Raw genomic sequence first — 72,089 nt, 5'->3', positions numbered from 1 at the left:
GGCTCCAAACAAATTTATTAAATCACTGTTCGATAGGGATTAAAATTATATTTTTAATAGATTTTTATAAAATTTAATGAAATGTGTTGTTAAAAAATTGTGAATTTCATAAAATATGTTACTAAAATTTAATTGTTGATTTTGACTAAGATAAAAATCTAAATTTTAATCCCTACCGAACACGAATTAAAAGTCGTGAAAACTCGATAGATTGCCACGATAGAGAGAAGGGGTAGGTAAGGCAAAGGCTCCACCGTTGGAGCTTTGAATAGTTGTTGAAAGTAGACAAAAATCCAAAACTATTGATAATGAAATGGTATCTTCAATTGGATAAAAGATAAAGCACTATGCAACACATATACTGCTGCAATAATGCTTGTTAGCTTGCAGCAATTATGTATGGAATATAATATGATGATATTTTCATGTCTACAATTTTCAATTATTTCTCTCTAAAATCAGACTCACTAGTCAATTCAGTTCATATATTATTTTTTGATAATTATTTCAAGCTTGGTTTTCAATGATTTTCATGATATTATTGAGCTTTTGTTTCTAATGACTTCGTATGGTAATTTGATTAGCCATATACGAAAACATTTTGAAGTGTAAGTTGGTACATGGACATGGATTTAAAATCGTTTGTTAGGCAAAAATTTTACACAACGTAAATCATTAATGTTTTTCGGTGAATCAATATTGTTATGTCATCAATATTTTTTACAGATACGAACATCAAATCGTTAATGTTTCTTAGTGAAATAATAGATTATGTTGTCAAGACTTTTACATAAACATGAACATAGATCGTTAAATTTTTTTCAGTAAAACAATATGTTATGATTTCAACATTTGATATAATTTAACTTCATATGAATCTAGGTCTAGTGTTAGAATGTGTTAGGCAAATTTTTACGCACACAAGAAGCAAGGAGCCATTCGAACAATCTCGGCTACCAGTGTAACAGGTGTGTCTAGTAAAGTAGATTGCTATGAGACAACATTGTCTATATCTATGTACGACAATTATTTTAATGATGTTATTGAGCTTTTCATGTTTTTCAATTAGTCAATTCGATTCATGTATGCAAACACATCAAGTCATTTTCCAATTTGGTACAACCCCAATTTGGTTCTAGTGTTAGAGTTCACTACGCAAAATTTTTACACCCACACTTGTACACACACAAGTATATTGAAATAAATTGGTTGAACGAACTTACTCATAATTCATATATACTCGTTTCAACAATTACTTCAAGGTTTGTTATCAATTATTCTCATAAATTATTAAGCTTTTAATGATTCTTAATTTGTCAATAGACATGTACACGTTCCAATTTAGTCCTTGTTCAGTATAGATTAAAATTCGATTTTTGGTAGATTTTGATAAAAGTTAAATGTGTGGTTAAAAAATTATGGATTGCATGGAATTTGTAGCTAGAATTAATTTTTGATTTTGACTTTAAATTTTTATTAAGTTTAAATCTATACCAAATATGGACTTAATTATGGTTACATAAAAATAAAACTCAATTATCAATCCACTATTACACGATTTAAATTATAAACATTAATCTAAAATATATTAGATCTTTGCTACATTTGTACGAATAGTGCTATATTACAAGTTCTTCAATAATTCACCACTTCGTTAAAAAGAAAAATTGCAACTATGTTCACCAACTAATACCATCTTTGTACTTGGGTCTCAAAACTTTTTTGGCTTTTGGTTCCTCAACCTCTAATATTTGTAGCAAAATGGTCCTTCAGAAGGATTCGTAAAAGTGATGCGCAAGTTTTCGGTGAAAAAAAAAATATGTTGTGCATAACCTGATATACTAATTAATAACAGTAAATTAAAAGAATAGTAGAGTCCCAATAAATAGCAGGGTTCTGCTTAGCTTAGTGTTGTACACTTTTACATCCCCTCACAATGAGGGGGCTTACAAATTTTTTATTCATGTGCGTGAAAGCCCAAGACTAGTTAATCAAGAGGGGAATGAATTGGTTATTGCAACTTTTTCAAAAAATAATTTTAAGTGTACAACTAATACTCACTTAAATGTAGCAATTGATCAAATATTCATAAATATGAAAAGAGCAAAGACTAAGATGGAACCACAAGTAATAAATAAAAGCAAAGATAAATAAAAAGGAAGAGAAGTCAAACGATATGATATAGAGGTTCGATCCAATGCAGTAATCTACGTCCCATGTCACCAAGCTCTCCATTACGAGCAAGACTTTTTTCACTATATTGATTAATTTATGGTGCAATCCAACCTTCTTATAACGCTTCCAATGACTTACAACCAATGAGTTACAACATTGAGATTTATGGAACTTCAACCCGACCCACAAGTTTGAAAATAAAGAGTTTACAAAAGGAAAAAAAAAAAAGACTTTTCTTGTAATGAATAATATATTCGGAGTTGAGTACAATAAGAGAAGTTGGCTAACACTTCAGTAAATAGCAATAATTGAAGCTCGAGTGTTAGATAAGAAAAACTTGATGAATGAAATGATTTTTAGAGGTTGAATCAATCAAAAGTTTTTCTAATGTAAATGAGTTGAAAAGATAGATATAGAAAAATGATTGAGTAGCTAAGATAATTAATGTCTCACTTTAATGCTCACAAAAGTCTGTGTTTGAATATAAAATGATCTGGTATTTATAGAAGCAAAATCGTCAAAAAATTTGTCTTACCAGACGAGGCTACCGGACGTCCTCTAACTTACCGGAAGGTCAATAAACCTTTTTGTTCAGAAGTGAGAACGTTCAATTTCTAAACCGTTGGACAAACCTGCTGTACCGGACGTCCGCTAGGACTACTAAATAGGTCTGCCAAGGTTACGAACCCATCCTCTAGGCCAATTTGCTTCTAGCAGTTAGAATTTTCCTTCTTTTAATGTTTTAAAAAGGGTGTAATCTCATGAAGGATGTTTCTAACTTGTTTTCCAAGATTTTTGACATTTCTTAGGTTCATGTCTTAGAAGAGATTATTTATGCAGAAAAAAAGTCTTATTTATTGTGCGAAGAAATTCTTTTGAGCTTCAAATGATGTATTTGTCAAATACTAAAGTGTTTTACCTTTACATTTGAGATCAAGGTATCTAAGTCTAATTTCTTCTAATCTCTTCATCGTTTGAATTGATGAAGTTACTTGTTGACTTGTAAGTTCGGCTTCTACTTTGTTCAATTTTTGCAAAAGCTCCAAAAGTATCATTTTGTCTACGTTTGTCATAACTTCTATAATTACTCAAATATAATTATTAGTAATAAACATTATTTATTTGTTATAATCAAAACGAGAAGTTAACCGTAGGTCAACAGTGCGTCCCCTTAATATATGAGGATACTGTACAGCATGGTGTATATCATGGTACACATGGTTTTACCCTAAATAGCAACAAAAAAAGAAGGTCCTTCCAAGTCCTGCCCCTCTGCGTACAATGCCACTCCCCATCTTGTCTAGCATTACATATAAAAAATTGAAACCTTTTTCTGAAGTAAAACATTCAAGAGGACCATTTCGCCAAAAACCCTACGGTGAAAACATTTCAAACGACTTGAGCTCAAAATAACTTCGATGCAATTTCCCTTGGAAGAGTTGGAGATTTGAATCAACGAGGAAATTTTCGTTGGAGCTTCCATGTCTTATAGTACATTCTGAAGGATGATATTTATTAATTAGAATATTTTGGAACTGTTAAGTAATAGTGCCTCAGAGTTGACAGGCCAAGTTTATTTTATTTTTTATTTCTTCACAAAATCGTGTTGTGACTAATGGCATGAGAGTTAATCTTGAATGTACACATTGTGCAAGCTCAGCCGTTGGATGAAGGGTTATTTTTGTGTGATATAGAAGGGTGTATACTTCACAACCTAAACACTTATGATACGTTTCATTGCAAGCATGAAATTTTCATAGAAAGAAAAAATTCTAGACAATGTGTTTAGGTTACGTTTGATTGCAAGCATGAAATTAGTATGGAAAGAAAAAATATTAGGCAATTTAATTGCCTATAATTTATTTGCATGGAAATTGTCAATTAAATGTGTTTGATTGATTTAATTTTTAAATAAAAAAATATTATACTTGTTCATTTTTTATTAATTGGTAAATGAGAGAGAGTGGATAGATGTGAGTGAGAGAGAGAAAGAGAGAGAGAGAGAGAGAGAGCGTGAATTCCCTGGAAAATAAATATTACTATTCCTTTAATATATATATTTTATTGATTTTGAGGAAAATATTGTCACGTGACCAAAAGTAGAAAGATATTTTCCACAAAGAAAATGTTAATCAAACAACATAAAAATAAAAATTTGGGTGACAAATCTACATTTTTCATGAAAAATATTGGCAATCAAATGCACCCTTAGTGTGTGCACAACTCCCTCATTTTTCTCTCTAAACTGTTATTTGTCTTCTTTTTCTTTTCTTCTGGTTACCAGAAATAGATGAAAAAGATTGACATGTAGCTGTTAACATTGTATTTGTAATGTTTCGGAGAGATGAAAGTTAGAAGATATCCGTGTGATTTCTTGAACTTGTATTGAACTATTTTATAAGACTGATTTTGATGCTAGTATTCAAGATATATACTTTGACAGATGCTAAATTGGTGAGTAGCATTTAGAGCATGTAAATGTCTAGATCCCGTTAGTGGGAGAAAAGTTTAATGTGTTCGATCTTTAATTTTTGTGATTATTTTTTTTTTTAAATTTTTAGGGTTTTATGTGTATGGGATTAACATTGCACATTAACTAACGAAATCTTTTTAGTCATAAACTTTCAAATTTTTCTATCCAATAAAAACTAGAATTTCTTCATAAGGTAAATCTTTTTGTACATTCAGAACTTGACAATTTATGACACGACTTTGGTCATGCACATACTTTCTTATCATAGACACATGAAAAATATCGTGCACTTCTAAAAGTTAAGGTGGATCCAATTCATGTATAATGTTCTCAATAATTACTTAACTTGGTTTTAAAAGATTTTCATGAAATTGAGCTTTTGTCTCTAATAAGTTCATATTTAAATTGATTCCAGATTTTGAAATAGTAATTGACTAAATTTTGTTTAGAAATGTTTAATAAATCCATTTAGGTCAACATTCCCACCTACCAACTTTAAATTAAGGCACTCTCCCAATATGGATCCTAATTTACCCATGGTTACCACACCATGGTTTGTTTAATTCTTAGCGGTTGTTGGTAAATATAAGATTTTGAGTTCAAATATCGTTAATATTATAGGCATTTGGTCTAATATTATATTAGATCTTGGTGTTATAATACAAATTTGATTTGGCCCCTGTTTGATAGAAATTTAAATTTAGATTTTCATTTAAGTCAAAGTCAACAATTAATTTTAACCACATATTTCATGGAATTCACAATTTTCCAACTACACATTTCATCAATTTTTATCAAAATATACTAAAAATCTATTTTTAATCCCCACTAAACAAGATTATTCTCAAGTCTTTTGGTAAATGATCATCTTGTTGAAATATAGTATATCGTGACAACATGCATATATAGTTTCACATAAAATCTTCTTCCTAATGTATAAATTGTTAGTTCTTAGTTATTCCCTTTGATTTAAATATAAATAAATACTATTAATTTGCTAAAAAAGAAATATCTACTCAAGTAAAAAATTAATAATAATAAAAAGTCTCTGCAAGTAAATGAACTTTAACAAGTATTTTCCATCTATAAGGATAAATTATACAGCCTTGCTACAATGACGGATTTAAAATAGCAGGACATGTGTAAACACATAGTTGAACAATTTGGAGGGGGGGCGGGGGAATACTCACACACACACACACACACACACACAGAGATATAGCCCCAACACCATATAGCCGGAATACCACCTCTTTCTAAAAATAAGTGGCTTATTTCATTTTCTCTCAAAATTGAAGTTTGAGAACTAGAAGACATAAAAAATTTATATAGTCTAATTACGAATGATGACATACATAAAGAACATAAGTGCAATATTTCCTAACAAAGTTGGAAATTCGAATCAACAAGTGCAACTTCATTGAAGCTTCCATGCATAATAGATACATTGTAAAGTATGAAAAACAACTAGCATTCATTAATTAGAATATTTTGGCAGAATAAAATAATAAGATTTCTCTTTAGGAGGGGACAAGGTCAATATATTACACTGTTAATTATATTAATTAAAAATGGACCTTTATTATGTATTATCTCAATCAAACCAAAGTTAGGAGAATTTCATAATTTTTTTATTAAAAAAATAAATAAATTGACTTTTATTATTCTTAATACTATTTTTTGATTGCATTTATGAGTCACAAGTTGACTTGATATCATATATGTATGTGTGCATGCATATACAATGTGAAAGACGAAGCATCTTTGGTTTTGGCATTCATTGAGGTCTTCGACCACATGCAGCATGCTCATGGTCGAGAATGAGAAACAGTGTTTAAATCTGAACGACGTTCATGCGTGAAACAATGTCTGTGATCATTATTTTTTTGGTTCCACCTTTTTCAGTCTATGCCTCTTCTTGCTAAGGATTAAAATCAATATTTTAGTAAAATTTGATAAAATTTGAGAAAATGTACAGTTAAAAAGTTATGAATCCCATGAAATATATAATTAAAATTAATTGTTAATTTTAAATTTGATAAAAATTTAGATTTTAATTTTTCCTAGACAAGGAGGGACTATGTTAACTAAACTTCGTTACAAGTGTGAGGTTCCAATCATCTTTGTACTTTTCAATGTTTCCAAAATTTGGATACTTTTATGAGTTATTTTCAAAAATGTATAATTTTATGGGTGTCAATTGAAAAATGTTCTCTTTTTAAATTTAGCACTAAATTGTCTATTATGCACCTTATGAAAAAGAAGCAATTTATTTATTTTTTCAATTTGTTGCGGATTTCGAGAAGTAGCTTCCATAATAAACTACATTAAAATGATGTTCTCGACATTTCAAATGTCCTTCTCGATATTTGAATCTCGTTTATATTTTAAAAGTACACATGTCAAACACAATATTAAATGTTCTCAATATTTTAAACGTTGTTCTCGATATTTTAAATCTCCAGAATGACATTTCATTCCAAACATGATAATTCTCTACACTTGAAATGTAATTCTCGACGTTTCTATGTTAATGAAAAAATAGTATTAATTGTGATTTGACATATGCACTTTTGAAATAAATATGGCAGGTTATGTGTCAAAAATTTATTGATCAATAAAATTTTTGCAAAAATGTCAATTTCTTGTCTTTGTGTGGAATCATAAATTGTTCACAGGGGTATTTTGGTCCAAAATATTTCAAAATGGACATTTTTTCAAGGATTTGTGAAAGTGGACATTTTTGCAAATGGACATGTGAAAGTTGATATTTCAAGCAATTTCCTATACTTTTATTTATTGATTTGTACCCAAAAAAATAAAAATAAAAATAATAAATAATTAAAAATATAAATAATTAAAAAAAAAGAAAAGAAAAGAGCACATTGAGTTTATTCCCTTGTCAATGGCACAGCCTTCACGTTAGGTTTCTTCCAGCTGAATTTCCTTGTCGTTGCTCTGTTTAGATTAGTGAAAGAATAATGTCAACTACTATCTTTAAATGGTAAATGCATTTAATTGAATTTATCAAATGTTGTCAACTAAATTTTTGCTTTAATACCACGGTGCTAGATAATATTATTTTCAATGAACAGTGACATTATCATATTTGAATAATTTATTCCATAAAGTTAATTAGATAGAAAAGATGATTTGTGTGGTGGATAATGCTTTTCACTTGATATTGTGGGCTATTGTTTAAATTTGGAGATGGCAAATAAAGTCGTTAACCCCAATACTCGCTGGGTCTTATCTCAAATGAAATATGTATTATTGGTCTAATCGTGTAACTAGGATGGGGACGGTGCTCAGAATCGGGTACGGGGCAAGTACCTAAAACTTGGTCCACACCTCATTTAAAATTTATCTCAGATTTAATTTTTTTTAAAAAAATAAATAATAAAAATAATAAAAATTATCATCATTTCTAAAGGAAACATGTCTTGTTAACAAATTGAAAAAAAAAATCACTTTGGGTGGACAAAATGACCAAACCATAGCAAATCGAACGATTCGATTTAGTTTTACCAAAAAAAAATAAATAAATTATAATAATAGTTCTAAGAACTGAAAACTATTTGATTCTGGTTCTAATTCTAGAATCAAAAACCAAATAAAAAATTTAACTTAATATTTAAATTATATACACACACACAAATTAGTGAATCACAATTCACCCAAAAAAATTCAAAATTCTATTGAAAATTAGTACAAAGAGATCACATCCTTCAATTTCCCATTTTTCAATGTGGACACTGGGACACTAATTCATTTTGAAGATTTAGATCTTAATTCATTTTTCACTCTCTCTTTATTAATCTAATATAAGATTTGAGTTGAAATATCGCTAATATTATAGGCATTTGGTCTAATATTATGAAATCGAATGCTCAATCTAGGTCACATGTATCTGTATCCGTCCTGGGGTACAAAAACGCCCTCATATCTTTGAGAGGACAGAACTTAAGATGAAATCGAAAACCTGTTTGGCCCCCATTAATTTCAATTCCATTACATTTCGTTTTTCTCTCTCCTATTTTTAACTACACAATCTTTCATAATTCTATTGAAAATAAGTATAAAAAGATCACATCCTTTGATTTTCCAATTTTCAATGTGGACACTGGAGACCCTAATTCATTTTGCAGACTTAGATCTTAATTCATTTATCATTTTCTCTCTTTATTGATCTAGTATAAGATTTTGAGTTGAAATATCGCTAATATTATAGGCATTTGGTCTAATATTATTAGATCTTGGTTTTATTTATACAAATTTGATTTGGTCCCTATTGGATGGAAATTAAAATTTAGATTTTCATTTAAGTTAAAGTCAACAATTAAACCACATATTTCATGGAACCCATAATTTTCCAACTACAATTTCATCAACTTTTATCAAAATATATTAAAATTCTAATTTTAATTCCACTAAACAAGATTATTCTCAAGTTTTTTGGTAAATGATCATCTTGTTGAAAAATAGTATATCGTAACAACTTGCATATATAGTTTCACATAAAATCGTCTTCCTAATGTATAAATTGTTAGTCCTTAGTTATTCTCTTTGATTTAAATATAAATAAATACTATCAATTTGCTAAAAAAAAAAAAAAAAAACTACTCAAGTCCAAAAATAAAAAATAAAAAATTGTCTCTGGGAGTAAATGAATTTTAACAAGTATTTTCCATCTAATAAATTATACAGCTTTGTTACAGTGACAGACTCAATGACAAATTTAAAATAACGAGACTCGTGTAAACACATGGTTGAACAATTTGGAGGGGGAAACACACACACACACACAGAGTTATGGCCCCAACACTATACAGCCGGAATAACACCTCTTTCTAAAAATAAGTGGCTTATTTCATTTTCTCTCAAAATTGAAGTTTGAGAACTAGAAGACATAAAAAATTTATTAAGTCTAAGTAAGAAAGATGACATACATAAAGAACATAAGTGCAATATTTCCTAACAAAGTTGGAAATTCGAATCAACAAGTGCAACTTCATTGAAGCTTCCATGCATAATAGGTACATTGTAAAGTATGAAAAACAACTAGCATTCATTAATTAGAATATTTTGGCAGAATAAAATAATAAGATTTCTCTTTAGGCGGGGACAAGGTCAATATATTACACTGTTAATCATATTAATTAAAAATGGACCTTTATTATGTATTATCTCAATCAAACCAACGTTAGGAGAATTTCATACTTTTTAAAAAAAAAAAATAATAATAAATTGACTTTTATACTTCTTAATACCATTTTTTGATTGCATTTATGACTCACAAGTTGACTTGATATCATATATGTATGTATGCATACATAAAAAATGTGAAAGACGAAACATCTTTGGTTTTGTAACAAAAATATGGAAAATGCCAAACAACCCACGAGGATGATCTCGTGGGTGACCGTGCCCTCACATATTCAGCGCGTGGGTCTCCAATAAATAAAATAATCCTGACCCATGTGTGTATGTTGTGTCAACCTCTCGAGCACGAGGACGACTCCAAAAATATATTGTGATGGGGAACGAGTTTCTGATCATCTTTGTACTTTTCAATGTTCCCAAATTTTGGATACTTTTATTTATTAATTTGTAACAAAAAAGTTTATTCACTTGTCAATGACACGCCCTTCATGTTAGGTTTCCTCCGGCTGGATTTCCTAGTCCTTGCTCTGTTTAGATTAGTGGAAAAGTAACTTCACTTATGTCAACTATTAGTTTAAATGGTAAATGCATGATGTTAAATGATAGATTCACTTAAATATAACATCACAATTCATTTAATTAAACATATTAATCGTAATCCTCTAAACTATTGCTTTAATACCACTGGTGTTAAATGACATTATTTTCATTGAAAAGTGACACTATCATATTTGAATAATTTATTTCATAAAGTTAATTAGTTATCAAAGATGATTTGTGTGGTGGCTAATGCTTTGACTTGATAGTGTGATCTATGGTTTGGATTTGGGGATGGCAAATAAAGTCGTTAACCCCAATACTCGCTAGATCTCATCTCGAACGAAATGGGTATTATCGGTCTAAATGTGTAAACTAGATGGCGACGGTCCTCAAAAGCGGGTATGGGGCAAGTACCTAAAATTTGGTCCCCGCCTTATCTCAAATTTAAGTTTTTGAGAGAGAGAGAGAGAGAGAGAATTATCATCATTTCTAAAGATAACATGTATTGTTTTTAACAAATTGAAAAATGAAAAAAAATTTCACTTTGGGAGGACAAAATGACCAAACCAAACCAAATCGAGCGATTCGATTCGATTTTACACAAAAAAAACACAATATATATATATCATGCCTTTTCTTTGCTTGGTAAATATGTACTTGCCACTATTCACGTAATAAAATAGGCATACGTACGGATTTGCTCGATTCTTTTCTTCTTTAATAAATTCCTTTGGAATTATGTTAATATTATGTTACTATCTAAAGGCAGATTTTAATGGAAAATTCATTTGTGTGTGTGTGTGTGTGTGTATATATATATATATATATATATATATATATATATATATATATAGTTCTAATTCTTAGAACTAAAAACTATTTGATTTTGGTTTTAGTTCGGTTCTAATTCTAGAATCAAGAGCGAAATGAAAAATAAAAAACTAATTAATATTTAAATTACTCACATACACACACAAATTAGTGAATCACAATTCATAAAATAAAAATAAAAAAATAAAAAAATTTAAAATTCTATTGAAAATCAATACAAAAAGATCACGTCCTTCGATTTTCCATTTCTCAATTTGGACACTGGAGACTCTAATTCATTTTGCAGACCTAGATTCTAATTCTTTTTTTTTTTTTTTTTTTTTTTTTCAATTTACACATCGACTTTTACATGGAAACCAACAACTATGGCTTTTTGTCTACCGTCATGCTTAGCCACCACAGCCATATGAATTTCTGAAAGTGAAGCCTCAACCTTCAGTCTTCATTTTCAAATGTCCTCTCTCTCTCTATTTTTTTTTTTTTTTTACTAGTAATGAAACTAGAATCAAACCAAGCCAAGCCAAATCAGAAGATTCTATATATTTTCAAAATAATCGTTTGGTTCGCTTATTAAAACAATCATTGGTTCCGTTCGATTCGATTCTCTTGAAATCAAAATCAAATCGAACAATGTTCACCCTTAATTTTAACCAACTAAAGACACAAAAAATAAAATAAAACAAATGACAAAATTAAACGGGACGATAAATGGGATAGAGGACCTGTCTCGTCTCTATAATCAGGTATGCGGACGGGATAAGATGACAAAATATATTGGATAGGTGGTCGGGAATAGCTGATCCGTCCCGTTGCCATCCCTATTTAAATTGAATAAAAGTTTTATACTCTTATTAAAATTAAATATTTAGTAATTTTTGATAAAAACTGATGAAATATATAATTGATATATATAATTGCATAAAATGTATAGTTATTAATGTTTACTTAAATTAAAATTTTAATTTTAATCGTACTAAAGAGGAGATCTCAACTAATACGAAATGTTACCAGCACGGCAGCTCCTTCTTTATATGTGCCTCAATTTCTTCATTGTCTCCTCCTTCCATCTCCTCTCTTATAGGATTCCATTGCTGATTCCTCCATTCTCTTCTCCCAATTTTGCTTAGACGCCTCTCAGATGGATCAAATTCTGTCCAAAAATTTTGTTTTGGAAGCCCAAGAGGCCGAATCGATCCGCCAATACCTCAATCTCCCGTCGGTGCTCCACCTCCTACCCCGCTTAGTTCAATCGGCGCAGTCGTTAGCCCGCCCGCCCATCTCAAAATTTCATGTTGGTGCAGTGGGCTTGGGCTCCGATGGCCGTGTGTTCATAGGAGTCAATCTGGAGTTCCCGGGACTCCCACTTCACCACACCGTCCACGCCGAGCAGTTTCTCCTTACCAATCTTGCTGTCCATGGGTGTCCTCAGCTACTTTCTTTTGCAGTTTCTGATGCTCCCTGCGGTCACTGCCGCCAGTTCTTACAGGAGCTCCGTAACTCCTCGTCTCTTGAAATCCTTGTCATGTCCCATGTTCAAGGAAATATGGAGAACGCTCTTTCCTTCAAGCGCTTGTCTGAAATTCTAACGGATCCATTTGGCCCTCATGATCTTTTAAGTGAAGAAACTCCGCTTCTTCTCGAGTCACACAATAATGGGTTATCTCTGTTACCGAAAAATGCTTTATCAGTGGACGGAAGTTCGACAAATCTTTGCAATGGTAACTGTGAATTGTCCGTGGGCAATGAGAATTCTGTTAAATTGAGCTGTGGGAATTGGGAAAAGGATCAGATCCTTTTGAGAAAAGCGGCATTGGAAGCTGCTAATAACTCACATGCACCATACAGTGGGTGCCCTTCTGGGGTGGCGTTGATGGATTCTGAAGGAAAGGTGTATAGAGGGTCGTATTTGGAGTCTGCGGCTTACAATCCTAGTTTAGGGCCGGTGCAGGCGGCGTTGGTGGCGTTTTTGGCTGGAGGCGGTGTTGGTTATACGAGTATTGTGGCCGCAGTTTTGGTGGAGAAGGAAGAGGCTAAGGTGAAGCAGGAAGATACTGCAAGGCTTATTTTGAAGGCGGTCTCTCCCAGATGTGAATTTACGGTGTTCTATTGTCGATCAGCAGAAAATGGATGTAAAAATAGTTGCTGATTATTGTGAGTTCAACTGTATTAATCAATTATTTATAATTGTTCGCAATTGCAGATCTCATCAAATAAATAAGTTATTAAAAGAGTTCATTTCTTTTATAATAGATTATCTTATATTATAGTAGAGATGATCGGAACCACTTTTACATCCAAGTTTCAGTGAGTACAAATCGGTGGATGAATTTTAAAAGAAGCTGTCTTTCTTTCCAAATAGATTCTGATTTCATTATTGTGATTTTGGATTTCTGATTCTGGAAGAATTAGGGGCAAAGGGATTGAACGTGAAAGATTCTTATTATAGGATCTTATCTTACTTTTTGGCCTAATTCTTCTTCTGATGATGGATTCAACCTTTGATAAAAAAGACATACCTTGGTTATATTTCATCTCTTCAACAGGTGTAGTGTTGACTACATTAATGTTCTTGTTTGTATGCAAAAGTCCTTATTCCATAGCGTTCTCAATTTCGTATTGTGAAATAGAGTTCATGAAATATGATTGAGATTATCCGTTGGCAGTTCTGGTAAATGGATAATCAAACTCCTGGGAAGCAATGTCAGTACCCCATTAATCCATCCAAGTACTGAAGTTTTGATGAAACTGTAGTTTATAAAAATCAAAGATACATAGAAATGTGAGAAGGGCGGCGGTGGAGTTTAGTGTGATCTTTGGTGACTAGTGAAAGCTTTTGATTCTAGGTTGGTCAATTCAACTTTTTGACTAAACAGTTCAATATTGATTTTGGTGTGAATTTTTGAGATGCAAAAGGTTCTTTTATAAAAAGAAAGTTGATTAATAGTATGTAATGTTTTTTCTCAATAAATGGACCGGGGGGGGAGGGGGGGGGGTACAGACTGTTACAACTTTATATTGATTTAAAGATAAAGTTGCAATTATTAGTGTAAACGTGATGGCCCGGCCTTGTCTGGACTCTGTACTATTCATTTCCATCCCTACAATATAACTATTTTTTGGTGTAAAATTTGCCTAGGTGAAGGAAGTTATTGAGGACTAAACTTCGATAACGCAAATTGAGAATAGAGATGAAGATTTGGAAGAAATTTAAATCCATTTTTGTGTTCAGGTATACTGAAACTTAGCTTGATTTGATGATGGAAGGAGAGTCAAAGACGTGCTACTACTGGCGCACATTTATCAGTTGGCAGGTCAAGAAAAACTCTCCTTATCAATGTAAACGACCAACTAATCAGTCAATAAAAAGAATGAATGAACAACTAGTTGAGGTTCATCTCTTATTGTGAATTGTATTTTCGTACATTCATTCTTCATTTGCACTGTGCACTTGTCTATTGATAGCACAGGAATATATAAGTCATGACAACCAGCTGTAGACCTGATGAACAGCTTTGGATTTCTTGTAAGACCCACGCTTGTTTGGTAAGATCTATCAGAAAGAGCTTTCAGATTTTTTCTCTTTGGCACTACATTCAAAGAAAATTGAATAGGAGATTTAAGAAGTTCTAACTTCCTAATTCTTATCCATTGCAACTAGCATATGGGCATTTTTTTTTCTTCAGTTGTATGAGATGAAGTTTCCCATTTGAATCTGATAGGGGGATTTGACCTATCTGAATAAAGTTCTGATTGGCTAGAAGCTCTCGAGATTTGAGTGATTGTGGATGACACGAATAAAAAATATGTTCTCCATGAATATATTTATCAATTAGAGCTAAACAAAAGTAAGAAAAAAAGAAATAAAATTTTGTCCATTGCCTGCTAGATGTGCTTGAGTCCATCTCTGTATGGACTCTACTACTATTCTTAGATCTTTTTTGATAGTCTGAAAGTCTACATCTTTCACCGGATGTTATTTTCAACGATTGCTGTGCTGTGATTATATAATTGATAAATATCTTGTACTCAATAAAATGCTGTTGGGAACAATTTGAAGCTTCTAAGCAATGATATCTGCACGTTTGGATGGGTTCAGAGCATTCTTTTGCGTTCTGAAAAACACGGTTTTTCTGATTATTTGAAGCTGCTAAGCCTAATTTCGGTTTGTGTTATTCCCTGATCTTCCTTAATTTTGAAGTTATTTTAGATGTCTCTATTTCAGCTATATCTAGCCCTTGTTTGATGGCCATTATTTAGGAAAAATAATGTTTTGAATAATGATTTTTAGGAAAATATGTGGTTAAAAAGTATGGAAAAATTTTAGGTTTACATGCAGATATTTTATTGTGTGATTTGAAAATGAATGTGTAGAATTTTCAAATAATGGTTGTCAATCATGGGCTTGAGTTATAGTTTCTGAGATTCTTTAGGAGAGTTAAAGAGAATGCTAAATTATATGCATATCAACAACTTTCGTGTGCCTCTTCTGTAGTGGATGTTGAATCACCTTTCGCTTTTATTCTACACCATTAGAAAGTAACATGTCAAAAAGGAGCATAATTATGTTCTAGACACACATGATTGATTGCTGATATAACATTATGAGTTGGAATTCCAATCCTGTACGTTTTTTCACGAATTTGCGAGTCATTTTATGTGCTTTAAGTCTTGTTATGCTGAATCATCTATTAGTCTGCTACTTTAACTGAGCATCATTTGAGATATGTGAAGGAAGTTATCATGATGGGATGAAAAGTATCTTTTTATGTGGACTTTTTTCTTTTGCATTTTTCAATGTTTCCATGTTTTTGGTGCTACTGATTGTTGATTTGTACCAGAGAACACTGAGTTTGATAACTTGTCAAGCACACAGGCTTCATGTGTATATCTTGTTAGGTTTCCTTGTCCTTTTGTGAAAGCAGACATCACAAAAAATGATGAAATAACGTGTGCAATGACATTCAAGACAACACTGGTATGTAGTGGCTGTTGCTTTCTCTTAATTGTGCTGTCTACAGTTTAAAGGTTATTTATGTGGACTTTTTTCTTTTGTATTTTTCTATGTTTCCATGTTTTTGGTGCTACTGATTGTTGATTTGTACCAGAGAACACTGAGTTTGATCACTTGTCAAGCACACAGGCTTCATGTGTATATCTTGTTAGGTTTCCTTGTCCTTTTGTGAAAGCAGACATCACAAAAAATGATGAAATGATGTGTGCAATGACATTCATGACAACACTGGTATGTAGTGGCTATTGCTTTCTCTTAATTGTGCTGTCTACAGTTTAAAGGTTCTTTGTCTATAGTTGATTGTAATTTATCTTCCAACATGTCCCTTTATGTGTTGGGGGTACACAGTTTTCATATATGTTATGTTTTTAAAAGATGTAAAAGAAGAAAGAAGAGAAAGTAAAAGTTATTTATTTATTCATTTGAATAATAGTTGGGAGACTGGCCCGCGGCCTACAACCCACAGTTGACCGCAGTCAAAGAATTTTATTTATTTATTTATTTATTTTGATCGAAAAAGTAAATTACGTTTAAAATACAATTCTAAATTCTATAAATAATGCATGACAAAAAAGTTAAGTTTAAAGTTAGAAAATTAGGGGACATCATTGGCTTCATCCATCCTACCCCAACAGTGGATTCCGTGCATTTAGAAGTTTGCTTAGCTACACTATTTCGACGATAACATCGCTGGGCCACCATCCGCGGTCCATGTTACTTTTGGTGATCTTTCTTTTTGGCTGACTCCTGGAGGTCCCATTCTTCACGTTTACCCTTGAATCTTGAATATGAGAACTTTCCCACCACTACACCACCAAGCCTAAGCCCCCCGACAGAGAGGGCTTCGGGACTATGAACCTTTAAAGATTAGGTCAAAAGGATAAGTGAAATAGCAAGTCGAAGGATTGGACTCCTTCTAAACATTACCTACCTACCTGAGCATGCAACAAAAGGAATTTCGGCATGGTTTACTTCCGCAAAAGGTCTGGGTGTCCCAGTTCATTCGATCTTTTTGGAAGGGAAGATAGTTTCGTCGCTTCTGGGACTAAGGAAAGTAACTCCCCCGTTGCGTACAGACAGTCATTTTTGGGAAAGTTCCCAAATGGGTCTGGCTTCCAATGAGTGTGCGAAGCGTGAATCTCGACAGCGCCATTGCGAAAAGAAGTCAATCACATCCGGCCATTTTGTCTTCAAAGTCGCAAGCAGCCTATGGGCAGAGTTGCCTCCCGTTAGTTCTTGATTTATAGTCTCAAGCTTGAATTTGGACAATGGTTTTTCATGATACTTTGAATAGGGCTTTGGAGGTCTTGTTTAACTTACTTATATTAATTTGCACGACACTTCACACATCTTTCAAAATATTACCTTTTCCTTTGGAGTATGGTATGACTTGTTTAAATTACTTGATTCAAACTTAACTAAAAATACTTTAATATCTTTATCGACTTTAATCACAAAATTAATGAAGTTGGAGATTTGCATGCTAATTCCATCTATTTTGAATACCAGCTATTAGTTTGGTTCCTTTTTGATTAATTCCTTGATTTCTACATGTTCTTTTTCTTTAGTTGTTGATTGACAAAGAGATCCTCCAAAATCATATTACTTGACTTATCCGGAATTGTTTCATCTTCAATCTCTTTTTATTATTGCATGGTGAAGACATCTCTCATATGTATGTCATTATCATCAACTTTTTCTTCATATGGATCAAAGATTGCTTTCCTTACTTCATCCGGAATTGTCAATAACAAACAATTTTTAGTATAGTGTAACGCCGCACAATATTCACAAGTCGTCTCCTCTCATAAAAATAATAGATTTGATATTTAATCTATTTGGCAAGCAATCATTATCAAGTACAATAGAAAGATTGTATCTCAATCTTTTACGTTGCGAGAAGAAGAAATCTCTTATAAACATATCATCTTCATCTAAGTTGGGAACAATCATTGTATATTTTTGCGGCTCTCTTGCTATTTCGCTTTTCCTATTTCTGAAATAAAGAAAAACAAATAAATCAACTGAAAACAAGAAGAAAAAAAACTTAACAAAAGAAAGAAATAATTTAAATCAATACTATGAAAAAATAGTCCGCAACAAAGGTACCAAAAACTTGCCGTCAATTTTATATTCCATAGGTGTACAGATCGAACAAGTAATAAAGTGGATCTAAGAGTTCAATTCAAATTATCGTTCTCACGACAATTACTATCAACTGTTAGTTAAATTATTTCTAACTCAAATTTGATTAAAAAAAAATAGAATTAGTTATTTTTTGTGGTTTTTCTTATTTTAAATATAATAAAATAATAAAAGACGATTTTTTAATGATAATTTAAGTGTTAACGTACTCAATTTATCTCTCTTTGAAGTTCAAATTGATTTTATCTAACTAAATCAATTCTATATTTCTATGTGAATCCCGATATACATTTAGTTAAATGCCTTATATATTTAAGAATCCATGTAACAACCACACTGATTAGAAAAGGTATCTCTACACTTTTATACTAATTGTTATTGACTTTTACTATGTGAACTAAACAAATAATCCGCATCTCAATGTAATTATCGCTCATAAATCAATGAATTAGTAGCCAATAAATTCAAGCATTAAAAGAATATAAATAAAAATAATTCACACAATTAATTGGAGATTTAAAACTTTTTAACTATACATAAGGTTCAGAACAAATTATTACAATAATTCATACTAACTAGTTATTTAATTACACGTCATTGGAGAAGAAATATACAAGAACGAAATAAAGTACACGGCTGAGTTTTAAGAAACAAGGGAAAAAGTGAAGATCTTGCATCAAGATTTTACATTCTTCTTATAAAATCTTGAAGTACTTGTTTCTTGATTGTTTACTTAATTCCTTCCTTTTTTTGAGCTTTCTTTTCTTGTGATTGATATAGATTGTGTCTCAAGATATCCCTTTGACTTGTGTGTGTGTGTGTGTGTGTGTGTGTGTGTGTAATGAAAATCCCAAGTCTTGATTTGAATATATATGTAGAATAAAGTTCTACAAGCATTCTTTCAATTGTTGAATTAAAACATGTATTTATAGAGAAAAATTTAGGCAAAATCCTTATTCAAATTGGTTTACTCAAAGAATTGGGGAAAAAAGGAAACAATTCCCTTGTTTAGTTGGACTCGTTTTCTCAGGTAATTTTGGTCATTTATTTTCTAATATTTACAATTAAATAATCTTCAATCGAAAATCATCAATAATTGAATCAAGGCAAGTTCCAAAAGCTCGCAATTTAATCCTCACACTTTCTAAATATCGAATTTAACTTCTGAAATTTATGAATTTTTACTAAATGCTATATCATTACTTCCAATTGATCACTTGGAATCTGGTAATCTTCAATTGCTTCAAATCAACTCCAATTAAGTCCAAATTTCACACTAATTGTATTCAAGTTGAGATTTTGCCTATAATTAACATAATTTACACAAATTAAGTAAATAACCGCTCAATTTACATATAAATAAATAAGAATAGAAGCTTGGATATTAAAAAAAAAATAAAAAAATTAGTAAATCTCTAAGTGACATTTATTAATTAGTTTGATCAAACTATATTAATGTAGAATTTGAGTAAATGGCAAATTCAGATGTTCTCTTAAAAATTGGACAAGGATCATTATGATTGTTTACAAAATACTAAAATTGGTTATCATTTTAAAAGTATCGTACGCGATATTTAATGACTTATTATTCCATCAGAATAAAACCTTGCATAAGTCACTTTTGAAGGGGGAAAACTGGTTATAAGTCACTTGCGAATTTATTTTTTTTATTTTTTATTTTTACCTGATTTTTGGCCTATAAATAGGCCTTCTTCGAGGATTAAACTTTCAAAGTATTCACTTTTATTTTTCTTTCACTTTCAGTATTCTCTTCTGTGTTATCTTTCAACTTGTATTTGTAATAATAGAATTTAATGTCGAGGTGCTTTTAGGGACTGCATCTCGATTTATGTAGCGTCTAGGGTAATATATTTTTTAGACTTGACTAAAAAATGTTCAAATATATGACTAGTACCATATTGTAAGATGTAATCATGAGCCATAACATTTATGTTCTTTCTATTCATAAATTTCGTACTTATTTGACAAATAATTATGACATTTAATTTAAGTCAATCCAACACTTAATATCTTATGGATCTCAAGTGTTTATAACAAACTCTCCTGTGATTTTGATGAAATACATATTGAGCGTTAAATTAACTTATATTAAAAGTCACGATTATTTGTCAAATAAATATGTCAAATTTATGAGTAGGAGGAATAATCTCGAACATTTTTAATGCAAGATGCAATCACGAGCAATGACATTAAAAGAGAATTGTAAAGAGGAGTGATTTCATAATTTTTCTTGATGCCATGGGTGCAACCATTTGTTCATGTAAATAATTAGGCTAGAAAGTTCGATCTAGACTCATGAAAATATATTCCATATAAAAAGTTGATGTATTTTAAAGATTATGAACCCCAAGATCTAGAGCTCTATGTCCAATATAAATGGAGACATTTATGTTGAAAATTTTCAAGATCGAGATGCCTCATGTGGCCTAGGAAATATTACAACCCGAATGAAGCCACATGTTTATAACAATCAATGGCTTCAAGAAAATGAAGGCCAGAAATGTCTTCAAATGTGCAATTGCAGGTGGCGAATGTAGAATTACAATTATGTTTCTATTTTTAATCCTAACATGTTTCAAGCTTGAAAAAAGGAGCAAGGTCTTTAAAAAATTATAATTTCCTTACTTTTGCCCTTTCTTACAAATTTACCTATCAATTACATTGCTATTAAAAAAATGTAATTATTGATGAGACGCGAGCCCAAGATGGGTTCTACTCACTACAATATCACCATAAGCAATCACATCATCTACAAAATGGTATCTCACGTCAATGAACTTAGTCCTCTTATGGAATATCTAATTCTTAATAAGAAAAATAGCACTTTGACTATCACAATACATTGTAAAAATTTGCAAATATTCACTAATTTCACCAATCAATCTTTTCAACCACGTACCCTCCTTACATGCTTTTATAATCGCCATGTACTCTGCCTCTACTGTAAACAAAGATACTATATTTTGTAAAGTAGCTTTCCAACTGATGGCACAATCTCCAACGATACCTTGTAAGTAATCTCCTCTTATCAATATCTCCTACCTAATTTGAATCCATGTACCCAATGACTCATTTATATTTCTACCAAAATGCAAGCAAGCATTAGTAGAGCCCCTCATGTATCTAAATATCTATCGCACTGCTTTCCAATGTTCCTTGTCAGGATTTGCCATGTACCTACTAACTGCATGTGTCAAATCTGGTCCTGTACAAACTATAGTATACATAAACGAACCAACTACGCTAGAATAAGGAATTGGAGACGTATAATCAATGTCTTCATCTGATTAAGAAGACAATCCAGATGATAATTTGATGTGGGCGGCTAAGGGAGTACTAACAGTCTTAACATTCAGCATATTGAACATTTATAGTACCTTCTCAATGTATCCCTTCTGACTCAAATATGATCTACTAGCCTTTCTATCCCTAAAAATTTTCACACCAAGAATTTTCTTTCTTACACCCAAATCTTTCATCTCAAACTCCTTAGTTGAGATTTCACATTTCTGATATTAGCTTTATCTTTAGCTGCTATGAGCATATCAAAAATATATAATAACAAATTTATGATTGATCAGCAATCTTCATTTCTGAAGTACACACAAATATCATAGTTACTTCTAATGAAATTATGAGTAGTTGTGAATGAATTGAACCTTTTATACCACTGCTTCAGCGGCTACTTTAGTTTATACAAGAACTTTTTCAACAAACAAGAACTTTTTCAACAAGCACATATAGTCTTCCTTTCTAGAAACTATGAAAACCCTCTGGTTGTTGCATTTAAATGTTTTCCTTAAGTTCTCTATGCAAGAATACTGTCTTGATATCCATTTGCTCAAATTTTGAATCATTCTTTGCAACTATCTGAATTAGAGCCCGGATTGAATTGTGCTTTACAACTGGTGAGAATATATCTGTGAAGTCAACATCTGGAATCTGATTGTAGCCCTTTGCTACCACTCTGGCCTTATACATAATATTTTCAATCCCTGATGTACATTACTTCCTTTTGAACATCCACTTGCAACAAACAACCCTTTTTATCATTAGGTTATTTTACCAAGTCCCAAGTACTGTTTTTATTTAATGACTCAATCTCATTCTGTATAGCAATCAATTTGCTAGAATTACTGCAACTGACTGTCTCTAAATATATAGCAAGCTCCTCAGAGAAATCAATATTTTCAGCCACACTCAATGCATAAGCTAACAAGTCTGCTTTTCCATAATTCTATGGAGGTTTAATTTGTGTGCAAGTTCTATCCTTAGCAGTTGAATACTGTGGTGTTGTTGGTCATGTAGGCAAAGTATTAATATCTATCAGCTCTGAACTAGACTGATCTGTAGTAGACTATTTTAAAACCTCTAATTGTCCCCATGGACCAATTTCAAACTACACCCGAGTTGAATGATTTTACTCCTCAGTTTTGCTAGATACCCCACGAGGTGAACCATGTACCAAACAAGTTTGTCAAATTCTACATCTTTACTAACCACCATCTTTCTTGTCTTGTGACACCACAATTTATAACCCTTCACACTTGATTTATACTAAAGAAAAATACATTATTTGGACCTAGGATCCAATTTTCCATTATCCACATGAACATAAGCGGACACCTAAATATTTTCAATCAAAATAACAAGAAGGTTTATCATATCATAGCCCTTCAGGTATTATTAAGTATCTCAAGATGCTTTCAGCTCTTTCAAAGCTATTGCATTCATCTGAATAAAACTCGAACTTATTATCTGTGCGTAGACACTTCACTGCTTTCCAATCTACTTTTCTATGAATGTTTTCAACTCCTTGAAGGTCCCAAACACATCATTCTTCTGTTTTAAGAATAATTCCTAAACTTTCCTGAAGAAGTTATCAATCACCGTTAACAAGTAATAAGCGCCTTCTTTTGAAGACACCCTAGATGCTCCCTAAAGATCCAAATGGATATATTCAAATGTTTTCCTTCATGGTGTTTTCTTTTAGTGAATCTGACTAGATTCTGTTTTTTAAAGATACATTGCTCACAAAACTTCATCTTACTTGTATTCCGTCCATCAAGAAGTCCCTTCTACTTAGCTCTACCATATCTATCTTTCTCATATGCCCAAGCCACATATGTCAAAGTTTTGTATCTTCTTCATCAGTCAAAGAAAAAGTAGAAACTATTGCATCCACTGAAACTGTGGAACCATGCAAAATGTACAACTGTGTAAAATTTTTCTATCCCTTCATGACTACAAGACTTCTCAATTAACCTTCAAAACTTCACTTTCACTAGTTTATTTATGATCCTTTGAATCAAGTGTAATTAAAGATATGAGATTTTTCACTTTAGTTTTGGAACCTACTTTACATTGTAAAGGGGGTGTATTCAATCAAGACTTTTAATGATGTTTTGAGATTTAAAAAGTTTAGGGATATGCAATTGAGTCTTTTTTAGTCTCTTTAAAAGTATTAATGTATTCAATTGAGACTTTTATAGACTTTTAAAAAATCTCTAAAAATCATGGTGTATTCAATTGAAACTTTTATGGATTTTTAAAAACTCTCTAAAAGTTACGGTGTATTTAATTAAATTTTTTTAGAAGTTTTTATAAGTTTTGGGTTATTCAAATTCTAACGACTTCTAGAGCATGACTTTTAAGCAGAAAGTACTCATATAAAATCTTAAAACTTGTCTTTCTTTAATCACGAGATTTTGGGTGACTTTCACAATTTTTTTTCAATCTTTCTTTCCTTTTTCCTTCCGCGGACATGTATGATTAAAATTTATGATTTTTTCTTTTGATTATATTTTTTCTATTTATCTTTCTCTCTCTCTTTCTCTATTGTTTATCTCTATTTTTTATGAAAAATTAAATTAGATTCTTGTAACTTTTTTTCATTCATTTTTTTTGTAAAAAATATCTATTTTTTATTAAATTATAAAATTTTATATGAAAAATTTATAATTAAATTTAAATAAACTGATTTTTATTTATTTTTAAAAGTATATTATATTAATAATATTAAAGATTAAATTTATTGTTTATCTTTTATATATATGCATAATTTTGATTATTACTTATTTAATTAAGGTCTTAATTTTTGTATTCTTTTAATTTTTTTTTATTATATGGTTAGAAGAAGGGGAAGGAAAAGGGGAATTGTGGGTACCAACACTTCGTATGTGAGAATTTCACACCACTATACTAAATTCATATGAATTTTATTTCAAATGAAATTCTTCAAAAGTCTTTTGAATTCTACAGAAGTCTCTAAAAATTTTAAAATGAAAGTTCATGAAAGTCTACTAAAGTCTTTCACTAATTTCACACAAATCTATAAGAGATCCACAAAGTCCATAGAAGTCATCACTTAAAAAAATTCTATCAAAATTTTTGAAAGTCCCAATTTAATACACCCCCTAAGTGTTCTAATAGCACAATCGAATATTCTAATTCTGACTGTATCAACTCTACTAATTTTGCGAGGCGCATTGTTTCCCAAAATCACTGCACCTTTCAAAGCTCCATCGTATGTTGTAAATAGTCCTTGTTGGGATATGGAATGTACATACCGAGTCAAGAACCCATTCCTCACAAAGTTTGAACCTATGTTAGAAATCATAAAAAGCCCTCATTCACTTTGCCCATTTTCCACAACATCAGCCTCCGTCGTGTTAGTAGGTTACTTTCCTTTATCAATACCACCAACAACTTTATTTTTGTTTTTCAATGAATATCAATCGACTCTAATATACCCTTTTTTTTTTTAAAGTAACAACATGCTTTCTTTGCATGTCTGGATATTGATCTGACCTCATATTCATACCAAAACTCCTATCTTGATTTCTCCCACGAACAACAAGACCTTCAACTCAACTTCCAAATCCATTTGCAAGATGCCTCATCTTTTCATTGGACAATAAAACATCATAGACCTCATCCATTGTGAGAGTATCTCGACCATGAAGAATATATCTCTAAAGTCACATATGATAGCGACAGCGAACACAATAATATCAATGCCAAGTCCTCCTCATCGTACGTATTCTCCAATGCCCAAATCAGCCATGATTTCTTTAAAAATAGTTAAGCGATCATCTAATAGTATACCTTCAGACATTTAGTAAGAATACAAGAATTGTTTCAAGTGTAACTTGCTGGTCAAGCTCTTTGTTATACAAAGTTTCTCCAACTTCAACAACAGCACGACACTTTCTCCTTTAGAACATCCTAAAATATTTTGTTGACCACCAAACTCTGGGCTCATAAGAGTCATTTACAGGCCCCACCTCAAGCAGATGTGAGTTTGGCAATACACTTCAGCTCGGTATACTACCGTCGTGGTCTCAAGAGACATAATGATTTCCTCTTGTCATACTACCCTCTCAATCACATACACTTGTAGATGGTGATGTCATCACCGTCCAAAGCCATCAATCTAAGGCCCTGAATCTCTAACCTCTTGCAGGCCATCATTATCTAAGAAGAACATCAGCACATGACAACCGACCTCGTCAACTAATTACAAGAAAATTTGGTAACTCGACTTTCAAGCTCGGTCCTGTAACTGATTTGATTGATTTGATGTAATTTTGGCTGGAGTCATATATAAATAGTAGGAAAATGGTTCTCTTAAGGACAAGTGAACTTTCTTGTAAACACATTACACAATTTAGTCTTCTAAACATACATTTTTGGTCTTTTTCATAATAAAGGAAGATTGCCTTTTTTTTAAAGTTGACTCGAGATTAATCTTTATAAATTTTGATGTCAACAGTTTGGCGCTAGAAGGAGGGCCCATGTATAGTGAAAAATAGCCCCATTCTCCCCACAAAAAAAACACGACAGTCATGAGTCGTAGTTCTAGTACCAGAAACCAATCGCATACCCGCCCCTATGAGACTGATACTCCGCCCAATTCCTAAGATGGCAAGATCAAAACCAGACAAACGACCAGCAAATGATCTCTATGAGGAGAGCCTTGGAGAAGCTAACAAATGTAGTTAGTTGATTGAAATGAAACCAAGCTCACTTGTCCCTAGTAGACACCGAGGTAGAATCCTCCGCGAGGAGAAGGGCCAAAAGTCTCCCCACCAGGAAGACCCTTCACTTCTTAAGAGGAGAATCCTCCAGAAGTCGTCCCTGTAATGGAGCCCGCTGCTAGAAGAACTGGAAGTGTGTTTGACACGTTGGGAACTCAGCACTCGCTAACCCCTACACGAAGGCACACTGACCCTGAGCTAAAACGTCATCTGGAGTAAGCAGAACTTGAAATGAGTGCCTTAGAAAGACACATTACTGACCTGGAGGCCAAAAACAATGGTGGTTCCGAAGATTACCTCACCAAGAGACATTTTCCTTTCATTGAAGATGTCCTTATCAAGCTATTGTCGGAAAAATTGAAGATTCCCTAGATGACATAATAGGAAGGAGAGGGAGACCCCTTTAGCCACCTTGACAAATACACTTCGTGGATTGAGCTGCAAGAGGAAAGTAATGCTATCATGTACTGCGCTTTGCCCTAACCCTAGGAGATAAAGCTCAGAGAAGGTTTATGAGGTTACATCAGAGGTCGGTTAAGAACTGGAACGATCTAGCCACGACATTTTTGGCCCAGTTCATGGGCTTCAAAGCTAGAACCATGCCCAAAGAATGGTTGGTGAGCATTAAACAGGGCAAAAGTAAATCCCTCAAAAGCTATCTAAGCAGATTTAATAAACAATCCATAAAAGTGGTAAAGATATCTGATGATGCCCCACTTATGGTCGTACTCGATGGGCAGAGGCCCAAAATGAGATTTTGGTGGTCAGTGCATGAGGACGGACCAAGAACTTACCGTGAGTTCTTGAATCGAGCTGAGAAATACATAAGCACCTAAGAGGCAACCTCTGATCAAGAGGAAGCCAGATGTTATCCCGACCTCAGCAATACGGTGAAAGAGAAAAAGCTGAATAGAAATCCTCAGTTCGAAAGAAGGAATGATGGGATAGAAAGAGATCACCCTAAAATTCAGTCGTACAGATTTTGAGAGTATCATCCACTTAAAGCCACCTTAGAAGACGTGTTCATGTAAACTGGCACTAAAGAAGCATTCCGTTCGTCGTAGCCCAGAAGAACGAGTAGGTGGGATACCACCAAGGGCAATACTGTCGATATCATAGGATAGTAGGACATGACATAGACAGTTGCTAGGAGTTGAAAGAGGAAGTTAAGTCCTTGATTCGTAGAAGACGACTGCAAGAATTCGTTGCCAAGCCAAAAGAGGTAGATTGACCTCTACAACAGCCGCCCCTGCAGCAAGCACCTACTACAAGAGCTCAGTGGATAATTCCTAATCGCAATCCACCTTGTGGGTTGAGATTAGAATGATGGTCGGAGGAAATCGATATATTGAAGGGTCCAGAATGGAGAGGCACAGACGAGCCCGGGATGCACGAATCATGCCAAACTACGAAGAACGATACGAAGAACGAACTCCAGAGATTAGTACAGATCTTGAATGGTTCTGGTTCACGGAGGAGGATTCCCAAGTGATTCTCCAGGACCAGAGTGATGCCCTGGTAATCACCATGCCAGTGGCCGGGGTAAAAGTGCATAGAACGCTGTTAGAAAATTGGAGCTCAGTCAGTATACTATACTAACGAGCCTTAAGGCAGTTGGAAATATCAGAGCGCTATCTTCAGCCATATCCAAGGAAATTACAAGAGTTCTCTGAAGATCCTATCAAGGCTGAGGTCAGATTGTCCTCATTGTAGAGCTGGGTAAAGCTCCTCATCAAAGAAGGATTCTGGCTGGTTTTGTGATTGTCAACCTGCCATCCAATTACAATGCCATATTGGGGCGGCCTATATTACTTGAGCTAAAGGCGGCCACTTCGATCTATCATTACTCTATGAATTTTCCCACTCTCTGTGGGATTGGAATTGTGCGAGGAGACCAAGCCAAAGTTAGGGCGTGCAATATCGACCTGCCCAAACCCCAAATCAACATGCTAAGGGGCAGGCCAAATGCGCGAACTGTGGAAGCTAGACTAAAGAGGCCCCTTGTTGTAGATCTCTTCGAAATCAGCATAAAAAAAAGCACCTCAAGAAACCCATAGACGATCGATTGTCTTTTGACGAAAAAGAAGCCAACCTATACCCCTACCCAGGTGTCCTGACAGTCTCAATCCCTGTGGTAGGCGTAACCATCCCAAAAGTTTTGGTGGACATAAGAAGTGTTATCAACATTCTCTTCAACAACACTCTCAAATGGATGGGCATACCTACCAATTTCCTATGACCGTACTTTAATATGGTCCTTAGATTAAGTAGAGCCCTGACCATGGCTAAAAGGTCAATCAAACTCACCGTTGAGCTTGGATCAGCACCTCGTCAAATCAAAATGAACTTCTAGTTCGTGGTATTCGATACTCCATCACCATATGATGCTGTCATGGGACTACCCTTGATATTAAGCTTCAAAGTCCTGTTATCCCTATACCATTATTCGATCAAATTCTCCACGCCTCATGGTGTAGGCGAAATCAAAGAAAACAGAGAACTTGCTGAAGGATATCAATTGAAAGCCTATACCAGCCATCAACGCACTCCTCAAGGAGTGTATATGGCCCACACATGGGAACCCGAACTCGATTCACTAGATCTGCACACCAAAATTGAAGAAGGAGAACCTTTGGAAGAATTGGAGGAGGTACAAGTCTGTGTTGGTGACCTATCGAAAGAACTCAAGATAGGGCAAGAGCTGCAGCCCTCAATCTGAAGTGAAATTGTGAATTTTCTCGGGCAAAACCTTGACGTCTTTGCTTGGAACCACAAAGACATGAAAGGGATCAATCCCACAATTGCTTACCACAGGCTGGACGTTGACCCTACAGTTCGGCCAAGGTAGCAAAAACTCCATCATTTGAACCCAGAGAGATACGAAACCTTAACAAGGAGGTGTAGAGCTACTATGCAATGGGTTCATATGAGAAGCAAAATATCCCAAGTGGATTGCTAGTTTGGTCCTCGTAAAGAAACACAATGGAGATTGAAGAGCGTGTATAGATTCATTGACCTCAAAAAAATAAGCCCTAAAGATAGTTTTCCTCTACCAAGAATAGACCAAATGGTGGATGCCACTGCTGGACACGAATTACTCAGCTTTATGGACGCGTACTCCAGATACAATCAGATATCGATGTACGGTACAGATCAGGAACATACCTCGTTTGTCACCGATTAAGGTCTTTACTGCTATAGGGTAATGCCATTTGGTCTAAAAAACGTTAGAGCCACTTACTAGTGGCTTGTGAATTCTATGTTTTCTTAGCAGATCGGAAAAACTATGGAAGTCTATGTTGACGATATTTTGGTCAAAAACACCCCGGCAGAGATCATTGCCAACATCTAGTAGAAATGTTTGATATCCTAAGAAAGTATAAAATAAAGCTGAACCAAGAAAATGTGCCTTCGGAGTCAGCTCGAGAAAATTCCTGGGCTACATGGTGAACAACCGGAAAATCGAGGTAAATTCGAAAAAGATACAAGCTATCATCGACATGAAAGCCCCCACTAGACCAAGAAAAGTGAAAAATCTAATAGGACGAATAGCTATCCTCAGCCAGTTCGTGTCAAAATCTACAGATCGGTGCAAGCCCTTTTTCGACACACTACGTGGAGGAAAAAAGTTCGAGTACTAAGATGTCTTTAGTAAAATAAAGAAGTTGCTAGGTCGACCCCCCGTGCTATCAAAGCCGAGGGCAGGCGACGTTTTGAAACTATACTTAGCCATTATAGAACGCGCCATTAGTGCCGTCCTAATTCAGGAAGAAGGCGGAACACAGTACCCTGTCTACTACATGAGTAGAGCACTTCAAGGGGCCGAGATCTGATATTCCCTGTTGGAAAAACTAGCCTATGCATTGGTAATCTTTGCTCAGAAATTAAGACCCTACTTCTTGAAGCAGTTTGTCGAGGTCCTCACCAATTTTCCATTAAGGCAGACCTTCTGAAAAAATGGTTAAATGGGTAGTAGAGCTCAGGCAATTAGACATAAGATATAAACCTCACACTTCCATCAAAGGCCAAGCTCTCGCGGACTCTGTTGCGAAATTCCACAACGAACCAAGAGAGGAACCACCACAAGAGGTCCCCTGGGAACCTTTTGTGGATGGTTCATCGACCGGGAATAGGTAGGGAGCAGGAGTTGTCTTATTGAGCCTGTATCGATGTCTGTTTTGTGAAGCCCTACCATTTGACTTTGGGGTGTCAAATAACAAGGCTGATACAAAGCTCTTATTGCCGGAATCAGGATGATAATAGAGTTAGAAATCCCCAGTTTGATCCTACATAGCTATTCCCAACTGGTAGTCAATCAGATCAATGGGTTATTCCAGGCCAAGGAAGAAAGGATGGATGGTTATCTCCAAGTTGTCATGAAAGAACTAAAAAATTTCAAAACTATTTAGATAAGATAGATTTCCTGATCCCAGAATAGTCATGCTGATGCTTTGGCTCGATTGTCCACTAGCAAAGGGATTGAAGAATTTGACGGCATCTCGGTGGGAAGAATATCACAACTCGCCACCAAACTAGCTGAGGTGACCCTCATGATGATAGACTACAAATCGACCTGGCTAGATGAAATCATTTCACACCTCAAGATCGGAGAATGCCCCGACGATATAACCAAAGCTAGAAGGCTTCAAATCAGGTCAGGTACACCTTGGTGGACAATGTCCTCTACGAAAGGGGATAGTCTACCCCTTTGCTAAGGTGCTTGAATGAAGAAGAAGCACAGTATGCCCTGTGAGATGTGCATGAGGGGATGTGTGGAAGCCACTCTGGTGGACAATCCTTAGCCCACAAAATCATACACCAAGGATATTTTTGGCCCACAATAAGGCGAGATGCCCTCAACGCTATCATCAAAGTGCCATCGTACGAGTTGAACTTAGTAGTCGTCCCCTGGCCCTTTGCAAAGTGGGGGATCGACCTGATTGAACGTATGCCCATGAGAAAGGTAGAGTTAAGTTCGCTATTGTAGCAGTGGATTATTTCACCAAATAGGCTAAGGTGGAACCTCTTGCTAAAATCATCAAACAAAAAATAACCAATTTCATATGAAAACATATCATATGCAGATTTGGTAGACCCCACTCGATCGTCACTGACAACAGAAAACAGTTTGATAACGCTCGTCTTTCAAATTTTTGCCAAGAGTTCAGTATAAAAAAAACACTTCTCCACACAAAACCATCCGCAAGCCAACGACCAAGTTGAGGCCACTAACAAAATCATCAAGCACACATTGAAGGCAAGACTTGATGCGCTTAAAGGAAAATGGGTTGAAGAACTCCCTGTGTGCTGTGGTCATACCGCACCACCACGAGAACCAGTACGGGTAAAACACTATTCTCGCTGGCCTTTGGTGTAGAAGCTATGATTCCAATAGAGGTCGGCACCCCATCATTTCGCACAGCTGCCTACAACAAAGAGAACAATCAGGCGGCTCTTCGCAGGAAACTCGACCTTGTGGAAGAAAAGAGGAATAGTACCGAACTCAGGAATGCTGTGTACAAGCAGCGAAATGCCAGATACTACAATCAAAAACTACGAAAATGAGAATTCGAAATAGGATCCCTAGTCTTATGAAAGGTATTTCTCAGCACGAAGGAGGCTGAAAATGGATACCTGGGCCCCAACTGAGAAGGTCCCTACCTTGTAACAAGGATCCTGCCAAAAAGAGCATATGAATTGGAAGACCTGAGGTAGGCCTCTACCCCACCCTTGGAATTCCGAACAGCTGAGGCAATAGTATCAGTGAGCATGGAAAGTCTTTCATGAAATGTAAACCCATCTGTAATGTTGGTTGCATCAATAAAATGAACCCCTTATTCTGAATGTCTTGTGCAAAATTGAGCTAAGGTTGCAAGTGCTGTGACGCTTAGTCGAAATTTCTCTTAAGAAATTCTTATAAGCCCTACTCCATACGCCGGCCGAGATAAAGTTCAAGTGCTGCGACATCTAGTCGAAATTTTTCCTAAGGAATTTTTAGAAGCCCTGCTCTATACGCAGACCAAGCTAAGGTCGCAAGTGCTGCCTAAGGAACTATCCCATACTTAAGTAGATTTAAATTCGCGTGTGCATTAAAAACCAACCTAACAAAAGGCGAACTAAAACATGCGTAAATAAATGAGACACTTGAAATAATTTACCACGAAGATACTGCTACTTCAATAAAATATAAACTGCCCATTACAAACCATTTCAGTTCAAAAACAAAACATTGTTTGCAAACATAACAAAAGTACCAAGAACCAAAGACAAAAAACGGGAGAATAGCCTAAGAAGCTGGTGGGTTTTGAGGAGCAGGGGCATCTTCTCTGATGTCCTCATCAGCAGGAGAGATCCAAACTCCCGTTGATGCAGACAGCCTTTTCAGCTCCCTCCTTTGCTCCTCGAGAAAACCCTCTAAGAAGGCCATGTCGAACCTGGGCCTTTCCTGGCAAATGTACTTAACAATCTCCTTTAGAGCCACCACGTAGGCATCCTGAGCTAAGGCATCAAACTCAGGGGACGATCTCCAGATCTCCACGGCCCTGATAGCCTTCGTCTCAGCCTCTTCCACTCATTTGATCGTCGCTTTTGCCCTCTCATTTGCCTTAGTCACCTTCTTAACGGCCTCCCAAGCTTGGGCTCGCTCTTCTTCAGTATTCTTCTACCGCTTCAGCCCAAATCTTCATTACCTTATTATTGTCTGCCAGTTGGAGTTCGGCAGCCAGACTCACATTCAGCTCTTCACCCATTTTGTTGAGCTTATCTTCATAATCCTTCTACTTTGCAGCAAACTTAGCTATCTCTGCCTCTATGCTATTATAAAGACAAAGAAATTGGTCCCTAGCCTCCAGCAATTTATCAAGCTCGGCCTTCACCTGTTTTAGCACCAAAATTCATGAGTCAAACTAATTGTATGTAAGAACATAAACCCCTAAGTACTGCAGATCGAAGGGAGTACCTTATCTCCACTGCCATCATGTACAAAACAGAGCCATAACCATGGAGTTGTGCAGTTACTAGGGCCTCACCGATGGGCATCTCACGTAGGTAGCCCTGTTCCCTTTCACCTCAACTTCTTGTAAGTAGATTAGCTGAGTCCTGTAAGGGTCGAGGAAGCGCAGAAGTTGTCTCTCTCGATGGTGGGGAGCTCAGAGATAGTCCAGAAAAATCTCAGGATGGTGACCCAGTATTGCGTCCAAATTCAACCTCTGCAAATCTAGAAATCTATCTTGCGATCTAGCCGAGTTGGTCGCAGCAACAATTGGAGCAGTAGGAGCTAGCAAAGGTAGAGTTGGGGATGATAGAGTAAAGGTAAACACCAGAGGCGAGCTTAGCAGAGGTGCAGCCTCAGGGATTGTGGTCGCAGCTGGCGTACCAAATCGATTCCTTTTCAAATGAGGGGCCTCTTCCTCAGTCTCTTCAGAATGGCTATCAGCCCGAACTGTAGTATCTCCTTTTTCCTTTGGCCGCAGCCGCTGCCTTGGGCACTTTGTATCCTAACTTTTCGGGCTGGTCAGCTGAAATATGACCAAAGTAAACATAACCCAGCTTCTTAAAATAGCCCAATCGCAGTATAGTAAAAATAACTTAATCCTTACCTCGGCTAGAAGGTATAGATGTGAACTTTTCAAACTCAAACGTGTCTTAGCCTCTGCCTGAATCAAACCTGCCTGGAAGAGGTTTGTCTCTGAGATCACGTATTTGCAGGACCTCTGTCTTTTTGGAAGGGCCCTGATCTCCTCAGCACGTCTCTAGGTCCTTAGTCAAGGTCGTCCTTTTATAGTCTGCAAAAGAAAATAGAGTGATTAGTCCCGCCACACCTATTACCTCAGGTAAACATCAGAGAATCGTTACTTACACAATGAATTGTAGAGGGATGAAACAGCGTCTTCCCTATTCAATTTGATAGGATGAAACTGCCATCCCTGCGACACATAAAAAACTCTTCTTTCCACTTCTTAATGCAGGATGGAGTATCCTACACAAGAGAACCTCCCGTCCTCAGTCTTACACTAGTGTACCACCACCTCAAATTTTTCCCATTTTCCTTAAAAGTAAACAGAGAGTTAAATTGATCTACTTCTAGTTCAGGATTTCCTAACTTGTCCCACAAAATCAAGATGGCTATCAGAGTTCATCAGCCAGTGAGAGCTATACCCTAGAAAGAAAGAAAATTTCGTATAACCCTAGGAATGGAAAGCCTAAGGTTGACGTGCAGAATGGCCGAGTTTAGAGCCACGCATCCCTCGAGGGGAGCGTTAGCCCGGTCAGAAAGCTTGGGGATTTTCATGATTACCGAGCTAGGGATGCCATACTTAGATCGCCAGCTCGCCAGCGAATCACTTGTTACAACTGATTTGTATGAACTAGTCCCCATTCCTCTTGGCCATCCCCTTCACTGACCTCATGAAACCCAACCACCCCTCCTTTCAAGCTCTTACGGCCTGAATCCATGGGACTACATTGATTGGGTTAGTAACAGAAATGGGGTAAGAGTTAGGACCTCTTGACAACTTGATGAATTACTTGAAGTGGACGAGATGGACTTTTCCTATTGGTTCCCCAGAAATGAACCCTAGACTCGTTTGAAGTCATGCAAAGGTCGTAAGAAAATTATGAATTTACAGGATGAAAAGAAGAAGCAGAGGAATATTGGAGGACTGAGAACTGAGGACCTCACTCAAAAAGTATAGGACAATACGCTCAGAAGTTTTGTTCATCACATTTGAAAGAAAAGTCGTGCAGAGTAAATGGTAAAAATGAAAGGCCAAAATGAATTTAAAAGGGGAAAACCAAGGGATTCTAAATCTGGACCGTTCATTTAAAAAATGGTGGGAGATATGAATGGCTCAAAATCGTTATGACCAAAACGATGTAGTTTCATGGCCAAGCTTCTCGAAGAAGCCACTATAAGTGCCATACAACTCATACCAACAAAAATACAACACTTGGCCCTACCATAAATGACATTTCTAGAGAAAAAGAAAGGTCGACACTAGAGATCAGTACTTTTCATAAACAGAACTGACTCGAGATAACTGTTGACCATCGAACTCCGGGCTCATATGAGTCATTCACAGGCCCCGCCTCAGGCATATGTGAGTTTGACCATAAACTTCAGCTCGATATACTGCCGTCGTGGTCTCAAGAGACACAATGATTTTCTCTTGTCACATCACCCTCTCAATCACATACACTTGTAGAGGGTGACATCATCATCGCCCAAAGCCATCAATCCAAGGCCCCGAATCTCCAACCTCTTGCAGGCCATCATTACCTAAGAAGAACATTGGTACATGGCAACTGGCCTCGTCAACCAATCACAGGAGAACTCGACGACCAGACTTTCGAGCTCGGTCCTGTAGCTGATTTGATATAATTTCGGCTGGAGTCATGTACAAATAGTAGGGAAATGGTTCTCTTTAAGGACAAGTGAACTTTCTTGCAAACACATTACACAATTTAGTTTTCTAGACATACATTTTGGTCTTTTTCATAATAAAGGAAGATTGCCCTTTTTTTAAAATTGACTCAAGATTAATCTTTACAAATTTTGACGTCAACATATTTGATTGATAGATGTAGATGAATTTGAGATTGAAATGCTACCTTCATTATGTTCAAATCAAAGGTGTCTTATCAAAGTGAAGCAAGGCTTCCTTCAAATCCATCTGCGTGAAAACTGCTTATATCTTAACTTGCCATAAAAATCTTGTGTCTCGATTCAATAAAGAAATATCATATTTCATCGTTGACATGCGGAATACTCAACCTTGATTTGATACTACTTGTTATGAATTGTAAGATAATAACAATAATGAAATAAACAAATACAAAATAAGAACACCAAAATTTATGTGAAAAACCATAATGGGAAAAAAGCAGAGGTAATGGAGGAGAGATTTACTATAATCAATAGTAATTGTGATTACATCAAGATCTTAACACTCTCAATTAATATCTAAATCTCTCAAAATGTTGTATAAATGTTATGGAAACGAAACAAGCTGTGACTTGTATATATGAACCCTAGAAATCAATTTGTAGATGAATAAGGTCCAAAAACACATCAAAACATGAAACGGGCTTAGTCTAGCCCTGTCACTAGTGGTAGGTGAGCTACAGCTCTACCACTTGGGCGCCAGGCGAACGACAAGTCTTAGGAGAAAATATGCATATGCTGCTCAAGCAGCCAATTAGCGGTAGACTAGCAAAAATGTAACGACTTTTCTTTTTGGTCCATAATTTTGATCTCTTCAAGACCACTTCAATCAAAACTCCAATACCCATTAGAAGTTAGGTCAAACTATAACACATGTCAATTTTGACCGTTATGATTTTCCCCAAGGCAAAAGTGTCTCGTCTTGACCAAAATATCTTCTTGAATCCACTCCATGGATATGGACAATTTGCACTTTCATAGAATCCTCTAATTTGCATAATTAACTACCTCTAAATTACTGTCCTGCACTATTGGAGGAAGCCCTTTTCTTAATACATCTTTGATCAACTTGCACAAATGGGGACCATTTTGTTAGTGATTTTAAACTCCTCAAATTCTTCATGCATTATAGTCCACAAAATATCTTGGATGGCCTTTAACCCCTAGCCACAAGCCATTCCTATATTTTGCCATATACGTGATTTCGGTCCTTCAAGGCCTTTTATAGCACTCTTCAACGCGCTCATGGTTCGATCAGTTTTGAGTCAAATTGGAAGAACAAAAAGATTCCACACTTGAAAAGCATCTCTACACCTGCTATTTTCATTTCATCTTTGACCAATCATACATAAGGTAGGGTCATTAGAGTGAGTACATTAGAGATGGAAAGTAAAGGTTCTAAGCTCTGCTCTTTCAAATGATTTCATCTTGTCTATTATACTCTGTATGTGTTATTTTCAATTTTCTCTATGCTTCTTGTATGCTATAGTCATTAAGAAACAAATCCTTAATGGTCCCCTTTCTTGAGAGTTCCAACCTCTATTGATCTAAAGCTACTTTTAGCCCCATTATATAAAAATTAATCTTCAAATTCATTTTCAAATGTACATTCTTTCAATAAAACATTTTTACACATAAACTCAATTTTTTTTGTCGATCCTAGATCCGTCTCTATCTATGAATAATAATACATTATTATTTTTAAAGACTGTTATTGTGAGAATTTTTTCTTCTTTAGGAGTAATAAAATAATCCAAATAAAACACTCTGTTTTAATAAATTCTACAATATTCAACTAAAATATTAATTTAGATTATTTCTTCTTCAAAAAATAATTATACAATATTTTTCGAAAATATTGTACTTAAATGAAGAATGGGAAACATGACATTCAAATAAATATTTATCTATCATAAATCTTTATAGTCAGAACGATATGTGTAGATAGAATAACTATACCACTTTATTATGCAATTCATAGTTAAGAGAATATTAACATTTTCTTTGAGATAGAAAAGAAGAGTTTCTTTGTAAACTCAATTTGTAAAATGTGAGGGAGAGCCCCGACCATAGCGACTTTAGAGACTTCTCTCTCGACTTTAACAGCGACAAAAAGGTTCTCCGAGAGGCTTTCCTTTCTGGTTTACTATGGTCTTGACTTTCTTCGATTAAAGGAAAAATTATTTTTCCTACCTCAACTGACTAGAAATTTGTGAGCAGAAAGAGGAATAAATTTTGCTAACTCAATTGACAAGAATTTCGTACTGATAGAGAGATAAAGATAAGAAAGTAAACAAGTTAATAGATTATTAGTAATTATTTTCTCAAAAATAATTCAAGATCTCAAAATTTTGCTCCTCCTTGAGTTCAAGATTATTAGTAATTATTTTCTAGGACAGGAAGAATTTCCATTCCTATGGAAGCACACCTCAATCACATAAGAACTAGCAAACCAAACTTGTGCCTATTATCACCGATCTTGGACATGAACTTTGCAGGAGTTTTACAGAAAAGGTATTTATTTGTAGCAAAATACTGAGGGAGTACAATACTGTTTTAATTATATATAAAATATTAAGCTCAAATTTCATCTTAAAATGTTAATTTCGTTAAGTGAAGTAGTTCAAGTATTTATACATTAATAATTATACATTAATAATATTTCAATACTTAATCTCTTTGGAATTTATCAGTCAACTTAATATGTTCTATCAAAATAATGGTTCGTTTGAGAGCATCAATTTTAAAATTCGGGTGCTTGTTTGAATCTTAGTTGGATCTTATTCACTTGAATTTAATGAACTTTGATATTATATTAAAACCTAAATTTTCATCTTAAAATGTTAACATTATTTAGAGGGAGTTTAGAAACTTATATGTTGTGCCCATAACATGAAAGACCTTGTGAAAGAGCTCCATATATAGCGTTTGGTATGACCATTCATCCAAAACCCATAACCGTTCATAAATGTTGTAACTTACAAAGAAATAGTTTAACCATTTCATAAAAAGCTAAGGACCCGTCTGGTTTGTATTTTAATTTGAATTTTTAGTTTTGAGTTTTGAGTTTATTTTTCTATTTTCTGTTTTGAGTGTCTATTTTAAAATTTCTAACAATGCGTTTGATTTGTCATTTTGAAAAATTATTTCTCAAAACCAAATACTAGAAACAGTTTGGTTTGAAATTTTGAAAAATTATTTTATGATATATTAATTCTTTAAATTTGATTATTCAATAATAATAGAACAATTTTATGTTAATATATTATGAAGTATTGTAGACATTTTAAAGTTAGTGAATCTTATAATATTTTTTCACACTAAAAAATTTAAAATAATAAATACTAAATTAATTTTAAAATATAGGGGGAAAAAATATAAACTAATGAGATGGTCTAAAAATATATTTGTATGTGTTCATTTTAATATTTTTTAAAAAATTTATTTAAATAATCATTAGATAGAAATGTTTTTATTTTTTATTTTTATAAATTTTAAGAATTTTTTTTTTATAATTTTATTTTTTTCAAAATTTTTATTTTTTGGAAGTTATCAATTTTAATTTTTATAGTTTTTAAAATTTTATTGGTTATAATTTTATATTTTATATTTCTTAATTTTTTTAAATTTTATTTAAATGTTTGTTTTTCTTGTTTTGAGTGTTTTCAAAATTTTCACTGGAAACACTCAAATTGTCAAAAATACGTCTTTGACTTTTATGTTATAAATTTATCATAGTTTTCAAAAATGCATTTTCAAAAATATCATATCTAACATGTTTTCAACGTTTTGCAAAACTGAGAACGACTTGAAAATAACAAATCAAATGCACCATAATCCTCGATTTTGTTTTGTTAAAAATCATACTTAGTAGATTTTAGTAAAAGTTTATAAAATATAAAGTTTAAGCCAAAAGTTTATGCATACACTTTTACGAGTCGGGAAAATTCGGCGAGGGGCATGGTCTATTATCTCCAATAAAGTATTGACAAGCAGAATCGAATATCCAATGGTAGTGACAGTGACCAAATCAGAAGTGACATGGCATAAAAATACATTTCTATTGAGACAAGAATGAGATTACTACATGGTCACAAGCCATACTATATATCCAAGAATGCTGAAGTTTTGTACAGTAAATTGCAATCACACAAAATCAATCATTAAAAACTTGAGGGTTCACCTAAAGACCAGAAAACACATGCGTTGGTATAGACAATCGCTTGAATTTAAGGATGTACTACGTTGCAGTAGATTCTGTTTGCTTCTCCTTCGGGGCTGAGAGACTTTCGAGGTTGAGATCCCCAACACCTCTAGGAGGACCAATGCTACAACGAGCCGTACTATGCAACACAATGGCATCCTTTATTTTCTGAAACTGTGAAAGACAAACAAAATATTTATATATAATCAACAAAATGTGGATGTTTCCCGGATTGCTAATAACCAATTGGGGTGGGGCGACACTCCTAAGCAACTGCAACTGACACCTGCAGCTAATTTAGTAGACTTTCTCATTGCATAAGACTTGACAAAACCTAATTGATTTGTCGGTTCAGGTTCAGGTTCAGGTTCAGGTTCAGGTGTATTAAGTTCCACCCATGGAGATGGGGGTGCAACTAAGAAGACATTGGATAGCTGTTTTTCTTCACTTTCTACACGAATCAGTTCACATATTCCGAATTATTACCCCTTTTGAGATTGGTCCCTCCTCTAACCATTACAGAAAGAAAACCAACTGGAGCCATACATTGGTATTATAGCAATTCAATATTTGAAGAGAAGCATTTCCCAAATCTTGAAGTTAAATACTTTGAATCACAAGAATCCAATGAATAGTATTGAATGTTATGCATCGAAATTAGATCGCATACAATAAGCAAAAGCCCAATCAAGGAAGCAGCATTATATACACTCAAATTTACTTACTTTTGCAAGAGAACAAGAGAACGACTCCAGTTGTCCGTCTGCTCCTCGATAGAAGTGGAAATAAGGAAGTACCTTTACATTCAAACTCTTACACATAGGCTTGTTTTCATCGAAATTGACTTTCAGGAACAAAATTTCTGGGTGTTCCTCGGCAGTTCTGCATAGCTGATAATCAAAAACACTATTGACTCACATTTATTTTTTTGAGGTCTGGACATCACATGAAAAAACTATGGTCCAGAAAACAGTATTTTTATTAAGAAAAGAGATGATGTTAATATCTTTGTGCTCATTCCAAAACTGAGGTGTACAGAATTAGTTTCGAAATCTCAGAGTTATGCAACATGGAAGGTATATTCTAGATGTAGAACAAATTAAGTCAATTATGATTTTATAGTATTTTCCTTTTTGATTAATATTGCCTTTTATTATGATTTTTAAGACAATTGATTTTGTTTCCTTATAAAGAAGAACCTAATTTCCTTATTAATTCTAGATTGAATGCTACATAAAGGGGTTCTTTGATTGTAATAGATACATTATTATTGAATAAAACTGAAATTTTCCTCCTAAATCTCTCTTCTTGTTCTCTCCTCAAGTTGTTCTTCTTCTTGTTCTCCGCATCACAGTGTCATCAAGAACAATACATTATGCTTCGCTTATGGCAATTAAACTGTTTCGCAACTGTTCTCTCCTGCATGCATATCTCTAAAATACAGTGTTGAAGTACATTTAACTTTGCAGCCCCTTCGTAGATCTATTGATTTAGTTTCATTAAGGACGTAGTTATACCCGTTCAACACGCAAAGACATGATAATTTGATTAGACCAGAACATTTATCACCCGTTGAACAGGTCAAGACGACCAAATCAAACACTTCTTGGATATTGGAGATTAGCTTGACATTATACATGCAACATCTATATATCCTCTCACAAATAAGCAAAAAACAAATAGCATCCCATCTGTTAATAGCTAGTTATGAAACAAGTTATGAAGCCCAATTAGAAGATTCAGTAGAACTTTAAACCCAGAATCTATGTCGTAAAAATCTCTGGCTCAAGTCCGGAAAATATTCCTTCCCTTAAATGATAAGACTTGAACCGCAAAGAGTGTGAATTAGAAACTTTTACCCTGATCACTTACACCTTGAAGCCAAGGCACTATAGAAGAGGTTCATTTATAGTCTTTTACAAGCTAAAATTTGAAGTTTTCATGAGAGTACAAATTTCTGATCTATAAAAGGCCACATAATGAATGTTAAAGTTGGTATACGTAACTCTAAATCACTGACTGCAGATGTTAACCTATGTTTCTCAGTACTGATCATTTAACTTCAGAAGCGTACTTCGTTATCAAAATAATGACACTGCTAATTAGAACTGAAAAATTAACTAGTAATAATTATTACCTTGGGAAATAGTGCTCGACACGAAGCGCACCATGTTCCATAGAACTCGACAATAACTAGTCTGTCCCCAGCCCCACTCAAGGCATTTAAGAATTCTTGTGTTGAGTGAATGTCAATCATATTGGGGCCTGCATTCCTTTCCCACCACTTAGGTTGCTCAGTTTCAGTAACAGTTGCATGTACCTAAATAAAGCACCAGCGAAGAGTCATAATTAACTTTAAGAAGATGAAACTGGCACGCAAAATTTAAAAACTCGTATGCAAGCAGAAAAGTATGCTGAAAGAGACATAGTTTTTGATATAATAATTAGCCTAATCAGGTTTTAAAATCACAAAATGGAAAGCTTCCTAACTCTAATAGCAAAAACACAGGATGGACAGAGAGAAACATCAAAATTAATCATGGGAAAACTGCCAAGAGGCCCAATTTTTTCAATTACAGAATATCCAAAAGATATTATCCTAATCCAAAAAGTCCTGAAGAAGATCATCCGTCACCACATAACTTGTCATTTTCTGACTATATCATCCTGCCTATGCCCTGTTTCTCCATGAATAATTGTAAGGCAGATGGGAAAATTATGAGACTCACAAATTCATTTAACATAACTAACATAAAATAGAAGTCCTGCAAATCTGATGATGGAAGCCGACTACATCATCAGTCTATCATTGAGAGATTACGAGGACCAGAAAAGGGCAACACTGAATTTATCATGTCTACAAGAGCAAATAACTATTTCTTTTACAGCTTTAGCGGCAATGAGAAGCTTTGAAACCAAGAATAATGAAAATACATACATACATACATACATACATACATACATACATACATACATACATACATACATATATATATTCAACAAAACTCCAGTGGCACTTTTTTTATATATCAATAGATGCAGATAATTGAGAGAGTCTAGATCTTTAAGATATGTTTTATCAAATTGTTAACACGTCTTCATGGGATGGGGAACTATAGCTGCAAAAGGGAATGGGATAGAAAAAGAAACAAGATGATGAGGGGGCGGGGCTACTGTAGGCCAATCACAAACTTTTATTACATTGTAGTGAAAGTACTAGATGGTTAGACCATTACGAGTCAAATTATCCAGTTGAATATTCAGACAGCAAAATGAGTTACCTTCAGGATGAAACTTTATTGAAGGTATTCAGTTAATTTTTTTCCGAATTTATAATCATGTAAAGCCACAACAGAATCTAAAATTTTTCTTGACTTCATCTACATTCTACATATTTAAGAAACTCTATCATTATTTCTTCGTAGTGTGCCCCGAGCTTATATGAAGGAGGAGGAGTATGTTATCCAAAAATGACCCGTACAATTATAACAAAGAAAATGAATGAAGAAATAAGGAAAAACGAGATGGTGCGAGGTATACCAAAGAAAATCTCCTTAATGATGCATACGTGCGAGGTGCAAAGTGCATCTCTAAAGCACATACTACACCCTTTGCGATATGCGCGAATGTGCTTTGACCCTAGTGGTGGCTAGCTTTGGCTTAAGAACATTTGTAAGAGACTCTTTAAACATAAAATGCTCTTTATTTTAAAGAGCCAACCCTTAAAATCATAGATGAAATATAGAGAAAAATAATAAGCATTTCTGGGAGTAGTAAAAATAAGTGTTAAATATAAAGAAAAAAAAGTCTCTTCAAGATGCTCTAAGGCATTAGTGGCTAGTAGTTTTAAATTACTATCTCATAGGTATTTCACTATATAAACAAGTTACAAACTCGTAATTTTTCAATGTGGGATTCAATACGACTCTTACACGCTTAAAATATTCTAATGGGCTTTAACATCCTATGGGATTATTGTGGACTTTTCCAATTCGCCCAATTAATCATAATAGCATATTACATTAAATATTTTGAATTTAATGTTTCAACCAAATTATTTCCAAAATATTAAGGTTCAGCACAAAACTCTCACATTATGATGTGAATCCTTCATGAGTTTTGTTAAATGCATCAAATTCAGAGCCAAGGCATACCCCCACAAGCAACACGAGACATATGCTCAGATTTATTGAGAAGTGTAAGTTTCCTCACTCTAATGAAAAAAGGATATCAGTCTAAGACAATAGAATTGGGGGCAGGAACTCAGAATCTAGATGTGCTTTGCAAAAATCCTTAGAACTAGTAGACGCAAAGATCAAGAAAAAAGGCACCATGCCTTGCATACTGAAGGTGAACTAAGTATAAGAGAAATGATTAGGGAACATGAGATATAATCTTAACTATATCAATAACGAAAAGAGTGTACATGGAGTTGGAATAATTATCAGTTTTACAAGATTAAGTAATAGAAATTGAACTGGTTGGGGATATGATTATACTATTAAGACTTGTGTTAGAACAAGAAGCATGTATGCTCCAAAATGGGGCTAGCTAAGGTAAATATTTGGTAAGACATGGATAGGTTGAATAAGGTAATCCTACTCAATATAAGATTTTTGTGGAGGAGATCTGAATAGCCATGGGAAGAGAAGTTAAGATATGGTTTTAGGTCATATGACTACTTAATTATCTTAAGAACAGAGGAGAATCTAAGCAAAAAGAAAGAGAAATACAGATTCAAACAAAGTTGAATTCATTAAAAGGATGACAATCTAAGAGTTTGTTCTCTCAGAGAGAAAGTTGGAGGAATCATTTTGATAAATTATTTAGTGGATCTTGGAATTTGCCAAACTTCATTGTAGATAGAAATTTTGCCTAATCTCATAGATAAGGGTCAGCACTCACCAAAATAACTGAGGATATGAAGAGGATAAAGATAAGAACATCGTAACTGGATGGAAACTCTCTTGATTTTTTAGACTTTTAAGTAGATGTAGAACTCGATCAAACATCGTACAAAAAAATTCAAAATCGGCCGAAATTTTCGAGAATAGGGACTAGTTTGTTGTTATTGATTTTTAGACATTCAAACTATATAAATTACAAATATGAAAAAAAAAATGAAAAAGAAAAAGAAACAAGCATGATAAAAACTTACAAAGTGTACAACAAAATTACCCCAAACTATTATACATGGGCATAATAACTTTTGAAAATGCCAAATGAGTTACATAATGAGAAGGCGTTGAACATTACGCAAAGAAGATGGCTTGAATTAGTAAAGGATTACGACTGTGAAATCCATTACCATCGAGGCAAGGCGAGCATAGTGACATATACTTTAAGTAGGAAAACAATAGGCAATATATATTTAGACGAGATAATTTAATCAATGGTCATTGAATTTTGCTATAAGGCCATGTTTGAGCCACATTAATGTAAGAATAAGAATGAAAAATATAGTTGTTCCCTACTCCACACAAGAGATAAAAAGTCTATTTGAGATTATTTAGTTTCCAAAATAGAATTTTGACAAATCACGTAATGATTTTAGGGGATTTTCATTCCAATTGTACATATTTTATTTAGACCTCTGCAATACCATAAAAAGATGTAATACATATGTGAAAATTATTCGGCAAACAATTGTCAAAGTCAAATATGATGATTTGATGTAATGTATAACTATTATATTTTTCATTTTAATGGGCAAATGATGGAAGACAAATCGGGGCTAAGTTACTACTTGCTCACCGATCATTAAAAAGCTACTCATGCTCACTGGACTTTGCTATAGATTACTTTTTGCTCACTGAAATTTAAAAGATTATTCATTTCTCATTTAAATTTGAATAAAGTTACTCATTGCTCACTGAACTTTACTATATATAACATTGATGTAAATGATAAGGGTAATTGATGGGTAACTTTATTTAAATTTAGATAAGCAATGAGTAACCCTTTAAATTTCGGTAATCTATAGCAAAGTTTAGTGAACAAAAAGTAACTTTTTAAATTTCAGTGAACAAGTAGTAATGTATATCAAAGTTAAGATCTGAATATATATTGCCTATTGTTTTCCTACTTAAAGCGTATGTCACTACATTCACCTTGCCTCGATGGTAATGGATTTCACAATCATAATCCTTTACCAATTCGAGCCATCTTTGCCTAATGTTCAACTCCTTGTCATTATGTAACTCATGTGGCATTTTCAAAAGTTATTATTGCCCATGTATAATAGTTTGTGTTATTTTGTTGAATACTTTGTATAGCTATGAAAAATTTCATCTATAACCTAGAACCATCAGCACATAAATTTACGTATATACAAGTATAATCTTTATTCAGACCATTTAAATACAACAACGTGAGCCTTAAAATTACTTTTCTGCCATCCAAACTCAATTAAGTAAAAATCCAGAAGTATATGGCACAGAAGAAAAAGCATCAGAGAAAGTTTCTTGATTGGTTTCTATGTTGCGTCAGCCATTGAAAATAGCCCAAAAAAGGGGATAAAATACAGGCCCATATCAAAAATTTCATTCAAGAAAGTAGAGTCCGTACCTTAAAAGATGCCAATTGCTTGCGAGGTCTAAAGTCAACTGAAGAAGAAGAATCCATAACAGAGGAAGCATCTGAAACAGAAACCACCCCTTTACGTAGCCTTTGATTGGGTGGAAGAATCGGTTGAAAAGAATTCAATGACGAAGAAAATGCAGTCACAATCGAAGAACAAAAAGTCAGTGAATTGCAGGAAAATCTAATCACATCACCCATTTCAGAAAACACACAGCATATAAAAACTTCTTTTCCTCTTTAAACCATGTACGTCTATGTGTGTGTTCTACAATTGGATTATTTTCAAAAATTTCTTTTTCCCCTTTGGCTTTATGGGTTCAACAGTTCTCTCTATATATACGGTGGTCGGGTGTGTATAGGGGAATGTTACATCAATGAGAAAATGAAGGCAAAAATCAAAGCCAACAAGGCTTAGATTTTTCTTGGTCCGTCTCTGAATTCGTGTTCTTTGTGGGTGCCTTGGAGTGAGAACTAATTGTGTGAACCAGAATAATATAAGAAGTGGAAATACATAAGACAAGATCGATGGTTTGTCATTTATTATTATTAAAAAAAAAAAAGAAGAAAAAAAAGAGAGGTTGAACCTCAATCTTGAGGGTCCCCATCGTCCCGTCGAGCTTTATGAGAAAGATAAATCGCGGGATATACCCCAAACAGGTCAGGGAACAAGAGCTGCCTATACACTGTGCCTACAAGGAGTTCAATTTCATGTGTCAGAAATGGAACCCCCATACTGCGACTGTCAGCAAACCTCACTATTGTCGTTTGCACCACTCGACTATATCCCGAGGGGCAAACCATTTTATTATTATTATTATTATTAGGGTTCAGGGTTGTAAAACGATTTTAAGTTCTATTTCTTGGGAGAATAAACTTTATAATAATGACTTAGAAAATCTTACAGTTAAAGAATAAAGAAATTTTTTGAGTTTATATGTAAAATTATTTTATTAAAAAAATATATCATTAAAAATAAGTACGAAAAAATGAATTTTAAATAATGAATATCAACATGGGTCAAGTAAATTTCATCAATCGAGGGATTAAACTTCACTTTAATTTTAAATTGTATTACTCTAACATATTCTATCGCTCATGTTTCTCAAGTTAATCGAATTTGATTATATCTTAATTGATATTCTACATAACTGTTACAATACTTAATAACAAAAACGATAATGAGGGCTATGGCAGTATTTTTAACGTAAAAGATCAAAAGAAGAGGTTTTTTTTTTTTTATATATATATATATATATATTTAAATACTACTTTTAACGCAAAGAAAAGCTAAGATCCACTGTGGCATGATTGTCAATTAAGCAATTTTTATAAATTTGTATGCTATAGGTGAAGAAGTGGTGAAATTTTAAAATATATTTGAAGTTTAATGACTCAATTGAAACTAAATTTAGGGACTCAATTACGATAAATTAAAATTTTAATAACTCAATTGAAATTTCACACCCAAATAAGATTTTGATTTCAATTTTGTCTGTTTGTTAGTTGTTGTTTACTGTTGCCACAACGTGATACGGCTGTGTTTGGATGCACTTAAAAGTACTTTAAAACTTGATTATTTCATTCAACTCAAAAAAGGGAATTTTGATTAAACGGAAAGGACATATGCATTGCTTAACCTTGTACATTTTTAATGTGTAGGAAATAGGGATAACAAAAAAACTCGTTCAATCCAATACTCGCGGAACCTTGTTTTGAATGGAACAAGGATTACCTGCCTAACCATTTAAAATGACAGGGATCATTGTCCCGAAATGAATACGAGGTGGGAATGGGAAATATAGTCCCCTTCCCGCCTCACTACCTTACCCCCTCTATTTAAAGTTAACTTCAAATTTAATTTTTTATTAAACAAAAATAAAATATTTGTCGTCATTCTTAAAGAAAATATAAGTTATTCTTAATAAATTGAAAAAAAAAAAGTAACAATATTTACTAACTAAAGATATAAAAAATAAAAACAAAAAATAAAATAAATAAAAGATAAAATAAATAAAAAATAAAAACAAAAAATAAAATAAATAAAAAATAAAAACAAAAACAAAAAATAAACGGGACCATGAAACCTGCCTCGCCATCATCCATGTCTCGTCCCGCTTTAATCGAGCATGGGGACGAGGCAAGGTGACAAAAATATTTGACGAGATAGGGATGAGAATGATTGATGCTTTGTTTCACACATGTTTCGAAAACTTTGAAAAAGTATCTAATTGTTTTAAATGTTAATATAAATAGAAAACATTGATGAAACTTTTAGAAAGTCCAGATTTATTCTCTTGGTGGCTGTCTTTCTTTGATTTGTAAGGTCCCAACAGATATAACAATACTGGTGCGCACAATAAAGAAGCACTTTTACTAAGCTAAAGGGTGCATAGATAAGCCTAGTTCTTATCTATCTAACTGTTAAAATTTTTTACACCTAATTATAATTTCAAAGTGTCGAAATTTTAACATGAGATACATTTTTTTTTTAATTATGCCAAATTGCCAATTAAAATTTCAACATTTTGACCAAATTATTTTTTGTTATTCAGGCATATTAAACTTTTGACACAGTCGAAAAGCAATATCATTCACAAACCCAACGATCTAAAATAGTCGAGTCCTTGAATAGCAATCAAAGACAAATATTTGGAAAATAAAATAATAATAATAATAATAATAATAATAATAATAATAATAATAATAATCTCCACAATTTTTATTCAATATATCAAATGACCACCACAATAACGAAGTCTTAACAGATTTTAAATACCACCAAACAAAAGGAAATCTTACTACAAGTAAATGCACAAAATACACACATAAATGAAGGTGAAAGTAAAATTAATAACTAGAATGAATTAAAGTAAGCTAACATGCCGAATGAATTAAAGTCCAATAAAAAAGGTCGAGAATCAAAATAGATGTACCTAAATTTTTTATTTTTGTTTTTTAGTGTCTGTTCACCCACTATTTTTTTAATCCATTTTGGTTGATTATTCTTTTCCAGTCAACGACTAGCATAGTGAACTGGCAGTCATCTCGTGCCACCTGCAATAAAAGATGAGTCTTTTTTCATTCTCGCTAACCATTGAGAGCCTAACGCCTCATATACTCATCGTCCTTGTTTTCTTAGTGTTTGTTCATATGCCTGACAAATAAAAATTGAGAATTGACTCGACTCCAAAAATCGCACTAATGCTTTAAACCTCAAATTCCAACTTATAAGTTGACGATTGAAAACTCAAACATGCAACTTTTCTTAAATTGAAGTTTGATCCTATACTTTGGAAAAATAAATAAACAAGCCCATATGACTTTCTAGCAACTAATGATCTTACTTTCATAACAAATGAAAAACTACACACGTTCATAACCATTTTTTTAAGATGAGAAGTTTTGATTCGGCATGTGATTCTTTTCTCTCTGTTCATCATATTTAAATAGTGATGATGTCAAATGAGTTGAGTTATCTGGGTCCAGAATATCTTAGTTTGTTAAAAAGTCGAAGTTAATGTAGCTTGCTTGATCCTGGTGGATTGATGGGTTGGTCTTTCATAATAGACGTCTCATATTAGTGTTTATTGTCCAGTACAGCAACTCATGAGGACTAGTTTAGTTGGCCTGGTTTATCAAAAGAAAAAAGTCGAAATTACAGCCACCATGGTTTTTTATGTTCAATTTTCATTGTTAAGGAATTAAGTTTCTTAATACAAAAAACATGTCGTATTTAATTCTTTATTAAGATTTTAATATATTTATTAACTATAACCATTTCCCATTTTTATGTTAAAATGGAGAGAGAAAATTTTCAAATAAGGAACAATATCTTTTAAACCACTTAAGCGCAATGCACAATCTTCCACGATCAATCGATGTAAATCGATACTTACCCTAATCTAGAAGCCGTTCTTCATTTAACTAAAGCAACCTTTGATTGTTTTGCATTATACAAACAAGTTTTTATTCACATGTGAAGCGAAAAGAAGGTAGCGGGAAAAATGAAGGTTGTAATAGGGCCATCATTGTAGCGTGTAGAACGAAGGCGCTGTAAGGGTTTGGAAATGACGAAAACAAGTCACAACAGAAAATCGACAGTCCATCTGGAAGCCACCAACGGAACTCCAAAAGTCCAAAAGTCGAAAAACGTGTTCACGATGCAACCCCCTAAAACTCCGGCCAAATCCTGAAAAAGAAAATCGAACAATGTAAGGGTTCTCTGTAGTCCATTGAGTTAAGTGAGCATATGGGTAATTCATTTTTGAATTGTTGAGTGATTTTGAATGGAGTAGTGGATTATTGGTGGGGGAATATTCAATTGTGAAATACTATTCGATTATTGTGATCCGTATGACTATTATGTGTACTGTGAAGAGAATATGGTAAACATTGTGACCAATTTTCGATTACATCTGTGACTTAAGTGTGTGAAGTGACTGAACATACAAAATGTGTGGAGAGTGTGCCATGTTTTTTGATATGGTTGTTATACAGTACTTTGTGTTTGCTATTAGATGGTTGTGTGTATACTAAGTAGAGAATGTGACTATTGTGTGAAGTGAGGACATTGTGTCTCAGTTTATGAAACATGTTCAGTTTTGTGACAAGGCGCTGATCATGTTCATAGATAAAATAATGTGGTTGTTTTGATTTTCATGTGAGAATGCTCAAAATAATGTGTTGTATGTTTCGGTTTCCCTTGGGTAAATAGTTATTTGAGATGTCTATAAAATCTCCCAAGGAGGGTTTAGGTCATAGAATCCCTACTACAAACTAAAAAGATTTTTTTTATTGCATTTCATGTCTGGATATATGAATCACTTCCAAGCCTTACTGGACCTGTTCCCAATAAGGTGGGGAATAGGCACCCCCGCATTGTGATTTGGACCTTGCAAAACACAACCGTCTACTGTTAAATTGGATGAAGATTTCTTCTCCTAATTTGATGTAAGTGTGAAAAATTTTGTTCTTGAATGTAGTTCATTGCTATCGTAATCAGAAGTTACTGGTCACAAAACATGATATCTGGTTTAAAGGTCACATATATATGTACACCTCAACCACATATGAATTGGACTTTGCATGTTTCACAAATCACACAAATGAATTCTATGACACATTCATGATGTCAGGTCATGCAGTTTCCCTAACACGATAATGATTTTTAATGTGTTTAGGTCACAAACACTGATAATCAATGCGTGTTTGGATCATTAATATGCTAATCAATTATATCACTGTTGCAGATTGAAGTATGTTATGTTGTCTCGTCTGATGATGAGATGCCAGTTCCATATATGAGCGGTATTTCATACAAGAAACCAATGGAACCACACTAACGAGGGGACTTGTACTTTGAAGATCAAGGCGATGCAGGCACGAGTGCGCCTATCCAATCTCATAAACCCACAACACGGTTGTTAATGATTATAGATGGACATAAAGAGCATTCGAGTGATGTTGAAGATGATGACAATGATGATTTCGTCTATACACCACCAAAATGGTAGAAGACATCTTCCTATTTCCACTCACCAATTGAAAAGCACGCAACGCGGGAATATTCTCCTACCAAGCCAGAGGGGCATGACATCTATACTCCAACCTAGCTGCAAGATACTTGTGCAGATGATGAACCACAATTGGCTGTACGTTCGATATATATTTATTTCTGAAGACAAATTTTTTTGGTTAATTTGTCACAATCATAGGTCACGTGGTTATGCATTAAAGTCATAGAACACACACGTATTTCCATAAGTAATAGACTTGTGTGTACAGGTCACAGATGAAACAAAACAGGACACATACTATTGTCTAATCACATGTCACTGACAAATATGTTCACATCTCATATTGTTGTGTTCTAAGTCACAAAAATATGACATACATATTTTCACTGGTCACAAGTCACAAACACGTGACATATATATTTGCACAGGTCACAACCTATGACATATATTTGCATAGGTCACAAGTTGCAATTCTATCTACACAAGTTGCAATTCTATCTTCCCCATTTTTTGAAAACACACCTTTGGGAGCACAAGTAACATGGTATAAAGTTAACATCATAGGTCACAGTTCATGATGATCCATGCACATTTCACTTTGTCATAAGTTTTCATCTATAGTAATTCATCTCAGTCATTTCCAGTGAAGACATTTCTATTGTTCAATTACAGGTGGTTGACCAGTTGAAAAAGGAGTTATGTAGATAGATCACTGAACTTCATTATAACAATAAATAGTTGATAGTGTAGCTCAAAGATATGAAGTCACAAAAGAAGATATGAATAGTAAGATTGATCAACTTATCCGTGTCCAAGGTGAAATTCGATTGGACATGACGAAAATACGATCGAATATGACACTGCCCGCTTACATTACTTCTTTAATATCGAGTACGATGGATGAAGTTTTGGCAAAAACCATTGAGAAGAGGAGAGCTTAAAGTGTTGGAGTTACAGCACAGCAGGAGAAGGTACGTAATTCTATAACCAAAAATCTTTTTACTGTCATTACTTCAGGTTGACAATCAATATTGTGTTGTATCAGGTCACCCATATTCAACAAACAATCGACAAAAAAGGCAAGGACAAGATGGACCCGCTGATGAAATTGAATATCCGTACTTTTCTTCGACTCGTCTCTCGACTTGGTTATTGCTTCAACACCAATCGTTTCAAATGTGGTTAATCTGCCTCATATGTTTTTATCCAAAGACATACAGCAGTAGCAGCAGTTTGATACTATTATAGCTGGTGTGGTGAAGGACTCTGAAATTGATGAGCAGGTTGATATGGCGATAAAGACCATAAATAAGGACCAAGCGGTATTACATATCCATTTGCATATATTTATGGGTCACAAACTTTTATCACATCTGACATATTGACTCGGATATGTGGCACTACCCACAGATCACCTTTCATCTTTACACATGTTACCATCCCATTCTCGTGTGTACATGTTACAAGTCACAACTATGCGATCACATCACATATTGTTTGCACAAATACATATTTCAATTTCTACGATAGATTCAATGTTTTCCAACATGTAGGGTCTTCTCATTTCGCATTGACATCGGGCCTGTCAGTTAAGAGAGACCCTAGACCCACATGAATACTATAGTCCCCGTATATTATCGGTGCTGGAAAACAAAGTAAGCAATCTGATGGCGTCATCGTTTTTGACAAGGACGGACAAGTATGCGGACGAGGCTGATGTTGTTGCATTTCAAAACTAGTTTAGCATAGTTTACAAACCAAGAAATAAGTACCATATCTTTGTTGTATGCTATGATCTATAAATACTGCACTGGGATTTTAATTTGTATTTATCTGTTCTTTTTCTGTTTCAGAAAGAAATTTAACGACAAATAATTTCATTCGTCCACCTTTTCTACTCGGTTCATTTTCCTTAGGGTCAAAAACCTAGTGGCTTCAACTTATACATTCAGAATCTTTATTGAGCAGTACGGTACGATCCATAAGTTATAAGTCCCAGGGCATATATTCATGTATAGTTCATAAGTTACATGTCGAGAGTCACATATTCTTGACCATTGGTTATGGCACACATCATTTGTTTGTAGAGGTCACATGCCACATATCAGTGACTTATTGTCTTTGTCACATGTGCACATTAATTGACTAGAATTTATAGTCTTAGTGCGCACACCACAGGTCACAAATATATGCGCAAAAGTTGTAATTCACAAATCACAGAAAACCTGAGACAAATTCGTGACCTCATAACATTGGTCAGTGAGGTCTTCATTGTTCAAATGCCAAAGGTAATAGCACAAAGGTCGCAGGACAATTAACACAAATTATAGCTTTGTATCGTTATCCATTGGTCACATGTCGTTGTGCATTGGTCACATGAGTATGAATACAAGTCACAGGAAAATGAACACAAGTCACAACCCTCTTCTTTGACCACAAAGATGAAAGATTCTTGTACACTGGTCATAGTTCAGCCCATAGAAATTTGTTATTAATGTCAAAGTTCACCTCTTCCAATTTGTGCATAGCTCACAGGTCTGCATTCATCTGTACGACGACACATTAAACATGTGATAAATACATTTGTATGATCACCTTTCCATGCTTATTAACTTTCTATCGTATTTTACAGCATATGGACGTTTGTTTTCGTTACTTACGATAATTTGCACTAAGAAGTCATGATGCAAAATTGAGTGCTACTACAACTGACTCTTTGTTTCAGGCTAAGATAAAAAACATATTTCCTCAGTTTCAGAAAGATCCAAATGTGATAATAACGGATACATACATTGTTGAAGTTGCTACTGGTAGGCATTTAGAATTCAGTCACCCTTGATCTGAAGTTGAATATGTTTTTTTGCCAATTTTGCCCGCAAATCGTGAACACTGGATGCTTTGTTGTCTAGACATAAGAAACCATAAAATGTACATATTCAACTCCACTTACAAGAGCTATCGTGAACAAATGGTTTGTGCCGAGATTGACTCCTCTGCCAAAATTATCCTACATTTGTTGTTTGTTTTGGGCATCTGAAATTGAACCCCCATTGAGTCGAGTAAAGATGCAATGTGCTTGATAGTGTTTTTTGCAGATGACACTCCGCATCAATGGAATGGGTACAATTGTCACATGTTTTTGTTTTGTGACTTGTTTTTTATTTCAAAATTTTCATTCATCATACTGTCATCTCTAATATGTTACCTTTTGACTTTGTTTTCAGCAATGATTGTGGCATTTTCGTCATTAAGTATGCAAAGTACATGCTATGTAACAACATGAAGTCCATGATGATAAATTTTGATGCTAGTCGAGCTAGGTTGGAGATTACTACTCAACTGTTTAAGCACAAAGATATCAAGAAGCTAACAAAAATTGTGCAACCGAAAAGAGAGAGAGCATTGTTGTAGAGTGACTGCAGAAAGTTTGGGTAGTGGCTAGAATACTTTTGGGTGGTTGATATTTCTCCAATAGATGGGAATTCATTCTGTTAATGTGACCTGGAATTGCTTAATGTTTAAGAGTAGTATTGAAACAGAAAGCTTGTCTATAGTTATGATAACGCAATATATGATAGTTTCCTTTGCACGTTTGACTTATGTTTTGTTACGAGTGCGGCAAATGTTTTAATAATACTATTGATATCTCATTTATTCATGTGCGTAGGTCATATGTCATATCTTGATGTGCACGGGTGAAAAATTTGATACTTGCGTGTCACAGAAAAGTAATTGAATAGACTGATCACAGGACACAAAGTTGGGTATACATGTTGCAAGTCACACGAGTGTGTGCACAGGTTACAGATGTATGTAATATAAGTTACATATCACAGGTAACACGACTGGATGCATAGGTCACATGACTGTGTACATAAGTCATAGATCACATGACTGTTTGCAAATGTCTAAAGTCACAGATCACATGTTACAAGACTGTATGCACAGGTCACAAGCCACACGTGAAAAAAACACGTATCTACATTTTTTTGGTTGCATGTCGACAACTCATGTTTTCACGTGTCACAGTGTTTTTCTCACAGATCACATACTTGTGTACAGATTCGAAAAGTCACATGCCACATTGTATTGTTATACTTGACACATTTTGTGCGCAGCTCTCAAATCATATGCTCATGTGCTCTGGTTTTGCTTATTTGAGTGGAGAAGTCACAGGTTATAGTCTTATATCCACAGGTTTCAAACATATATGCTGAAGTCACAAGTCAAGTGAAATAGGTATCCGTGTCTACAGCATATATTACAAATCACGATGTCGCATGCACATTTCACTTCTCGGAAGAACTCATTGACAACAATCCATATCCAATCTACAATTTCTTGTGGAGAAGATATAAATATGAATGTTATGTTAGAAGTTTACCTACATTTTTTCTTTTTTTGTCATGGGTCAATTATAAACTTTCACAATGTTAGTTCCTTATCAAATTTCAAAGGCAAGCCTAAATTTCGTGCATGCGATGGCCTTGACCAGCTAACGAGCCAAATGTTGAATGCTACATTTCACATAATTTTGGATTTGTTTTATCTTAATGGAAGCAAGTTGTTGCACATCCTCTGATTGTGAGCACTTCTTTTACAACGTCCATATTCCATATATTCACTATTTGTTTCCCATCTGTGCATGATCTTCTCCTCTTTTTAGCAGGTCTGCTTGAACTCTTTTTTTGATTAGGTGCTAGGAGAACTATGTCTTTAACTTCCAGGGGGCACAATCCACTCATTTGGATTTTCAATTGAGTATACTATACATTGGTACGCATTCATGTACGCTTCTCATGTGTAGAAGTATGAACAATAATCGTATGGATCCCCTTTAGTTGTGGGCACAATCCACTCATTTGGATTTCCAATTGAGTATACTATGCATTGGTACGCATTCATGTACGCTTCTCATGTGTAGAAGTATGAACAATAATCGTATGGATCCCCTTTAGTTGTTGCTATTATGCCAATGCATGTGGACATGGCATCTAATCAACGACAAATGATGATCTCCTTTAGTTGTTGCTATCACAGCTAATGCATGTAAAGCATCCGACATGTGCAAGTCTGTTTCTCTATATCAACGACAAATGATGATCCCTCATCAACTAACAAACTGTTTGGTTCGCTAGAGAAACTTGCACACAAAGAACAACATAATGTTAGATCACATATCTAAGGTATTGGCTTTTCCACCGAGTCACATATATATGATGTCATGTAACAAATATCGTCACCCTTGTGTTCCTCAAAGTTGTGCTCATTTCTCTCATCAATTTCTCATATTAGGCGGACAACTTTGTGAATGTGTCAGTTCCAGTGTCCCTATTCTTACAAAATAAGACTGTATTATTTGTCGTAACGAAACCAACAGAGTTATGATAGGATAGTTTTTCACTGCTTTTGTAACTGAATTGATGGATTCCACTATATTAGGGGTTATCGTGGAATACCTATTTATAGGTATGTGGAGTCATGGCCATCGTTCTGGTCCAACTTCATCCTACGAGGTCAAAACATTATTAGGTGGAAGGCGTACACCAATCATGACAGTATGTACTGATCAAAAGTAAAATCTTACTAGGTACTCCTAATATTCTTATTGATTCTGTTCATCTTTGCATGTTGTACTCTAAATCTGCCAAAGTATATGCACGAATATCTGACTTGAATTGTTACGTTATGTTGTGACCTGATTTACCAAAACGGGATTTCAAGTTTTGTAGTAGGTGATACGAACAAATTTCATAGCTTGTGCTCGGATAAACCAGTCCAATTGCATTCTTTATACTATTATGCCTACTTGATACAAAAAAGTCATTCCCTCTTACCATAAGCACTCTTCAAATTTTCTAAAAACCATGTTCAGGATCCATCATTTTCGTTATCCTAATACCGAATGTGAGTACAAAAATGCTATTATTAGTATCCTATGTACATGCTGTAAATAGAATGACATTGTAGTGCCCATTCAATTACATGCCATCAACAATAATTATAGGCTTACAATAGACCCATCCTTTAATCGGTGTACCAAGTGCCATGTAATAGTACTTGAATCTGTTGTGACTATCAACTCCAATTTTGTGACCATTCTAGGATTTGTCTGTTCAAGTATATAAAATTAGTCTAATAGTTGCCTGAATGACTCTGTTTGATCTTCCCTGAGTAATTTCAAAGTTCTTTCTGGAGATCTCTAAGCTTTCGGAGTGTACACAGTATGCGACGATGTATACTTATAATTGATGCAAGAAGACATGACAAACGTTAACTCTTGCCTGTAAGAAAACTATGTTTGAAGCACATGTGTGACAAAGATTTATCTTTCGAATCTTGAAAATCTCTATTTTTCCCAACCTTAAAGACCTACATATCTAGCTACAGTCATCATGTGAGCACTTGGCAAGATACTTATTTTTGTCTGATCGAACTGCCACGTATTAAAACATGTTTTGTATGGCAAAGAAAGACAAGCTCAATTTCGAAACTTTCTTGTTACGGAACACTCTACCTTCTTCTATACTCATAGCATTAGGAATGGAAACAATTGTGATCACACTTTCATCAAGGTAAACTTGTGGAAGTAGCTCTAAGAGTTGAAAAAAGTATTTCAGAACGACAAAGCAGTAAATAACTAATGAGGCCTAGTGTTAGTGGTGGTAAGCAAACATGGATTGGAGCCTCTATGAATAGACCACTGAGGAGGGATCGTATAGGAGGTTGATTAGATGTTTCTACTTCTAGTAGCTTCAAATTTAAATCCCGCGGAAGTCAGGGCTTGAGATTGAGCCAAAGATCAGTGCAGCAGCCAGGGAATAGTCGTACTCATACTCAGGGATCTATTCAGAGAACATTTACTTCTGGACAGAGTTATAGCTCTAGTGTTGCCAAATTTCCACAGTGTCAGTTGTGTGGAAAGTTTCACTTTGGGGAGTGCCTTAAGGGCGTTGGGGTTTGTTATCATTGTGGTCAGAATGGACATATGAGGAAAGACTATCTAGTTTGCCTTCAGTATGGTGGTACATCATAGGAAGCATCTTTACAACTAGGTGGTATCTCTAGACAGAATCAAAACTAAGATACGTTGACAGGTAGAGCAGGTGCTACTAGTGCTAATCAGTCTGATGTTGCTGGCAGCAGTGGTACTAGATAAAAGGGCCAAGATGGACACCCCAGGACTCAAGGGAGAGTTTTTGTTGTGACTAAGCATGATGCCGATGAGTCACCAGACGTGGCCATGGGTACGTTATTTATTTTTGGTAGAAAGTCTTGTTCTTTAATTGATATTGTGCTATACATTCATTTATATCTTATGTGCTTATTAATAATGCTGACCATATGTCAGAACCGTTAGACAGTGATTTAATGGTAGCTACTCCTATAGGAGACTCACTATTAGCTAACAGTGTGCACAAGGATTGTGTGATTAGAGTGAATGATCGGGAGTTGACAGCTAATTTGATTCCACTTGATATTTATGATTTTGATGTGATATTGTGCATGGATTTCCCAGCTGCAAATCATGCCTCAATTGACTGTTTTTACAAAGAGGTAGTGTTTAGAAGATCAGAAGAGCCTGAAATTATTTTTAATGGTGAACGAAGAATATTACCTTCGAGTATCATATCCTCACTTGATGTTGGGTGATTGCTTATGAAAGGTTGCTATGCATATTTAGCTTATGTGATTGACACGCAAAACACAAAGTAAATACTTGATGACATACTACTGGAACTATCCCAATTTCACAACCACCTTACACAATGGCTCCAGCAGAGTTGAAAGAATTGAAAGTTCAGTTGTTGCAAGATTTAGTTGACAAGGGTTTCATTAGACCCAATGTGTCTCCATGGAGAGCACCAATCTTATTTGTGAAGAAGAACGATGGCACAATGGATTACATATAGCTAAATAAATTTATGTTACATATCGAGGTCACATAAGCAACTGTCTATTACAAAATGATATCACATCTACACTCGTAATGCCGCTTCTTCAATCGATGACTAAATCGTAATGCTTGTATGTGATAGTCATACCACAACACGCCCAAACATGAATCGGTTGATTTCGAACACACACAATGAATATAGTCACGGTCATATGACTGCAAAAGTAGAATAACTTACCTGCTTATACTGCAGATTCAAAAAATCTCAATGGAGAATGATGGTCGCTTGATTTGGGATCAGTTAATTCCGATTGATGTGAGGGTCGATTTTGATAACATTAACTAGCAAATCCGACGGGTCATAATCGCAAAGATTCTATTTCTACGGATTGCTCTAGCTTTTTATTAGATGTTGCATCGACTTGTGATCGAAATTTTTGTTGAAATTGTAACAGATTGCTTATTTTAAGTAGCCGTTTGTAATCATACCTAATATACACACACACACACACACACACACTTGATTCTTAAAATTGAAATGGTGTATGTTAAATGCCTGACTTATGTATTGTTCCCAAGAAAAAATGTGTAAGACAAAGGTAAAATTAAAAGTCATTTCAATAATTTAACCTAGTCAAATTTAAAACTATAATATGATGCATATACTGATCTAGTATTATTAGTAAATTGTATTTATTAATTATATTTAGTAAATTGTATTTATTAATTATATTTAATAAATAATTTAACAATGTAATTTCCAAATTAGTGATAATATGCAATTCTTTTAGATTATAACCTTTATTTTAAATTGTATTAAAAATTAGGAACAAATAAATATGATGAGGGGACCTACTCGGCCAACAATATTGGTGTGTTTGCAAGCCAGTTCCATCCTCAAAATTGGAAGGTGGTCTAGCCCCGACTGTACATTTTATTTAGTGGCCAATTCAAGATAGTAACGAGCCTATACCGAGTACTAATAGAGGTAGGTTGGTTGGAGCCAACTCATCCATTTAAATGCTTCAATTGTAGAGATGTATTATTAACTCATAAATGTATGAATAAAATAATCCCTTTTGTATTAGTTAAACCATGTACTTGAGTTTAATATCATCTTCATTTGACATTTAAATGAAGAGAAAATTACACACTTATTTTTTAACTTCTTATTTCAACAATCAGGTGCAAATTTTTTTCTTTCAAAAATTAGATACACCCCATTTAAGGGTGTCAATGAGCCGAATTGAGCCGACTCGGCTCATTAGCTCATGAGCTCATGCTAGTGGGTCGAATTGAACTCGCCCACGAGCCCATATTTAAAGGGATATTTAAAGGACAGATACACGTTTTGAAATGTATAGAGAGAGCGTGTTCAGAGATATTTTCAATGAATGGGTGTGTGAGGATGGGGTTAGAGGTGGTAATTGGACTGAGCCAATTTGTTGGCTCTTCCTCTCAGCTCGTTTAGGCTTAGTCCATGAGTTGTTTGAGTTAATTTAGGGAGAAGTATGTGCACGAGCCGAAAAGTCTAACATTGTCACTCAGATGAGCAGCTCATGGGATTGTAAAAAGGGTCACCATACAATATTTAACTTTTATATTTATTTACACAATGTTTTATCTCTTACAAAATATTATTTTTCAGTTATAACTTAATTTGAATTGCATTAGATTCTAAAAAAAGAAAAAATTAAAAAAATGCCAAGTCGAACCAGCTCGATCAACAAAATTGGTGGCTCATGGAAGACTATACATGTTAGTCTAAATTATTATTATTATTTTTTTGACGAGTCGATTCAAAACAATAATGAGCTTCAATTTGATCGATAGGCCCTTCAATTTTGACAAATTCTCTCTTTTAAAATGAACTGCTCTTATTCAAAAGAATTAACACTACACCAAAAATCACTTTTGGCAACGGGTAGAAAACGTTGCCATAGACTTACGGCAATGTTCAAGCGTCTGTTGTGGGATGAGACGTTGCCATAGAGCGAAGAGTTTTGGTAACGTGCATTGCACGTTGCTGAAACCCAGTTTAGGCAACGTGCGAATGATCACTGTATGTCAATTTCAGTAAGGTAACTACGGGGGATGTTAGTGTCTTACCTTGCAACTCTACCTATCTATTACTTGTGAGAATACTTACTTATTTACTTGTGAGAATACTTTTAAAGCATAGCCAAACACGCTCTTATCTATTCATTAGCCAACATGTACACTACTTCACAGTGAACTTCACAGTGAAGAAAAACTTTACTCAACAAGAGTAAAGGAAAGATTCAAGTTCATGTCCAACATCAACATCAACAGACTGCAGGGGATTCACCAGGTGGAGGATATATAATGCATAAACAATAAAATTAACTTACAGTCACAGCCCGAACAACACCACCACTAGCACCATCACGAGCAATAGCAAGAGAGACTACCTTCACCACTAATTGCTGCAGGGTCAAAAGAAGACGCAAAATTAGCAATCAGACAATACTCATGCTAATCATGCCCACAGACAGACAATACTCATACTCCATAGACCAATAAGGAAAATAATTTGGATATCCAATAAAATTATCCAAAATCTAGATGAAACTATTAACTTGAAATGGGTACACATAGAAGTTAAAATTTTAACTAGAATCAAACTTTTTCGAATCGAAACCAAGAACCGATCAGTCCCCAACAGTTTTTCATTCTTAGTCTGAAACCATGAACTTTAAAACCAAATGTCTTCTACATAATTATCTTGTTTTCTTCCAATATATCACCAGACCGAACAAATAGGAAGTCACGAAAAGTATCAAGTTTGCAAGCAAATATCTCATCCATAACCTCCTAACCTCAAGTCATCTATGAACACGAGAGGCAATAGAAAGAACTAGCATCAATTACCTGTTTGGAAGAGAGTTCACGATGGCGGGGAGATTTCGCGGTGGCGGGGAGAGTGAGAATGGTGAGCAGCGGGAGAGGGAGTGATAGTGAGAGACGGGGAAGACATTATAGGGCTGGTTTGGGTTTTTTACAAACTAAAAGGGTCGGGTTCGGTTCCGGGTCCGGGTCGGGTTTTGTATGATTTATATTTTAATGTTGAATTCACTATTAAGAAATTAACGACAACGTTCAAAGAACGTTGCCAAAGATACTTAACCGCAACGTTCATTGAACGTTGCTAAAACCAACCAACGGCAATGTTCGATGAACGTTGCTAAAAAATATATAGCAACGTGCATTGCTCGTTGCCAAAACTTGTTAACGGCAAGGTTCAATGAACGTTGCTGAAACTAATTAACAGCAACGTTCAAAGAACATTGCTAAAACATCTACAGCAACGTGCATTGTACGTTGCCAAAAAAAAAAAACAACAACGACGGCCTTTGAACATTGCGAAAGGGTGTATTAACAACAACCACTCAAAAAACGTTGCTAAATCTTCATTTTCTCAACCAATGGCAATATACATTTGCTGAATGTTGCAATAAACCCCTTTTAACAACATACAATTGGTGAATGTTGCCATTTATATGTTGCCAAAGGCCATTTTTCTTGTAGTGTAAACCTTAAAATTAGACTCTAATAATCTGTTAACTTCTTAAAATAAAGCTCTATTTTTATTTTCTCATGATTACATTAATAAAATTGTATGTATCAATGCTTTAATCATATCAATGCTTCAAAACTTATATTATCCCTATTATGATTAAAGCGTTAGCAAATATAGATAGAGGGGGTAATGATATAATGAGCACCGGTACACATTTTATTTTAAGCACCGATGATATTTCTTATAAATTTATTGTGGATAGTTGTATGGTGGGTCTCAACATTTGACTTTAATTCGCTATTCACCAATGAATTGATGTGACACTGATCGGTGCTTAATATAAGATGAGGTTTGTCCTCTACTAGTCATGTAAAAGCAACACAAAAAGGGAACGAAGGCTTAAGAGTTTCGTCTCAAGTAGATGAACCTTTCCCCTATCCAAGTTATCACTAAAAGGCACGTCGGCCAATAAATAAATCGTAACTTGTATCTAAATCAGTTATGAGGTTGTTAACAAGGAGCCGCCATTTGTCATTCTCCTAAAATAACCAAATTACCCCAAGTTCGGAGTGAAATCTACGGGGTTGTTTGAGCCCCATTTTTATTTTTTCAAAAAAATGCATTTTAAAATAGTGTTATAATGGCAAATGTATAGTTAAAAAATAAAAATAAATTATTTTTACCCGTAATATTATTTTATTAAAAAATGTATGGTTAAAATAAGGTCAAAACACTGTTGAAAAATGTATTTTGATAGAAAAATGGAACTCAAACAAGGGCTATAAATAGCCATTTGAAGAAAAACACATGCAATTAAATGTCTCCCTTTTAAATAGCCATTTCATCTCTTACTCATGTTTGAGCATCAAACAAGTGAAATTCAAAGGTGAAAGTCATGGTTATGTGAAATGATTTGTTGATTTGATTTCTATCATCAACAAATTAGCATCGTCTATGAATAATTTCAGCAAAGTAAACCATCATTTTCCACGCTCTGATTGAGAAATACATGAAATCTAAGGAAATAAATCGAGCAAGAAAAAGTCAAGCACTAGCTGGTGTGCCAAGGGATGAAAGTCCAAGGATCAACGATTTTCAAACTAATACATGAAAGTGGCCGGCTGAATTAGTAGCCCCATTTTTAAATAAACGTTGATGTAATAATGTATGTTTGCATTTGTACGACTCTTTGTAGCAAACTTCGTGCCCACTTGGTGAAATTTATGATGTCAATTATGGATGGCGGAGTATTATGTTTGTACTTTTACAATGTGCCAACTTATCAAAACCACACCGTCATTGGTAAAAGCCAAGAGATTGGAATCCATTTGGTATAGATTTATACAAATTCCAAGAGTTTGGTCTCAAGCCAGTTGAACAAGATAGTTGTTTGCTGATCTGTTTCATTTCACAAATAAAATAATTTCTTGTAATTTGACTTTATACAAAGATATATGGTTCTAACCTTAGGTGGTGCAACCACAGTGGCTGACCCCTCAGGTGCCCATACCATAAATAGGTCATTTCCTCACACTTATGGTAAACCTTTAGCACACTTTATGAGGGAAATCGTTAAGGCTCCTGATGTTGAAAAAATAAGGGAGAAGCTAGGATAGCCAATTCATTCACTTTTCACCAAAATTATAACAAACAATGCTAATGAAATTTGGCAGAAAACTTGCACATTTCCATTGAATCGATAAGAGCATAACTATAAAATATATGGTGGATTTTGATCAATTAAGATCCACAATTAAATCTACCTATAAATGATCAATTGCAATTTATAGCCCAACAAAAACTACACGCACATGAATACTACAAGAATTGTTCTAGCTATTAATGCTCTGATTTTGTTTACCTAATAGCTTAGAAATCACTAATTTAATATATTCATGCTTCAGAAAATGAAAATTGTTCACAACAGCGTTCTGAAAAAGGACAAAAAAGGACCTGTTGGAACAAAACCAATCGAAGCATGTCATCAAAAACTAAACATCCATTGATTCGATTCAAAACTACAAATATGATGATGTTGTTGGCATTGCATCTTGCTGATGTTGAGATGCCTAAAGTTCCTGTGTACCAACTAGAGTAACATTCTAATCGATTTTGGTCTCTTTCCTTTGCTCGATGTCGATGTTGCCTGCATCTCAAAACGAGCGTATGAGGATCTGTACTAACAACTAGGAAGAATATGAATTATAATGTTTTTAAATACCTTTACTTTCTTCGAACTCGACTCCGACGAGCTTTTACTTTGAAGTTTCTTTGGTGCGCCCTTTCTTCTCGATACGATAGGGTCCCGTACGCTCCCGCTTGATGTATTCTGCGATATACTACACAGGGTGCCTAATTGTACTATATGGTGTGCGAGGACATTATTGGTTGTACTCGTCCATGTCAACATAAGAACCTTAAGATACGATTCGATCCACTCCATTATTGCATGAGTCTGTCCGTCATCATCAGCAGCAAGGTTTGCCAACCAAGCAAAAGTCTGACACATACTGTCATATCTCACCTGACTAGGTGTACTAACCAACCCAGCGTAGTTAACAGCCATTCTCGCGTGTGCTCTACTAACATCTCTTTTCCATCATCTCAGTATGTACCTCTCCGATATTGATGTGATGTAATTACTGATCAACACCGATATCGTATGCCTACAAATTATATCCCTAAACTTGAACAAGTGACAGCTGCAAATGAATTGACAGTTCTTCTTCTGAAATGAGACAAAAAATGTTTTTTTCTTCATTCGCTCGCCGCATGCCACAACTTTGCAGACCTCATACGTTGTTCCCAAAACTATTTTTTGAAGTAGATATGAGGTCACAACACATCTTCCCTATAAAAAGCTTCTCCTCAGGATCCACAACAAACAAAGTGTTAAAATACATATTCAATGGTTAGGAAAAATGAAATCAAGTGACAAAAATGGCGCATATAGACTTATCACCCAAAACGTTAACAATCTTAGCTAGTGAATATGGAAAGACACAAAACAAACGATCATGAGCAAGCGTATAATGCATACGTGGAACGGAGAAAATTAGAGGAACATTTCCTGGAGTCACGTATGAATTAACATTGAAAGATTGAAAAACATTCCATCTAACCCAAACATTAATTGCTAAAATAAATAATCAAGTAAAATCATTAAAGAGATTTGTGACCCCAAAATGTTTTACAATTAAAGTTCTAGATTTAATATAAATAGTAAAATCGAGCTTTGGGGACTATTTATTGAACCAAGAATTATACTTTGCGAACTTTGCCCTCTACTGACGAAGTAAAAGCAACACAAGAGGGAAACGAAGGCCTAAGAGGTTCGCGCAAGTAAGTGATCCTCTCTCCTTATCCAAGATGGTTACAGGCTGTCAATAAAAGACACATGAGCCAATGACTAAACCTTAACTCATAAATGAATCAGTTATGAGGTAGCCAATAAGGAGACACCATCTGTCATTCTCCCAAGTAATTAGATTACCACAAAGTTTGAAGGAAAATCTATGAATACCCCTCAGTTGAAGAGAAATGTATACAATTCACATATTTTCCTATTAAATAGTCATTTCATCTCCAGATCCTGTTTGAGCTTCAAAATTAAACCCAAGAAAAACTAACTAAGAGGGTGATGAATTGATTTTTAATTTTTTTTTCGAGAAATTGATTCAAATTCAAGCAAGTTGGACAAAATGCACAAATACGAAATCAATAAGTAAAGGGAAGAGAGTGTGCAAACGATATAATTGTGGAGGTTCAATTCAAAACGATGATTTATGTACTCTGTTACCAAGCTCTCCGACATAAACAAGGGTTTTTAACTATATTGATTGACTTATGGTGTAATCTGTTGACTTATGGTTAACTTCATCCTCAATGTTTTGATTATAACAAACAAGATTAATATTATTTCCAACAATTTATTTTCAGTGATAATAGTTCAATGTTAAAATCAATTAAGCACTAAGTACTCAAGTCAAATCATTCGATACGAAGAAAGATCAAAAGCACGAGATACGACATCAAAGAAAGCGGTCAAGATCGAAGTCACGCATTTAAGAATTTAAGAGCCAAACTTCAGAGGAAAATCAAAGACTTGATTTCTTAGGCAAAATGTAAAGGTGCTACTTTGATATTTGGAAATGAATGATTAAGCTCAAAATCCTTCGATGCATTAAAAACAATTTTTGTGCATTAAAAGTCATTCTAATGCAACGTTTGATCAAATATAAAACGAATTTTAAAAGTGATATTTGGATTTTAAAAAAAATTATCATGAAAAAATAGTTAAAAAATATTTTTCAAATGTCCATGCACTTCAAAACTTTTAAATTAAAACAAACTTGGCCAAGACGTAAAAATACTGCGTTGTCGGGGGCGGTCAACTGACCGTAGGAGACGGTCAATCGAACCCCCTCTAATGGTCCGAAATTTGACCATTTTGACTTTTGATTTTTGCTGTACAAAAGACTATATTGATCTTTCAGACGAGGAGATCGACCGAACTTGTCTTCCGCAAATACATATTTCTTTCGTTTTTGAACTGTATAAATATCTTCACTCTTTCCATTCTTCATAAGATTTTCAAGTGTATCAAAGTGAGATATTTTTATTTTAAGAATTATTTGAGCTTTCTTTTGCATTTGTTTCTTCATATCAAAAACTTTGATTGAATCAAACTCCTTAATTATAATTCTCATCAATGTTTTTCATCTTTTTTTGTGCTTAATTTATTTATATCATTCCTAAAATAGTGATATATTCTTGAAGAAGGTATTTGCACTTACATTGCATAAATCTTTTTACTTCTTCATATTAAAAATTCTGATTGTTAAATTAAATTTCTTGAATCAATTTCTCTCATCAAAGTTTTTCATCTCTTTGTTCTTAACTTATTTATATCAATTTTGAAAGAGAGATATATTTTTGAAGAAGATCTTTGCACTTATATGCATAAACTTTTCAACTTCTTCATATTGAAAATTTTGATTGATTGAATCAAATTTGTAAAATTATCATATTCATAAAAGTTTCCTATCTCTCTTAGTGCTTAATTTATTACACTCATTCATTAAAGAGAGATATTTTTTGAAAAGATTATTTGAATTTATATTGCATTTAATTCTTTTTCATCTTCTCACTGAAACACTTGGCTTGGTTGAATCTAATTTTTATCTGTCATTTTCATCAAAATTTTTCATCTAACACTTGAGCTATTATTTGTTACTATTTATTGAAGTGTTAGCCTCTCTTTGTACTTAATTTGTTTTATATTATTTATCAAGAGATGATTTGATTGTAAAATCATTTTGATAAAGTGTGGGTTGTGCCGAGGTCCCAGAAAGCTCAACATTGTGTTAGGATAAGTGCTCCTTGTTGTAAATCACCGTATAGGTCATATTAAGGTCCAGTAAAGTTTAATAGTATGGGTTGTGTTGAGGTCCCATAAAGCCCAACATTGTAAAGGACCAGTACTCCTTATTTGTAAGTCATTGGAAGTGTTGTAAAGGGTTGGATTGCATCATAAATCAATCAACATAGTGAAAAGACATTGTTCATGCCGAAGAGCTTGGTAACAGAAGACGTAGATTATTGCTTTAGATCGAACCTCCACAATTATATCATTTGCATTCTCTTCCCTTTTACTTATCGCTTTTATATTTGCACTTAATATTTGAATTTTTCAATTTAGTCTTTACTTACTTTCTTATTTGTGCCAATTTTTTTAATTGATATATTTGCTTTCATATTGGTTTATATATGGAATTAATTTTCTAAAAAAGTTTTAAAAACCAATTCACCCCCTCTTGGTTAGTCATTTTTGGACTTTCACAATCCAACCATTTACAACGTTTTTGGTGACTTAAAGAACATCGATCCTCATACAATATTGATCTTTTCGGGACCTCAATATGATCCACAAATTTTATAATAAATGATTTTACAATTTGGAAACTTATCTCTTAATAAATGATATAAACAAATAAAGTAATAAGAGAGAAATATACTAACACTTCAATTGAATAGCAATAAATAAAACTCAAGTGTTAAATGATAAAACTTTGATGAAAATATGATTTTCAAAATTTGAATCAATCAGAGATTCTTAAAGTAATTGTTTAATAGAATAAATAAGATGTGTGTGTGTGTATATATATATATATTATATTTTTTTTTCACTTTAATGCTCTCCAAGAATGTTATAATGAATGGAAGAAATTTGGATATTTATAGAGTTCAAAATCCCAAATAATCTGTAAATTCGAATGGCTCGTTTTGTCGAACCTCTTGACCGGATGACCAATATATTTTTTTGTAGAGTAAAAATTAGATGTCAGAACAGTCGAATTTTGGATTGTTGAAAATTCCGATCAACACCTCTTCTGGTTGGTCAACCACCCGACAGTTCTGATATTTTTACGTTTTGACCTCTTTTGATCTGATTCGAATGTTTTAAAAAGCATAGACTTTTGGAATATCATTAACTAACTTTTCAAGATAAAAGATAGTTTTCAAGTTCAAATATCATTTTAAAAGTCACTTTATATTTGATCAAAATATTGTACCAGATAATGCTAAATATATATATATATATATATATATATATATATATATTTTATATTATTAATTTTTCTAATATTTGTTCCTTTATTTCTTTAGACAGTTCTTTAATTATTGTTAGTATCATTATTTTTAATTTATTATGAATATGTTTTAAAAATATATAACTACTTCTTTCTTCTTCTAAACTTCAATAATATATATATATATATATATTATTTTTTATTTTTTTATTTTTATTTTTTTATTATTATTTTTTTAATGTATAGAAAGATTTTGAGCTTAAACATTCATAGCTAAATATTAAAATATTTGTACCTTTACACTTCATCTAAGAAATCTAGTCTTCTACCTTAATTTAAAATTTGACTCTTTAACTCTTGAACGTGTAATTCGGGTCTTGGCCCTCACGAGTCCAGTAATGATAATAGCTTTTGATCTTTTGACGATCTTCTATTAATATTTCATCATACGCTTTGGAAAATTATAATCATTTGAATTCAGTTTGTTAGTAATCAAAATTAACTTATTTGTTATAATCAAAATTTTAAAGTTATAATCAATCATAGGTCAGCATAAAACTAGCGAGACTTGAAGGTGAAAATCTTGGCTAAGTGGATAATTTGTTGATCTGATTTTTATTGTCAACAATATATAAAAAAATAATTATTGAAAAAATAAAATAAAGTGTTTGTTGAAGTGTAATTTTTTTTTTCTTTTTTAAAATATAAAGATGCTCTCTCTAGTATCAACCACTCCTTGTAAGTCTCTGTGTTCTTTCACTTCATTGCATAGTAAAAGCACAAATTAACAGAATCTTTGTTCTTCTGTTTATGAATTTCACTCATAAAGAAATTGTAAGAAATATATGAGAATGACTACCAAATCAGGACAAATTAACTCTTAAATTGACATCAAGAGATCAATACCTTCTTTAACTTGGATTTCTTAGTTTGCTTTAGCTGCCATTAGTTATTATCCTTCTGCACATGCTATGATCAGATTGGGTTCTATAAGTATCAGAGGGTTATCGAAAATCTTCCAGAGTTCGATACGAATTTGCAAATGAACATACATAGGGCGACATGGGCAATATAAATACACCTCATAGAAATTTGCTAGCTATTTACTAAGAGAGCTGATAAGTATAGAAAGGAAACGCGAGTAACACCAACTGTAAAAGAAGTATAACGACTTGCAAGACGAACCGATCAAAATCATGACCAGGCTTCCTTGATCCCATAAAATTTAGACTTCCAATGAACGAGTACATTTTGACATAAACAGTGGGAAATTCTAAAAATAACTTAGCTTCAAATTGTTAGTTTAAAAGACCTTAGTACTGTATAAAATGTCTTCAATAACCTTCTGTAAACCATCTGGGTCAAGCCTAATTGATCACTCAGTTAAAGAAGATGAACAAGTTACTTTACAAGTACATATAAGAGTATAAAACAATTCTGCAGGCCACCCAACATGAAGTTAAGTTATGCAATTTTTCGGTATCTCTCTACTTACATGGCCTTCCTGATAAACAAATGACTAGTTGATTCATATGCAAAAATGCAGCTTCAAAACCATTAACAATGTTCGATGACTTGTGTTACAGTAAAACCAATGCAATATCTAAGCACCAGATTAAGGCAGAAGAAGCGAAACATATAACAGATGACCATTCCTTGCATCGTTTTGAATTTTATACTAGCTCGATATAACTGAAACAGCAAATCACAATATTATATTCAAAGAAATGACACCTTTGCTCGAGACCATCTGGCCAAGTGCATTCAATCTTACATAAGCACCAGCCATGCATTAAACTGAACAGCAGAAAGATGAAATTCTCAAACTCGCATTATTTCCTAGCCATTTGCAGTGCCCATGACACGCAAACCATTTATTTACAAAAATAATAATGGACATAAAAATGATATGAGAT

The 72,089-nt window shown here is 34.0% G+C and overlaps 2 protein-coding genes across 4 annotated transcripts; one reads left to right on the top strand and one right to left on the bottom strand.

Annotated features, from left to right (window-relative positions):
• Positions 1-12,181: 12,181 nt before the first annotated feature.
• LOC111399504 (cytidine deaminase 1-like) lies at positions 12,182-14,942 on the top strand. Of its 3 annotated transcripts, XR_002703697.1 has the most exons (3): positions 12,182-13,333; positions 13,846-14,025; positions 14,412-14,942. XR_002703697.1 is itself a non-coding variant. In XM_023026858.1 (2 exons), exon 1 carries the CDS (start codon positions 12,321-12,323, stop codon positions 13,326-13,328), a length of 1,008 nt encoding a protein of 335 aa, XP_022882626.1. In that variant the 5' UTR covers positions 12,182-12,320; the 3' UTR covers positions 13,329-13,333; positions 14,412-14,942. The 3 variants fall into 3 exon arrangements, 2 of the variants coding, with proteins under 2 accessions (XP_022882626.1, XP_022882628.1); XM_023026858.1 differs by lacking the exon at positions 13,846-14,025; XM_023026860.1 differs by lacking the exons at positions 13,846-14,025; positions 14,412-14,942 and adding an exon at positions 14,319-14,391.
• A 24,935-nt stretch (positions 14,943-39,877) lies between these two features.
• On the bottom strand, positions 39,878-47,107 carry LOC111399503 (thioredoxin-like 2, chloroplastic). The gene is made up of 4 exons (XM_023026857.1): positions 46,612-47,107; positions 42,182-42,364; positions 40,770-40,934; positions 39,878-40,218 (listed from the first exon to the last, which is right to left on the bottom strand). The coding sequence occupies exons 1-4, from the start codon at positions 46,822-46,824 to the stop codon at positions 40,081-40,083; spliced, it is 699 nt and encodes a 232-aa protein (XP_022882625.1). The 5' UTR covers positions 46,825-47,107; the 3' UTR covers positions 39,878-40,080.
• Positions 47,108-72,089: the final 24,982 nt, after the last annotated feature.

This window comes from Olea europaea, chromosome 9 (genome assembly GCF_002742605.1).
Source record: "Olea europaea var. sylvestris chromosome 9, O_europaea_v1, whole genome shotgun sequence".
Classification (NCBI taxonomy): Eukaryota; Viridiplantae; Streptophyta; class Magnoliopsida; order Lamiales; family Oleaceae; genus Olea; species Olea europaea.
Note: the sequence above shows the minus strand (reverse complement) of the source record. Positions and strands in the feature narration are given on the sequence as shown.

Bases quoted from the DNA above. Each gene is read 5' to 3' on its own strand.
- LOC111399504 (XM_023026858.1), top strand. From the start codon at position 12,321: ATGGATCAAATTCTGTCCAAAAATTTTGTTTTGGAAGCCCAAGAGGCC.
- LOC111399503 (XM_023026857.1), bottom strand. From the start codon at position 46,824: ATGGGTGATGTGATTAGATTTTCCTGCAATTCACTGACTTTTTGTTCT. The intron at 42,365-46,611 runs GTACGGACTCTA...TGCTTTATTTAG, and splicing joins AGCAATTGGCATCTTTTAAG to GTACATGCAACTGTTACTGA. The intron at 40,935-42,181 runs GTAATAATTATT...TTTGATTATCAG, and splicing joins GTCGAGCACTATTTCCCAAG to CTATGCAGAACTGCCGAGGA.